The 72089-nt window shown below is 39.6% G+C and overlaps 2 non-coding genes across 2 annotated transcripts; both read right to left on the bottom strand.

Moving 5' to 3' along the window:
* Positions 1–25559: 25559 nt before the first annotated feature.
* On the bottom strand, positions 25560–25663 carry LOC112788439 (small nucleolar RNA R71). Its single transcript, XR_003195802.1, has one exon. It is a non-coding gene; the product is annotated as a small nucleolar RNA R71 (small nucleolar RNA).
* A 23291-nt stretch (positions 25664–48954) lies between these two features.
* Positions 48955–49062, bottom strand: LOC112788046 (small nucleolar RNA R71). Its single transcript, XR_003195426.1, has one exon. It is a non-coding gene; the product is annotated as a small nucleolar RNA R71 (small nucleolar RNA).
* Positions 49063–72089: the final 23027 nt, after the last annotated feature.

Raw genomic sequence — 72089 nt, 5'->3', positions numbered from 1 at the left:
GTCACAAAAACAACTGAAAAAATCAAAAACAGAATGAAAAACAGCACTAAAAATAGCTCACCCTGGAGGAAGAGCTTACTGGCGTTTAAATACCAGTAAGAGTAGCAGAATGGGCGTTAAACGCCCAGCCTGGTACCATTCTGGGCGTTTAACGCCAGAAATAGGCATCAGACTAGCATTTAACGCCTGAAACAGGCACTAAACTGGTGTTTAACGCCAGAAACAAGCACCAGTCTGGCGTTTAACGCCAGAACAGGGCACCAAGTTGGTGTTAAACGCCAAGAAAGGGAGAAAAGCTGGCGTTTAACGCCAGAAACAATCAGCAGTCTGGCATTAAACACTAGGATTGCACTCTAAGGGTGTTTACACGCCTAAATGGAGTAGGGATGATAAGTCCTTGACCCCTCAGGATCTGTGGACCCCACAGGATCCCCACCTACCCCACCTCTCTCTCTCTCTCCCACCTTTTCATAACACTGTTTTCCAAATACCTTTCACTAATCACCTCCATCACCCTTACCCATCACCTCTTCACCAATCACATCCATCCATTCTTTACCAAAAACCCCACCTACCTCCAAATTCAAAATCCTTTCCCTCCCAAACCCAACCCTAATACACAAAACCTAACCCTCCCCCCACCCCTATATAAACCCCTCACCACTCCTTCATTTTCACACATTACAACCACTACTTCTACCCCTTGGATGAACCACATATTTCCCTCCATCTCCTCCATTTTCTTCTTCTTCTACTACTTTCTTTCTTCTTTGCTCGAGGAGGAGCAAACCTTTTAAGTTTGGTGTGGTAAAAGAATTGCTTTTTGTTTTTCCATAACCATTTATGGCACCTAAGGCCAGAGAAACCTCAAGAAAGAGAAAAGGGAAGGCAATTGCTTCCACCTCTGAGTCATGGCAGATGGAGAGATTCATCTCAACGGTCTATCAAGACCACTTCTATGAAGTTGTGGCCAAGAAGAAGGTGATCCCTGAGGTCCCTTTCAAGCTCAAAAGAAGTGAATATCCAGCGATCTGACATGAGATTAGAAGAAGAGGATGGGAAGTTCTCTTCAATCCTATTCAACAAGTCGGGATCTTAATGGTTCAAGAGTTCTATGCAAACGCATTGATCACTAGGAACCATGATCAAAGTATAAACCCGAATCCAAAGAATTGGATTACAATGGTTCGGGGGAAATACTTAGATTTCAGTCCGGAAAATGTAAGGTTGGCGTTCAACTTGCCAATGATTCAAGAAAATGCACGCCCCTACACTAGAAGCGTCAACTTTGATCAAAGGTTGGACCAAGTCCTCATGGACATATGTGAGGAAGGAGCTCAGTGGAAAAGAGACTCAAGAGGCATCCCGGTTCAATTAAGAAGACCGGACCTTAAGCCTGTAGCTAGAGGATGGTTGGAGTTCATCCAACGCTCTATCATTCCTACTAGCAACCGATCCGAAGTAACTGTGGATCTGGCCATCATGATCCATAGTATCATGATTGGGGAGGAAGTGGAAGTTCATGAGATTATACCTTAAGAACTTTACAAGGTGGCTGACAAGTCTTCCACTTTGGCAAGGTTAGCCTTTCCTCACCTCATTTGTCACCTCTGCAATTTAGCAGGAATTGACATAGAGGAAGACACCTTCATTGATGAGGACAAGCCCATCACTAAGAAAAGGATAGAGCAAACAAGAGAGCCCACTCATGGACCTCAACAAGAGCATGAGGAAATTCCTCATCATGAAATCCCTGAGATGTCTCAAGGGATGCATTTTCCTCCACAAAACTATTGGGAGCAAATCAACACCTCCCTAGGAGAATTGAGTTCCAACATGGGACAACTAAGGGTGGAGCACCAAGAGCACTACATCCTCCATCATGAAATTAGAGAAGACCAAAGAGCCATGAGGGAGGAGCAATAAAGGCAAGGAAGAGACATTGAGGAGCTCAAGCACTCCATAAGATCTTCAAGAGGAGGAACTAGCCACCATCACTAAGGTGGACCCGTTCCTTAATTTCCTTGTTCCTTATTTTTCTGTTTTTCGTTTCTTATGCCTTATATTTTATTTATGCTTGTGTCTTATTACATAATCACTAGTGTTAAGTGTCTATGCCTTAAAGCTATGAATGTCCTATGAATCCATCATCTTTTTTAAATGAAAAATGTCTTAATTACAAAAGAACAAGAAGTACATGATTTCGAATTCAACCTTGAAATTAGTTTAATTATTTTGATGTGGTGACAATACTTTTTGTTTTCTGAATGAATGCTTGAACAGTGCATATGTCTTTTGAATTTGTTGTTTATGAATGTTAAAATAGTTGGCTCTTGAAAGAATAATGAAAAAGGAGAAATGTTATTGATAATTTGAAAAATCATAAAATTGATTCTTGAAGCAAGAAAAAGCAGTGAAAAACAAGACTTGCGAAAAAAAATAGCAAAAATAAAAGAGAAAAAAAGAAAGAAAGAAAAAGAAAAAGCAAGCAGAAAAAGCCAATAGCCCTTTAAACCAAAAGGCAAGGGTAAAATAAAAAGGATTCAAGGCTTTGAGCATCAGTGGATAGGAGGGCCCACAGGAATAAAATCCTGGCCTAAGCGGCTAAACCAAGCTGTCCCTAACCATGTGCTTGTGGCGTGAAGGTGTCAAGTGAAAACTTGAGACTGAGCGGTTAAAGTCGTGGTCCAAAGCAAAAAGAGTGTGCTTAAGAACCCTGGACACCTCTAATTGGGGACTCTAGCAAAGTTGAGTCACAATTTGAAAAGGTTCACCCAGTTATGTGTCTGTGGCATTTATGTATCCGGTGGTAATACTGGAAAACAAAGTGCTTAGGGCCACGGCCAAGACTTATAAAGTAGCTATGTTCAAGAATCAACATACTGAACTAGGAGAATCAATAACACTATCTAAATTCTGAGTTCCTATAGATGCCAATCATTCTGAACTTCAAAGGATAAAGTGAGATGCCAAAACTGTTCAGAGGCAAAATGCTACTAGTCCTGCTCATCTAATTGGAGCTAAATCTCATTGATATTTTGGAATTTATAGTATATTCTCTTCTTTTTATCCTATTTGATTTTCAGTTGCTTGGGGACAAGCAACAATTTAAGTTTGGTGTTGTGATGAGCGGATAATTTATACATTTCTTGGCATTATTTTTAGGTAGTTTTTAGTATGATTTAGCTACTTTTTAGTATATTTTTATTTGTTTTTAAATAAAAATCACATTTCTGGATTTTACTATAAGTTTGTGTGTTTTTCTGTGATTTCAGGTATTTTCTGGTTGAAATTGAGGGACCTGAGCAAAAATCTGATTCAGAGGCTAAAAAAGAACTGCAGATGCTGTTGGATTCTGACCTCCCTGCACTCGAAGTGGATTTTCTGGAGCTACAGAAGCCCAATTGGTGCGCGCTCAATTGCGTTGGAAATTAGACATCTTGGGCTTTCCATCAATATATAATAGTCTATACTTTGCTCGAGTTTTGATGACGCAAATTGGCGTTTAAACGCCAATTTCCTGCCCTATTCTAGCGATAAACGCCAGAACTGAGTTACAAGCTGGAGTTAAACGCCCAAACTGGCACCAAAGCTGGTGTTTAACTCCAAGAAGAGTCTCTACACTTGAAAGCTTCAATGCTCAGCCCAAGCACAGACCATGTGGGCCCCGAAAGTGGATTTCTACACTATCTGCACTTAGTTACTTATTTTCTGTAAACCCTAGTTACTAGTTTAGTATAAAAACTACTTTTAGAGATTTATTTTGCATCCGGTTTTCATATTTCGAAACTGAGACCTTTGTACACATTTGGAGGCTGGCCTCACGGCCATGCCTGGACCTTCATCACTTATGTATTTTCAACGGTGGAGTTTCTACACCCCATAGATTAAGGTGTGGAGCTCTACTGTTCTTCATGAATTAATGCAAAGTACTATTGTTTTTCTATTCAACTCAAGATTATTCTTATTCTAAGATATTCACTCGCACTTTAACCTGTTGAATGTGATGATCCGTGACACTCATCATCATTCTCACCTATGAACGCGTGCCTGACAACCACTTCCGTTCTATCTGCAATAGCTTGAGTGTGTATCTCTTAGCCTCCTGGTTAACGATCAGAGTCTTCGTCGTATAGGCTAGAATTATTGGCGGCCATTCCTGAGATCCGGAAAGTCTAAACCTTGTCTGTGGTATTCCGAGTAGGATCTGGGAAGGGATGACTGTGACAAGCTTCAAACTCGCGAGTGTTGGGCGTAGTGACAGACGCAAAAGGATCAATGGATCCTATTCCAACATGATCGAGAACTGACATATGATTAGACTTGCGGTGACAGCGCATTTGGACCATTTTCACTGAGAGGACGAACGGTAGCCATTGACAACGGTGATCCCCCAACATAAAGCTTGCCATGGAAAGGAGTATGAATGATCGAATGAAGACAGCAGGAAAGCAGAGATTCAAAAGGAGCAAAGCATCTCCATACGCTTATCTGAAATTCTCACCAATGAATTACATAAGTATTTCTATCTTATTTTATATTTCATTTATATTTTAATTATCAAAACCTCATAACCATTTGAATCTGCCTGACTGAAATTTACAAGATGACCATAGCTTGCTTCAAGCCGACAATCTCCGTGGGATCGACCCTTACTCGGGTAAGGTTTATTACTTGGACGACCTAGTGCACTTGCTGGTTAGTTGTGCGGAGTTGTGAAAAGAGTTGAGATTAAGATCGTGCGTACCAAGTTTTTGGCTTCGTTTCAGAGATCACAATTTCGTGCACCAGTGTGCTTTGACTGGCGTTCAACTCCAGCTCTGTGAGCTCTTTGGCCGTTGAAAGCCCTTGCTGTCCACCATGACTGGCGTTAAACGCCAGTCCCTCTAGCATTCTGGCCGTTGAATGCCTAGCAGGGATGTCTTTGCTGGCGTTCAACGCCAGCTTCCTTGGAATTGTGGGCGTTGAATGCCCGGTAAGGGGTTCCTCATTGGCATTCAGTGCTAGAATGACTGCATGGTTGGGCGTTGAACGCTCAGTGAGGGTTTATGATAAACCACTATTTTATGGTTTATCTTGTGCTCAATTGAGTGGTTTTTATCTACTCTTTACCCACTTATTCATACTATTTGCATGGTTTTACATTTGCCTTCCTAATTATGTGCTTTGATTGAAAACATGTTTCTTTGGACTTATATTTGCTAATATTAATCCTCTCTTATTACCATTAGATACCTTGATATGTGTATTAAGTGATTTCAGAGATTACAGGGCAGGAATGGCTTGGAGGATGGAAAGGAAGCATACAAAAGTGGAAGGAATACAATAAGTTGGAGAAATTGCTAAGCTGTCTAGCCTGACCTCTTCGCACTCAAACGGCTTTAACTTTAGCTACAAAGGTCCAAACGATGCGGTTCTAGTTGCGTTGGAAAGCTAACGTCCGGAGCTTCGATTTGATATATAATATGATATAGTTTCCTTGACGCTAGGCGACATAACCGTGTGATCTATGCGGCCGCATCGCAGTGACGAAAAACCAGCGTGGCAAAATTCGAACCCAGCGAATTCTGGACTGTTTTTGACCCAGTTTGCGGCCCAGAAAACACAGATTAGAGGCTTTCACATTCACAATTTTAGGAGTAGATGTAGTTTTTAGAGAGAGATGTTCTCTCCTCTCTCTTAGGATTAGGATTTAGGATTTCTCTTAGTTTTAGGAGTGACTCTCAATCCCAGGTTCTTTATTTTTATTTATTTTTCCAATTTAATTTATGAACTTTTCCATGTTATGATTTGAATATTTTATTTAATATAATTTGAGGTATTTCAGACTTATGATTGCTCTCTTTAATTTATTAATGCTCTGTGTTTATACAAATTATTTTCATTCAAGTAGATTTTCTTCCTTTTGGCTTTGGTTAGGTAATTGGTAACACTTGAGTTGTCAAACTCAGGAGTGGTTGAAATTGGCAGATTTTGCTTTAGCTAGGATTGCTCTAACACTAGTCTCTCTACAGGAGTTGACTAGGACTTGAGAATCAAGCTAATTAGTCCACTTGACTTAACTAAGTGGGATTAAAATCCAATTCTCATCACATCTGATAAGGATAACAAGGACATGATTTCCGGTTCTCATACCTTGCCAAGAGTTTATTTTACAGTTATTTATTTATTTTTATTGCTCAAAAATATACCTGTGAGCATTGCCCAAACTTCCAAAACCCCCAATTTACAATCTTCATAACCAATAATAAGAACATACTTCCCTGCAATTCCTTGAGAAGACGACCCGAGGTTTGAATACTCGGTTATCAATTTCAAAGGGGTTTGTTACTTGTGACAACCAAAACGTTTCTACGAAGGGATTTTTGTCGGTTTAGAGACTATATCTACAACGCGACTATTTTTATGACATTTTTTACTAGCAAAAATCCTAACATCAAAATAGCGCCGTTGCCGGGGATCGAACCCGGGTCACCCGCGTGACAGGCGAGAATACTTACCACTATACTATCTTATTTTTAAAATTTTTATCTTATCTTATTTCAAAAATCAAATTTCAAATTTCAAAAATTCAAATTTCAAAAATTTAAAATTCAAATTTCAAAATTCAAATTTCAAAATTTCAAATTTCAAATTTCAAAATTTAATTTTCAAATTCAAAATTTAAATAACCTTTTAATTTAAATTTATTTTTATTTTTATTTTTAATTTTTATTTTGCTACTATGAGCTCTCACCCCTTTGGCTATGAGTCTGGTTACAATTATGTTGCAGGAAGAAGAAATTACAATGAGAATAGGCATCAAGGTTAGAACAATCAAAGATGGGAGGAGCCACAAGGATTTGATCAACCCTCATGGCAACAACCACCTCCAATGGACTATCAACAACCACCACCATATGCCTATGAACCCTTTCCTCAACACAACTTTGAACTACCACACTCACACGCCAACTACCACCATTCACCTCCATATGACCCTAACCCTCAACCACCATACCAACCACCTTATGAGCCATATGAACCATATATAGAACCACCCCAATTCCAATCCAATCATTCCCAACCACCACCACTTTTTTTTGTATCATGTCCAAGTCCGGCAACCCGAGAAGCAGAGGATCGCCTAAGGGAAACAGTAATTAAATTTCAGGCAACCGTTCAACAACTAGAGCAAGTATTAATTCAATGGGCTTCTAGGCGCTCAAATATACAAGGATCAGCCACAGCTCCATGTGGACAGTCTAGTGAAGAGCGTAGCATGAAGGAGATACCAGAAACACCAGTGGACAAGACAGAGCATGAATTCATACTAGAACAAGTAGAAGAAGCTGTCATCGTTCAAGAAGAAGAGTTGGTTGAAGACTTAGGAGATGTAGAACCTCCATGGGAAGGTCAAGACATAGAGCCTCCTTCCAAGACGGTTGAATTTGATGCTGAGGAGGGTGTACCACCTCCAAAGCATATCATAGTTGAAGACTTGGAAGAGGTTGATCAAGAGATGGAGATTCAAGAAGAAGAAGCACAACCTCCCATGCCCTTGGAAAGCAATGAAGAGGAGATTAAATTGGAAGAAAGCTACCAAGAGGAAGAGGTTGAAATTGAAGAAGCTTGCAAAGAAGTGGTAATTATCAGAGAAGAGCACAAGGGAGTGGAGTTTGCAATTTCATTAAAAATACCTCCCCCTAAGTTGCCATCATCCTTCACAACATTCAAGTGGGTAAAATTCATATCCCATAGCTTTCTAATCCCACTTGAATATGGGCTACTGGAGACGGATGGTCAACTTAGAGCTCTTTGTGACATTAAGAGTAAGAGGAAGATGGCCAGTGGTAAGAATTGTCCTGCAAGGTTCATTATGGTTGGAAGCTTTAAGTTTAAACGCAAAGGTTGGTGTAGAGATCAATTGAATGGGTCTAGGAAGCTGTTTGTTAGCTGCAGTGAGAATTCAAATTACTTATCACCCGGCTGGAAAAATACAGATCCCGACAAAAATGGGTGTAAAAGTAAAGTTTGGGATCCTGGAATCTGTTCTGACATCCAACACCCCGGGAGCCTAAGAATCTTTTTGAAGCTGCTCAAGGGTTTTACATGTCTAGTTTGGGACCCCGGAGGTTACTGGAGATACAAACATTGGTGGAGATTCCTGGATGAATACAAGCATAAGCCACCATAACAGGAAGCTCATCAAATGTCCAACTTAAGGACTTTAACTAAAAGTGCTAGGTGGGAGACAACCCACCATGGTATGATCGTTCATTTTTCATTTTTATTTAGTTTTATTTGTTTTTGAATTTTATTTTATTTTTTTATATTGAACCTGGAGTTTTGCATCACATTCATATTAACACTGCATTCTGCATTTTTCAGATTATTAAAAAAAAAAAAGAGCGAGCACGCGACGCGACCGCATCAGCGATGCGTCCGCGTCGCAAGGAGATGGGAGATAATATTAATATGAACAGAGAGTTTCGCAGGAGCAGCGCTGGAAGCGTGCCAATGGCACAAATCACCCAACGCGACCGCGTTGCCGACGCGTCCGCGTCCCATGGGAACTTTGGTCTCCCACGCGACCGCGTCACCCACGCGGCCGCGTGACCTGAAAATCGACGTCAAAAGGGTGCATGGCCGAAAGTTATGCTGGAGTTGGGCTGGACTTCTGCTGGAAGCCCAAGCCCTACCACGCGAACGCGTGCCCCACGCGTCCGCGTCATTTTTAAAAGAAAGGCCACTCACGCGATCGCGTTGACCACGCGATCGCGTCACGCAGAAATTTGGCAAAAAGAGTTTCGAACAGAGAGTTGCGCGACAACAAGGCTGCACTCGCGCCAATCGCACAAAACAGGCCACGCGTCCGCGTCACCTGACCTTATCACGCACCACGCGACCGTGTCACTCATGCGTCTGCGTCACAAGCGGCGCACAGAATATCTAGATCAGCCAATTTTCTTATCTTTTCTTCCCTAATCCTTATTTTTCTTCTCTTTTCTTATTTCTTTCTTCTTCCTTTCTTATTTTCTTTCACTTCCATCCTATTTTATTTCATTTATTTGCATACTTTCATTCATTGTATTATTTTCATTGGTGTTAGAATTTTATTTGAGTCATTATTCTTCATTATATGCTTGTGGATTACTGCAAATTGTTTGACAATTATTATTATCTTCTTTAAAGGATTGCTTGCATGTTCACTGTAATACTTTCTATACCTTCCTCACCATGCATGCTATGTGTTTGTGAAAAAGCCCATATGGCATTATGCACTTCTCTATGTTATTCTACTATTCAATACTTGCTTTTCATAAACTCCCTTTACTATTGTATTAATTGAAATTAATTGTCAATACAAACATGATGGTTTGTTACGAGTAATGCTTGATCTATGCTACTCATGCCCTTTGCCGGCATGCCAATAAACATCTTGCATTTACTTGTCCTTATATGCACTAGCTATTTTCCATTGATGGCTTTTCACATGTACTCGCGAGCATGTGATAATGTCAGTTATATCTTAATGTGCATCCATCACCACCTTTTCCGTTGTCTTCCTTGCTATATATATCTCTTTGAATTTAATTTACTTTCTCTTCCCTTTTTCAGGATGGCCACCAAGAAAGGAAAAGATAAAGCCATTCCCAAATCAACAGCAAGGAAAGGAACAAAAAGAGCCCCAGCTGAGGAACCACAACCCCCATCCACTTGCACATCTTAGCATGCACCGAGGACGGTGCAATCTTTAAGTGTGGGGAGGTCGATACCGATCTCCATGGGTTAGTACTTTCCTGTCTCAAACACCAATATTTTATTTTCTTTGTTAATTGTTGCATTTGCATATTTAATTGCATGTTTATTTGATTTTTGCATTTAGTTACTGCTTGGTTAAAATAATAAGTTTCTTCTTAAGATCCTATTTTTTGAAAATTTTCACTAATTTAAAACCAAAATTTTTGTGTGAAACTTGTTTGAAGTTGTATTTGGAACATGGTTTTTGAGCCAAAAAACACACAACCTGTGAGACAATTAAACATGGTTATTTACATGGTTACATTATTTAACCATAAATATTTTATTCCTGTGTGTTTCCTTCTCTATGATTGTAATCTGTATTTTGTTCCAGTCTATATATCCTTTGTTTAGTATATTTACATGCTTGCGTATGATTGAGGCCATATTTGATTATCAACTCATATACCCCATATTTTACATCACCTTTGTTAGCCCCTTAAGCTTTTAATCCCCTTCTGTTTTATAACCACATCACTAGCCTTAAGCGGAAAACAAATTAATTATCCTAATTGAATCTTTGGTTAGCTTAAGATAGAGATTGTGTAGAAAATAAGTGTGGGAAAATTTTGGGAACATGGGTTGATAAGAGAATGTAACATGTTTCTAATTTATTTGAATATTAGGAATTTGGGAACCTACTCATGAAAAACCAAAATAGAAAAATAATAGAAAAATCCATGTGCATTGATAAGTTATGTTTATTTCTCTACGAAAAAAAAAGAGAGAAAAAGAAAAAAAATATATATAATATAAATAAATAAATAAGGGGACAAAATTACCCCAAATATTAAGTTTAATAAAAGATCAATGCACATGTGATAAAAATTAAAGAAAATTTGGTACATGAGTATTGGAATTATACAAAAGTGGGAATTATGGGTAGCTAGGCATGAATTTAAAAGTATATAGAGTATATGTATATTAGGTGAGAGCTTAGGTTAATTAAAGATTCAATTTATAAAGCTCACTTAGCCATATATATACCTTTACCCTTACCTTAGCCCCATTACAACCTTGAAAAAGACCTCATGACGTTTGCATTGGTATATTAAATATTGTTGATTGGTTAGATGAAGAACAAGGTTTAGAAAGCATGACTAGAGAAGAGTAGAGTGAATAACCCTATACACTTGAGAGATTAGAGTGATACACACTACCAGTGAGGGTTCAATGCTTGATTCTATGTTCCCTGCTTTCATGAGCTGTCTTCTTACAAGTTTACTTGCTTTTTATTGTATGATTTGAATTAGTGAAATCTGGTTTATGTTTGTCTTAAAGAGCTTATTTACTTTTAACCAAGTAGGTAGAAACATTTTTTGCATGTAGTTGCATTCATATAGATAGGTTGCATTTCATGCATTCTATCATTCCTCTTCATTTCTTTATAGTTTCTCTTGAGCTTAGCATGAGGACATGCTAGTGTTTAAGTGTGGGGAGGTTGATAAACTACTATTTTATGGTTTATCTTGTGCTCAATTGAGTGGTTTTTATCTACTCTTTACCCACTTATTCATACTATTTGCATGGTTTTACATTTGCATTCCTAATTATGTGCTTTGATTGAAAACATGTTTCTTTGGACTTATATTTGCTAATATTAATCCTCTCTTATTACCATTAGATGCCTTGATATGTGTGTTAAGTGATTTCAGAGATTACAGGGCAGGAATGGCTTGGAGAATGGAAAGGAAGCATGCAAAAGTGGAAGGAATACAATAAGTTGGAGAAATTGCTAAGCTGTCCAGCCTGACCTCTTTGCACTCAAACGGCTATAACTTTAGCTACAGAGGTCCAAACGACGCGGTTCTAGTTGCGTTGGAAAGCTAACGTCTAGTGCTTCAATTTGATATATAATATTATATTGTTTCCATGACGCTAGGCAACGCGACCGCGTGATCCATGTGGCTGCGTCGCAGTGACGAAAAACCAGCGTGGCAAAATTTGAACCCAGCGAATTCTGGACTGTTTTTGACCCAGTTTGCGGCCCAGAAAACACAGATTAGAGGCTTTCACATTCACAATTTTAGGAGTAGATGTAGTTTTTAGAGAGAGAGGTTCTCTCCTCTCTCTTAGGATTAGGATTTAGGATTTCTCTTAGTTTTAGGAGTGACTCTCAATCCCATGTTCTTTATTTTTATTTATTTTTCCAATTTAATTTATGAACTTTTTCATGTTATGATTTGAATATTTTATTTAATATAATTTGAGGTATTTCAGACTTATGATTGCTCTCTTTAATTTATTAATGCTCTGTGTTTATCCAAATTATTTTCATTCAAGTAGATTTTCTTCCTTTTGGCTTTGGTTAGGTAATTGGTAACACTTGAGTTGTCAAACTCAGGAGTGGTTGAAATTGGCAGATTTTGCTTTAGCTAGGATTGCTTTAACACTAGTCTCTCTACAGGAGTTGACTAGGACTTGAGAATCAAGCTAATTAGTCCACTTGACTTAACTAAGTGGGATTAAAATCCAATTCTCATCACATCTGATAAGGATAATAAGGACAGGATTTCCGGTTCTCATACCTTGCCAAGAGTTTATTTTACAGTTACTTATTTATTTTAATTGCTCGAAAATATACCTGTGCGCATTGCCCAAACATCCAAAACCCCCAATTTACAATCTTCATAACCAATAATAAGAACATACTTCCCTGCAATTTCTTGAGAAGACGACCCGAGGTTTGAATACTCGGTTATCAATTTCAAAGGGGTTTGTTACTTGTGACAACCAAACGTTTGTACGAAGGGATTTTTGTCGGTTTAGAGACTAAATCTACAACGCGACTATTTTTATGACATTTTTTACTGGCAAAAATCCTAACGTCAGTTTCCTCACTGGCGTTCAACACCAGAAAGCCTGGGTGTTTGGGTGTTGAACGCCTAGCCAGTGCTCTCTGTATGGTGTTCAACACCAGCTCTGCTGTTAGGATGGGCGTTGAATGCCCAATGATGGGTTCCTCACTAGCATTCAGCTCCAGGCTTGCTAACAGATTGGGCGTTGAATGCCCAGTGAAGCCTTCTTCACTGGCATTCAACGCCTTCCCATTCTCCTCTAATTCGGCCTCTACCTCCATGGTTATGTCCTTGCACTCTTCTCTAGGATTAACCTCAGTATTACTATTACTGGGAAGAGTTTCAGGAGGAATCTCAGGGATCCTCTTGTTCAGTTGACCAACTTGTACCTCTAAGTTTCTAATGAATGACCTTGTTTCGTTAATGAAACTATGAGTGGTCTTAGAGAGGCTGAAATCAAGAGTAACTAAGTTAGAGAGGCTCTGCTTACAGGTTTCCATATTCCCTTGAGAAGATTGGAATGGTGGTCTGTTATTGAACCCATTCTGGTTCCTACAACCTTGATTGTTATTGAAGCCTTGCTGAGGTTTCTGTTGATCTTTCCATGAAAGATTAGGATGGTTCCTCCATGAAGGGTTGTAGGTGTTTCCATAGGGTTCTCCCATGTAATTCACCTCCTCCATGGTGGGTTGATCAGAATCATAATCTTCTATGTCAGGAGAAGCTTCTTGAGCACTGCAGTTGTAGTTTGCATTCAAAGTATCAACTTCATGAACTCCTTTCTTCTGAGAGGTCCCATGGTTTAAAGGATTCCTTTCAGAAGTGTACATGAACTAGTTATTTGCAACCATTTCAATGAGTTCTCTTGCTTCTGCAGGTGTTTTCTTCAAGTGGAGTGATCTACCTGTAGAGTTGTCCAAAGAGATTTTGGACATCTCAGACAAACCATCATAGAACACGCCTATGATTGACCATTCTGAGAGCATGTCAGGAGGACATCTCCTGATCAATTGCTTGTATCTTTCCCAAGCTTCATAGAGGGATTCTCCTTCTCTTTTTCTGAAGGTTTGAACTTCCACTCTAATCTTGCTCATCCTTTGAGGGGGAAGAATTTAGCCAGAAAAGCATTAACCAGCTTTTCCCAAGAGTCAAGACTCTATCTAGGTTGGGCATTCAACCATATCTTAGCTTTGTCGCTTGCAGCAAAGGGAAAGAGCATAAGCTTATAGACTTCAGGATCTACTCCATTAGTCTCTACAGTATCACAGATATGTAAGAATTTAGCTAAGAACTGATGTCGATCTTCCAATGGAAGCGATGAATGGTTTTTTGTGTGTTTAGAATTTCACAAATGAAATCTCATTTCAAGTATAGTCTCTAAACAACAAAGAGTCCTTTCATAAAAAAATTTTGTTTGTCACAAGTATAACCCCTAATTATTCTAATAACCAAAGTATTTAAACCTCGGGTCGTCTCTCAAAGGAATTGCAGGGTAGTGTTCTTGTTATTGCCTATGGACATGTATATTTTGGGGTTTTGGATAAGAAACAAGAGAAGTAAATGGCAATGGATATCAAATGACAAAAAGGTCTTGGCAAGGTTTGGTGGTCAAGGGTCTCTATCCTTATTACTGACCATAATATGATAATTGCAAGGATCAATCCCACTAAGTCATCCTCTAACAAGTAGAAGAAAGTCAAATGAGCTATATCAATCCAAGTCCATAAGTCCTAGCTATTCACTAATTGAATCAATGAGAGCTAGAGTCAATGGCTACCAACTATCAATCACTTGGACATTAGTAACTCAAGAATTCCTAAGTTACCTTCCCAAGCCAAGAACACAAAATTCTACTCTAACACCCTCTCAAGCATTTTGACAAACACTTGGAAGGTATAAAAGGGAAGCATAGTAAATTGACAATAAGAATGAAATCTAACATCAATTATTGCACAGAATTAACAACAACAATCAAAAAGAACATTATTAACTTGAATTACCTCAAATTGAATTGAAAGGAAATAAAAGAAACAAGAGTAGATCAACAACAAAGTATAAAAACAAAGTAGAGGAAATTACAACAAAAGAATAGAAGAACAAGATGTAACAACAAAGATTGAAAAGTAGAAGTAGATGAAAGCATGAATTAAAACCTAGATCTAAGCTTCTCTCTCTAAAACTAACCAAAAGCATTCGCTAGTTTGTTTAGATTGGGCCCAACAGCTTCAATCCTTGGTCCTTTTAAGTGTTTTGGTGCCAAAGTTGGTTTAGATTGGGTCCAACAGCTTCTCAGAATTCGCTGGGCACGTTTTCACTTTAAAATCACGTGCGGACACCAATGTGTACGCGTACAGCACGCGTGCGCATCCCTTGAAGTTCTGCGATCCACGTGTGCGCGTACATTGCGCGTGCACGTCTATGAGCTCATCCAATTCTTTAGCTTTTCCATGTGTTCTCCACTTTGCATGCTTTCCTCTTCACTCCTTTGATTCATTCCTAGCCTTTTCAACCTAAAATCACTTAACAAACCAATCAAGGCATCTAGTGGAATCAAAGGTGAATCAAAATTAGCTAATTCAAGGTTTAAGAAGCATGTTTTTACACCTAAGCACAAATTAAGGGAGAATCACAAAACCATGCTATTTCATTGAATAAATGTAAGGAAATGTTGATAAAATACTCTAAATTCGCACAAGATAAACCCTAAAAAGCGGGTTTATCAACCTCCCCACACTTAAACCTTAGCATGTTCTCATGCTAAACCAAGAATGAAGTAAGGGATATGACATTTATTCAATGGAACTAAGCTACATGCAACTTATCTAAATACAACTACCTATTATGAATCCAAGCACATGGTCAAAACAAATCAACTTCCAAGAGATATATGCAAGCACAAGGGCTAAAAGAATAGGAATCAAATCCAACTCATAATTGTATTGAATTAGCAAAAAGATTTACAAACTTGCATGAATAAGAATGATTATGGTGAAATTAAAACATGTGATTGAGCAGTCAAACTCTCACCGGATGTGTATCCGCTCTAGTCACTCAAGTGTTTAGAGGTTGATTCACTCAATTTCCCTCCTAATCATGCTTTCCAAGATTTGTTCTTCATCTAACAATCAACAATTATTCAATGCATGCATACAATTACCATGAGGTCTTTATCAAAGGTTGTAATGGGGCTAGGGTCAAGGTAGGATCATATATGGTTAAGTGGGCTAGAATTTGAACCTTTGATTAACCTAGACTTTCCCACCTAACCTATGATAACCTATACAATTAAGTTCTAACCTAACTACCCATTCTTCACTTTTTTTTTTCACATACTCATGCATTTTCTTTTCATTTCACAACACTTATGCATTGGCTCTTATTGAACTTCACTTTGGGGCATTTTGTCCCCTTTTTATTTCTTTCTTTTCTTCTTTTCTTTCTTTCTTTTTCTATATTTCTTTTCTTTTCTTTTCTTTTCCATACATTTTTCTTTTTTTCTTTTGTTTTCTCATTTTTCTTTCTTTCCAAGAGCATCAATGCACAAGGGTTAACATTTGATTAATACATGAACATGTACCCAATCCCCAAATATTCTAATACAAAGCACCTTTTTATCCCCACCAATGTTCCCAATTCTCCCGAAACTTGAATAATAAGCACTCTCACTAGCCTAAGCCAATCAAAGATCCAAATAAGGGACTTTTATTGTTTTTCGCTTTAGGCTTGTAATGTGCTAAAATAAAGAACAATTGGGTTAAGCATAGGCTCAAAATTGGCTAACAATGGAAGGTAAAAGGTAGGCTAATTGGGTAAGTGAGCTAATGAAACAATGGCCTCAATCATATAAATGCATGAATACAAGGAATAATGGACATATAGAATTAAGTAAATCAAGGATCACAATCATAGAGAGAGAATAATTCACACAAGAAGGAAGATAAGTGGTTATAAGATGTAACCACATCATTAGGCTCAAATCTCACAAGCTTGTGCTCTTAGCTCAAAAACATTCTTCACAAAATATATATGATTCAAGCAAGTTCCACAAAAATTTCCAATCAATTGGGGTGGTTCCCTATAGATAAGTTCTTTGAAAATTTTCATTGTTTTGACTAAGCTTATCCTAATTGCAATGTTGTGATTTAGAAATTTTAAAATTTCTTTAGTTTATCCCTTCTTTTTCCAAATCAAACCAAATTTCTTATGTAAAAAGGGTAAACTAAGCTCTAATAATCCACAATTTTCAAATCACAGCCAAAGACAAAAACAACTACATAAAGCAACTCTAACTAAAAGCATGAAATGTCTACCAACTAAGGTGCAAAATACAACAACTAAAATAAAAGTATCAAAATAACAAATATATACAATAATCCAAAAGGTGTAGTAAAAATAAAGTACAAAGTATTAAAAATAATACAAAATAAGCAATAAATGTCTGAACTCAACACCCAAAATGGCATCTCCACCGACGGCGATGACGGTGACCTCCCCACACTTAGAATGGAGCATCGTCCTCGATGCTACTGCTCGGGCTCATGGTGAGTCAACTGTTGTATCTGGCTGTTGGGGCTGAGGCTGAGGCTCCTCTGGGGGCGGCTGTGCCTCAGGGGTAGCCTGTGTCTATGGTGGTGCCTCTTGCTAAGCCTGCTCTGCCTCGTGCTCCTCCTTCTCTGAAGAAGGAGAGTCAGTAATAGGGGACAACTCGACGCCCGGTGCGATAAACATCTGATCCACTCTGTCGAGACGTCGCATGATGCGGCGCTCGCTATGCTCCATGAAGCGGAACTGAAACTGTACTAACAGATAGGTCGGCTGGGGTGCTGTTGGTGGTAGCAGTACTGCTGGTAATGATGGACCTACTGCGGCTGTGGAAGAAGAAGGGCCAGGTGCCGCTGCTGCTCTGGCTCTGGCTCCAGAGCGGCACCGAGATCGGGGTTTCTCATGCACCCATGTCCCCCACGGAATCACTTCCTCCTTTTTGTGGTCGGGGGCTGGTGTCTCATCATCCGCTTCCCACGGGGCGCCGGCCAGCTGAATCATCTCGGTGACCAAAGTGGGAAATAGAAGTATGCCACGGACATGTGCTTGCCACATGTATCTCCTGATCAGTGGAGGAAAGTATACCTCCTTCCCCTCTATAACACATCCGATCAGGACGAGCATGTCCACCGGAATTTCAGTAAAGTGGGTAGTCGGCATGATGTAATGGGCAAAGATCTCCTGCCACGTCCTGGCCTCCCTAGAAAGATGAACAAAATGCATCCCCTTGGGCTTCTTGTTGTCAGCATCCATCACCCAAGGGGCATCCGAGGTGGCAATAACATCCCTCAGAGCATCATAATCAAAAGTCATACAATGGATTGCCATCTCCGCCTGCTCAATGGCATTTGTAGCATCGGTCCTAGACAGACAGTGGAGTCTATCCTCAATAGCCGCCTCCGTAACCAATATCTGACCGCCTCGCAGGTAGACTGAATCAAGGGTGTGTCTGAAGAAGTTAAAGTAAAATTTCTTCACCCATGATGACTTCACCTTGCCTAGCTCCCTATCAATAAAGCCTAGGCCCATCCCCTGAATACGTACCTGAATGGCTCGCCTCACGTCAGTGGAGATTTCCAGTTTCTTCTCTATATTCAGATTCTTCTTTCAGTATGTCGGAAAGCGGAGCTTGTAGTATAGGTTAGCGAACCTATACGCCACTGTAGGCGGCAGCTGCTGGTTAGCTATGTCCTCCTCATTAAGAGGGTTCTTGGCATAGTCATGGTAAGGAGAAAGAGTGGAGGCCTGAGGTTTCTTGCGCTTTCTTGAAGTAACGTTTGATTTTCCTCTATCGGCCTTCATGAAAAACAGAGATACAGGATATAAACAATTAAGCCACGTAGAGGAAAATAAAGCAAGGCATGAAGCATATACAAAAGGCAAGAAGATTGACATGTTCATGAAGTGAGTCAAAAAGAATGAAAACTTGGAATGCAGGCAAACAAAAGCATAATTCAATCAAAAATGCAACCAAGAAATCATACAATGAGAACAGAATGCTTGTGTGTTAAGCACCCATAGTTATCATGCCCAAAAGAATATAAGTGTTAGTGAGAAACTAAAATGAGGGTTAGAATGTTAACAGGGTCAAAAGTTAGAAAACTAAGTCATTTATTAGTGGCATGACAATTATTGGATTTAACCAAGAGAGGTGCAAATAAGTGTATAAAGAACAAGTGTACCCACAATCATGAAGGTGATGCAGTCATTGATGATGAAATATGAGGTTGCACAAAGAGCATATAATAGAAAAGTGGTTCATCAACAATGCCCATGGTCACCAAGCATGATGCATATAAGCGGGAAACAAAGTAAACACGGAAATGCCAATCAAAATAACCAACGAATTGAACTTGATGTGAGTCAAGTAAAAAACAATGTCAAAAAATTTCAATTCCAATTCCAAGTAGCAAGTTTTAAAAAAAATTCTAGAAATTTGGGTAGCATTCCGACAGTAAATCGAGTATTCCTGATGCACGGAAACATGTCTCTCAACAAATTTCCCTCGGCAAGTATACCGAATTGTTGTCAAGTAAAAACTCAAAATAGAGTGAGGTCAAATCCCACAGGGATTGATTGGTCAATCAACTTTAATTAGAGGAATGTTCTAGTTGAGCTAAGCAGAATTTGATGTGAGAGTTGCAGGAAATTAAATGGCGGAAAGTAAATAGCAAAAAATGTAAATGCTGCGAATAAAGAGCTGAATATAAATGACAGAAAGTAAATTGCAGAATCTTAAATGGGGAATGGGGAATTTAGTATGAAAGTAAATTGCAGAAGTTAAAGAAAATGGGTAAGATCAGAAATGGGGGATTCATTGGGCTTAGGAGATGTTGCATTCTCTGGATCAAGTTCATTTTCATCTCTTCCTCAATCAATGCATTCATTGATCTCCTTGGCAATCTTAAGTGATTGAACTCCAATTCCTTGGTAGTTCAATCTCTCAAATCTTGATCAATAGCCAATTCCTTGGTCCAATTGCTCATGAGAAGAGATGAAGTATGGTCACTGATTATACTACATGTATTTCCAAATCAAAGTGTTGGTAGGATTATATGTCACTATATCCATCCAGACTCCAATTAGGTCTAACATGAGAAAGAATTTCTAGCATGATCTCTTCATTCCTCTTCCAAGGTTCTGAAGAGATCGAAGTATGAATAGCTTCTTTTCCAAGACAACTACCCAATTGGATGAAGATTGAAAGCTTTCTAGTAAAATCAAGAGAAAAGAAAGAAGAAGAATAATGAAAACTATTATTGATCCATCAAATTACAACAGAGCTCCCTAACCCAATGAAAGGGGTTTAGTTGTTCATGGCTCTGGGAATGGAAAACAAAGATGGAGAATGCATTCTGAAAAGTAAAACTAGAAGTTGCAGAGAAAGTAAAATTATACAAAGAGTAGTCCTCTCAGTCCAAAAGCTCTTTTCTAGTTCAAAACTACTCCTATTTATACTACTCTTCTGATCTTCTAGTTGGCTCTTCAAGTCTTGGATATGGGCCTTTGCATCTTGAGTTGAAGCAGTTATCATCTTTAGTGGGCTCAGCTTCACTTGCAGAGAAAGTGTGCAGTAGGTATGGACTTTATCTTAGGGTGTTAGTGGTGTTAACGTTAAGTTAAAATGTAGGGTCGAGAACGTTAGTGACAATCACCTTTTTCACTAACGTTCCTAACCCAAAATGGTCCACGTTAACTTCAACGTTAGTGGCACTAACGTGATCACTAACGTTGCCTCTTGGCCCTTCGCAAACGTTACTGGGATTTACCTTTCCCAATAACGTTGAGAGTACCCCTTTCTCCTTACGACAGAGTTCACGTTAGTATAGTTAACGTGACCATTAACGTAGGCTTGCCAAATCTTCGAGAGCGTTAGTGACACCTACCTTTTTCACTAATGCTCCCAAATGCCCCTTTCCCACGTTAGTACCTCACGTTAATTACATTAACGTGACCACTAACGTGGTGTTGATTGCCATCTCCAACGTTAGTGACAAAGGTGAGTGTCACTAATGTTGGCTCATCCTTGCTCCTTCCATGTTAGAGTTCACGTTAACTAAGTTAACGTGGCTCTTAACGTAGCCAATATGGACTTAGTCCAACGTTAGTGACAAAGGTGAGTGTCACTAACGTTGGCATTGTCTTCCTCTTCCACGTTAGAGTTCACGTTAACTGAGTTAACGTGACTTTTAATGTGGCCAATTGCCCTTTTGGAGCGTTAGTGGCACTCAATTTTACCACTAACGCTTGGAGCTTCCTCTTCCTCCAAGTTAACTACCACGTTAATGTAGTTAACGTGGTAATTAACGTGGGCTATGATGGCTTCGAAGACGTTATTGGCGATCACTTTTCTCATTAACGTTGCAAGCTAGCTCCCATTCCACGTTAGTGGTCACGTTAGTTAGACTAACGTGGCTACTAACGTGGCTTCCTTTGTCCTGAAATCAAGCAAATAAAGTGCATCAAAGCTCTAATCCAAGTTATGAGTCATGCGTCATCCAATTTGTCATTAAATTCATGCATAATTCTCATGAAATCATATAAAATTCACAATGTTTGCTTGAATCAAGATGTAAGTGAAATTCTACCCAAAATTTGTTTATTTCCTAAGAAAATGCATGAAACTACCCTAAAATAGTAAAGAAAAGGTCAGTGAAACTGGCCAAAATGCCCTGGCATCACTACACCAAACTTAAAGCTTGCTTGTCCCTAAGCAAGTACTGGAACATGAGAATGATGAATGAAATGACAAGAGGAATGAATCATTATTGTGGAAGTCATGTCCTTGGTTTTATGGGGGTTTCATGCATAGCAACTTAGGTTCCTGGCTTTCAGACCTTTATCATGCCTTGGAATACTTACTTAATTGCACCCTTTGAGACTTTTATTTATTGACCCCTTTGTCTTTTCAAGGTTTATTGCATCCTTAGGCTAAGTGTTCTGTGAGGGGGCGACTTTTTAAAATAAGCTTTCAGCCAACACTCCCGAACCAGTTGGTTCAAGGTGCTAGGTGTTGAAACACCCCTAAGGACTTACTCCCTCAAGTCTCTCTCCCCCATACATGCACACCACAGGCACATGGTTTGTTATTTTCTTTCTTTGAGGCCTTGGTGTCCAGCACCTCTTTGGGTTACTAAATGTTTTGTAGCAAGGTTGCTCTTGATAGTGGATTTTCAGTTGATAATCCCGGGTTAGTTAACCCAAGTTACCAAGTGATGAAGCACTCCTAAGAACTTATTCATCCAAGCAGATCCTTGGTACAAGAGCACCACAGACACATCCCTCAAGATTCAAGCCCTTGGTGTCTAGCCTTATTTCTTATTACTTTTCTTTCTTTTTCAACTCTTATTGTTCTTTTCCTTTTTCTTATTAGGATCTTGTTATTTAGCTGGTCTCATGGGGTGTGTTTCAAGCATATGACTTCAGGACAGATAGTTGCCTTCCTACCTTGTTGGTGAACCAACTTAGCTAATCTACCACACCACAAACTTAGGAACTTACTCCACAATATGAACCTCACTCTGGTCTTTCATAGCATACATTCTCTTTTTATTTGATTCAAAAGGGCAAGCATACAAGTAAGCAAGGTGAAGATGCAGTAGTGACATTGGACTAGCAAGCATAGACCTAAGCAATGACAACCTAAAGGGAGAATTTAAAATCCTAAACTACCATGGAAACATGTTCTATTTCATACATGATTTTCCTTATTTAAAGCTTTGAAAAAGATGGAACAAAGAGTGATGGCAGGGCATCTTGGCCAGTTTCACTGACCTTTTCTTTACTGTTTTTAGGTTAGTTTCATGCATTTCTTTAGGAAATAAGCTATTTTTGGGTAGATATTCACTTATGCCTTGATTCAAGCATACATTGTGCATTTTACATAATTTCATGAGAATTTTGCATAAGTTTAGTGACAAATATTATGTTGCATTACTCATGACTTGGACTAGAGCTCTGATGCACTTTATTGCTTGATTTCAGGACAAAAAGGAAGCAAGAAAAGGGGAGGTAACTTGCAAGATTGATGAGAAAAGTGATTTTCAATAACACTCTCAAAAAGCCATCAATGTCCACGTTAGAGAGTCACGTTAACTAAGTTAACGTGAACTCTAACGTGGAGAAGAGAAGTTGAGCCAACGTTAGTGACACTTAACATTGTCACTAACGTTGGCAATTACTCATAAGTGGCCACGTTAGAAGCCACGTTAACCTAGTTAACGTGGCCTCTAACGTTAAAGGCGGAAGAGAAGCCAATGTTAGTGACACTCTACATTGTCACTAACATTGGCCTATGGTGCAAAGTACCACGTTAACTCCCACGTTAACTTGGTTAACGTGGGAACTAATGTAAGGGATAAAGAGTTGTCGACAACGTTAGTGACACTCAACATTGTCACTAACGTTGAAGCAACCACACAACCTCCAAGAGTCACATTAACTTCCACGTTAACTTGGTTAACGTGGAAGCTAACGATGAGGAATGAAGGATGAGCCAACGTTAGTGACACTCAACATTGTCACTAACGTTGGGATGGCTAAAGATGGCCACGTTGGAAGCCACGTTAACTAGGTTAACATGGACTCTAACGTGAGACCTAGGGGCACATTGGAACATTAGTGACAATGTTGAATGTCACTAACGTTCTCGAAGGATGGCAAGGGCCACGTTAGAAGCCACGTTAACCTAGTTAACGTGGGCTTTAACGTAAAGCAAGAAGGGGCACATTGGAACGTTAGTGACAATGTTGAGTGTCACTAACGTTCTCGAAGGTTAACAAGGCAACGTTAAAAGCCACGTTAACCTAGTTAACGTGGGTTTTAACGTGAGGCAAAGGGGTGCATTGGAACGTTAGTGACAATGTTAAATGTCACTAACGTTCTCGAACTTATATTCTCACTAAATATTAACACCCCTAACGTCCTGAACTAAAGTCTCCGCCCACTTCGCACTTTCTCTCTGAAAGTAAAGCCAAGCCCAAATAAAGAAAGAAACTGCTTCAAACTCAAGATCCAAAGGCCCAAGACTTGAAGAATCACACTAGAAGCTGAGAAGAGTAGTATATATAGGAGTAGCTTTGAATTGAGAAAGAGTTCTGGAGGCTGGGAAAAAGAGAACTACTCTCTGTATTTTACTTTCTTTGCAATTTCTAGTTTTATGATGTATTCTCCATCTTTGTTTTCATTTTCAAGAGCTATGAACAACTAAACCCCTTTCATTGGGTTAGGGAGCTCTGTTGTAATTTGATGGATCAATACTAATTTTCATTATTCTTCTTCTATCTTTCCTCTTGATTTTACTTGAAAGCTTTCGATCTTCATCCAATTGAGTAGTTATCCTGGAAGAGAAGCTACTCAAACTTGGATCTCTTTTGAACCTTGAAAGAGGAATGAAGAGATCAAGCTAGAAATGCTTTCTCATGCTGGACCAAATTGGGTTTGGATGGGTATGTGACTATAACCCTCTCAATACTTGATTTGGGAAATGCATGTGGTATAATTAGTGACCATACTTTATCTCTTCTCATGAGCAATTGACCAAGGAATTGGCTATTGATCAAGATTTGAGAGATTGAATTGCAAGAAATTGTAATTCAATCACTTAAGATTGCCAAGGAGATCGATGAGTGCATTGATTGAGGAAGAGATGAAAATGAACTTGATCCGGAGAATTGCTACATCTCCTAAGCCCAATGAACTCCCCATCTCTAATCTTACCCATTCTCTTTAATTTCTGCCATTTACTTTTATGAGCAAATCCCCCATTCCCATTTATAATTCTGCAATTTATTTTCAGTCATTTACTTCCAGTCCTTTAATTCTAGCATTTACTTTTCTGTTATTTACATTCCCGCCATTTTATTTTCTGCAACTCTCAACCCAAATTCTGGATTCGCTCAACTAGAACATTCTTCTAATTAAAGTTGCTTGATCAATCAATCCCTGTGGGATTCGACCTCACTCTATTGTGAGTTTTTACTTGACGACAAATTCGGTACACTTGCTGAAGGGAGAATTGTTGAGAGACAAGTTTTCCATGTATCAAGTTTATGGCGCCGTTGCCGGGGATTGATTGTGCATCAACAATGATTAAATTGAAAGATCACTAGATTGAGCATTTTTATTTTTTGAATTTCATTTTCTATTTGAGTGATTTACTTTTTGTTTTAGTTAAACTTCTTCCCTTCCCCCTCTACTCTTTTGTTTTTCTTTGTTTTTTTCAATTCTATTTGCTAACTCACTAACTGTTTGATATATTGCATCACCCACAACTAACAGTAATTCTGACACAAATACTGTCTGCACCTATTTTCTTTGCTTGTACTTGTTGGTTGTATGACAGGGAGAAGAAGCGGGGCTTCAACTTCCTTTGATTCTGAACCTGAGAGAACCTTCCTTAGACTAAGGAGGGAGGCAAAAGAAAAACGTGTAGTTGGTGCTGAAGAAGAGGAGGAACACTTTGAGGAATACTTTGAACCAAACATGGAAGAAAACATGGAAAATCATCATGAAGAAGAGACTCACAACCATGGCAGAGGAGGTGGAGCAAATCATACTGGGGAGGATAGAAGAGTTTTGGGCTCTTACATCAATCCAAACCCAGGCAATTGTGGAAGTAGCATCCAAAAGCCAACAATCCATGCCAACAACTTTGAACTTAAACCACAGCTCATCACCCTTGTTCAGAACAACTGATCGTTTGGAGGAACTGTTCAAGAAGACCCCAATCAACATTTGACCACCTTCCTGAGAATATGTGACACAGTGAAATCTAATGGTGTTCATCCTGACGCCTATATACTGCTCTTATTTCCTTTCTCACTCAAGGACAAGGCAGCCAAGTGGCTGAAATCCTTCCCAAGGGAGAGCTTGACAACTTGGAAGGATGTGGTGAACAAATTCTTAGCAAGATTCTACCCTCCTCAACGAATCAATAGGCTGAGAGCTGAGGTTCAAACTTTCAGGCAACAAGATGGTGAGACTCTGTATGAAGCATGGGAGAGGTTCAAGGACTTAACAAGGAGATGTCCACCTGACATGTTCAACGAATGGGTGCAGCTGCACATTTTCTATGAAGGGCTCTCTTATGAATCAAAGAAGGTCGGAGACCATTCATCTGGAGGATCTTTGAACAAAAAAAGAGACCATTGAGGAAGCCATAGATGTTATTGAAACAGTAGCAGAAAATGACTACTTCTATGCTTCCGAAAGAGGGAACACAAGAGGAGTGATGGAGCTAAACAATGTAGATGCTCTGTTGGCCCAAAACAAGCTCATTACCCAGCAGCTAGCTGACCTCACCAAGAAGATGGAGAGGAACCAAGTAGCAGCAATCTCATCTTCATCAACAATCCAAGAAGGAGTGAATGAAGAAGCAGAGGGGAGTCAGGAGCAAGCCAACTACATTGGGAATTCACCAAGGAAAAACTATGATCCATACTCCAAGACTTACAACCCTGGATGGAGAAACCACCCAAACTTTGGGTGGGAAAGTGAGCAAGATCAAAACCAAGACCAGAGACATTACAACTCCAACAACAATGCAGCTCACCAGCAATTCACCCAGAGGACATCTCAACACCCCCACAACAACACTTCTCTACACACTTATCAAAACCAAAACAGCACATCTGCTCCGAACCACTCATCAATTGATGACAAGCTCTCTAAGATTGAAGCCTTACTTGAAGAAATATGCCAAGAGATTCAAGAAAATAAGGTGTTCAAACAGGAGGTGCAAGCCAATATTAAGAACCAGGGAGAGACCATTAGGAAGTTGGAATTCCAGGTGGGATATTTAGCTGAGAAGATTCCCAAACCTACAGATAGCTTCCCAAGTGACACGGAGAAAAACCCCAAAGGAGAAGCAAAGAAAGTAAGATGGGAAGATTGCAAAATGGTCACTACAAGTGATTAAGAGGCTGAAGACAAGCAAGGCAAACTTCTCGAACAACCTGAAGACAACTCAATAGAGGAGAAGGATAGAGATCACAAAGAACCAAAAATGTCACAACAAGAGTTGCTGAAGCTCTATGCACCCTTTCCTTAACTGCTCAGTGGTGCTGTGGGAAAGAGAATATACTCAAGGTTCCTAGACTTGTTTGCATCTCTTCATGTGAACATACCATTCATCAAGGCAATTCAACAAATGCCTGCATTCATCAAGTATATGAAGGAACTTCTTCCCAGGAAAAGCTTACTCAAGGGAGGGCAGACTATAGTGATGAACAAGGAATGTAGTGCCCTTATTCAACCTGAGTTGCCTACAAAAAGAAGAGACCCAGGAAGTTTTCATATCCCTTGTCCCATAGGTGAAAATATGTTTGACAGAGCACTATGTGATTTGGGGGCCAGCATCAACTTACTGCCCTTATCCCTGGTGAAGAGGCTGCAGATCAATGAGATAATGCCCACAGATGTCATTGTCAGACTGGCTGACAAAACTCAAAAGCAAGCAATAGGAGTGGTGGAAAATGTGTTGCTAAAGGTTGGGAAGTACTTTCTCCCAACAGACTTTGTCATTCTGGACATGGAAGAAAGTCACACTCACCCAAACATATTGGGAAGACCATTCCTAGCTACAGCCAGAGCACTTATCGATGTAGAGAAAGGGGAGCTAATATTGAGAATCCATGATGAACGACTTAGCTTCAATGTCTTCAAACTCTCACAAGAAACAGATCAAGAGGACAAGGAACTAAGCACAAACGATAAGGAGACACTGAAAGAGGAGACAAGCACTGAAGCATAGCCAGTTCATTCTGAAACCCCCTCAATTGATGAACAAAGAAAATAGCAATTGCCACAGCTCAAAGAAAAGTTGGAGGAACCTAAACCTCTAGAGGCATGTGAAGACAACATCACAACTCCTTGGAAAAAAGAGGTTACCAAGGGAAAGGCAACCTCAAAAGAAACAAAGAAGAAGGTACCAAGGAAATGGAGGAACAAGAAGATCCCTACGAAAGACTTCTCTCCAGGGGATAGAGTTGCTCAGCTTACTTCCCAGATATTCCCCCTAATCTCCCTACTATACCATCTCAGTTACCTAAGGTCTTCACTATCAACAGAGTTCTTTCCCTGGAACATGTGGAGATCATAGATCCAACCAATGGATACAAGTCCACAGCAAGAGGGGAGGACTTTAAGCACTACCAACCACCATGATGAAGGAAAAATGTCAAGCTAGTGACGCTAAAGAAGCGCTTCATGGGAGGCAACCCATGTTTTATATGCTTTCAGATGATAATGAATAAGTCAATCTTTATGAGCTTCAATCCAAACTTGACAAACAATTGGTGGAAATCTTCTTATGCAGAATATAGTGAGGAACAAGTTTGGTGTTCAAAGCAAACCAAGATGCATGCTAGTCTTGGGAGCTTTGAACACAAAACCTCCATCACAGTGATCCAAACTAAGTTTGGTGTCACCTCATGGTGCCACCAAAATGCATATAAGGACCCACCAATAGTTAGTTAGTTAGTTGGAATTCATAAATAAACAATCAAATCCTTTCTTTCATTTTATTCTAGCCGTAGAGTTTAAATTTTTTTTATGATATTAATTTCCTTATTTCAAATCTTTATAGGAAAGGAAAAGAAGCATGAAAAGGGAATACATTGAAAAAATTGGGACCCTAGAAGACCGAGCAATCCCCATCATAAAGTGATGATCCTTGTCTTCTAGCCATGCATAACCCCAACCGTCCATCAAGTGACCATTTCATCAATCTACACCCTTCATTCCCTCACAACTTCTCTATATAAACGACCCTTGTCCGTACTACCCTTCATTGTCATCACACACCCTTCACCACTCTTCATTTCTGTACAAGACACCCTCTATCGATTATAAACATTTCTCCCCTCACTCTCTTAACTGCTATAAAACCCTAAACAACCAAAAGTCTCCACAACCTTACCACCTTCACATATTAATCATCATTCATGGCATCTTCAAGTTCTAAGAGAAGGGAGGGAAATGAACCCATGGAAGAACACCCATATGATGAGAAGAGATTTAGAAGCTTGCATCATGCATTGCAATACGGGTGGATGGTTGATAAGGAAATCATCTATGAGCTGGGGTTTCAAGTTAAGAAGACTGAATGCCCCGAAATCACAGAGAAGGTAGAAAGGAGAAGATGGGAGCTCCTCACTGACCCGGTCACTAAGGTGAATGCAAATCTCATAAGAGAATTTTATGCAAATGCAATCAGATTTGATAAGAAAGATGAGTCATATACAAGCTTTGTGAGAGGAACAATGGTGGATTTTGGTCCCATGACTGTAATGAGGGCATTGAAGCTACGGTCCATACCGTTTGAAGAAGAAAGTTATCACTCAAGATTGGACAACAACCCCAATTATGACCAACTTTTACGAGACATTTGTGTACCAGGAGCTGACTGGGAAAGGGGTGCAGGAAATAAACCAAAGTTCATTAAGAGAACAGACCTCACTCCTGAAGCTAAGGGGTGGTTTGAGCTAGTGAGGAGGTCTATTCTCCCAGCTGCAAACAACTCGGAGGTGAATCTCGAGAGAGCAACAATGGTGCATTGTATACTCAAGGGAGGAAAAATCAAAGTTCATGAGATCATAGCTCAAGGCATTAGAAAGATGGCAGAGAAAAGCGACTCAAGAGGAACACTAGGTTACCCCAGCACTATTTACCGAATATGCAAGAAAGCTAGGGTGGTTTTTGAAGATGAGGACCCCGTTTGGATAAAGGAAGGCATTCCAATAACAGTCCGAAGGATGAATGCTGCAGCATCCCCCCTGCCTCAACGGAAGCAAAAAAAGAGGACAGCCCCTCAAGTAGTGGAAGGCCAAGTCTCAGAGGGTCACGCATAACAGACCTTGGACATGCACCAATTGCAGGAGGCCATTGATGGCTTGTCTAGACAATATTTGGAAAGCCAAGGAGCACAGAAAGAGCTTCAACTACAGATGATGGGGCAGCAAGAGGAAACACTTTCAAGATGGATGACATAACAAGGTGAGTGGCAAAGGCAAATGATGGAACAGCAACTAAGCCAAGGACAACAATGGGGAGAAGCATTCAACAGGATGGAACAAAGGCTCAACATCCAAGCACATCAAGGGACACACATACATGAGATGCATCGAAGACAAATAGAACAGGCAGAACTATTGGACGAGCAAAGGGCATTCGCAGAAGGAGTTTACATGAGCAAAACAGGACATCATATAAACACTCAAGCCAGGCTCGGCTACTTAGTGGGACAGCTGCCGGTATTGCATCCAGGAATAGCCAAGTATGACGAAATGAAGGATGAATTAGCACGAAAGGAAAGACAAAAGGTGGAAGAGAGTCATGAGTCACAGAGGAAGGCACTTGAGGATTGGAAGCAAGCAAGATTGGCACGGATGCGAGGAAATGCAAGAGGAAACAAGGAGGACAAGCAAGGAAAAGAGCATGGACATCCACAACAGTAAAAGGTGGTGGAGCTCCTTCTTTGTTCCATCTTTCTCTATGTCTTAAATAAGGAAGATCTTGTGTGAAATAGAACTTGCTTCCATGTTATTGTTTAAACCTTTTTCAATCATGTCTTTTAAGTTTGTGGTATTGAATAGGTCTATGTGTGCTAGTCTTTATGTCACGGCATCCTTACTTAACTTACTTGTATGCTTGTTCCTTTTGAATTAAATGAAGAGAGAATGATTATTTTTAAAAGACTAGAGTGGAGTTCATATTGTGGAAGTGCATTCATGAATCTTTGGGGTAGTCATAAGTTAGCTAAGTTGGTTCAACCACAAGGTTAGGAGGACAACTATCTATCCTGAATACTTTGCTTTGGATACACTCATGAGACTAAATTAATAACAAGATCCTAATAAGAGAAAAGGGAAAGAACAATTGAAGTGAAAAACAAAAGAAAAAGCGTAAGCAATAAGGCTAAGCATCAATGGTTTTAATCTTGAGGCAAGTGTCTGTGGTGCTCCTGTGTGAGGGATCTACTTGGATGAATAAGCTCTTAGGGGTGCCTTATCACTTGGTAACTTGGGTTAACTAACTCGGGATTATCAGCTGAAAGTCCACTATCAAGAGTAACCTTCACTACAAAACATTTAGTACCCCAAAGATGTGCTGGACACAAAGGTCTCAAGAAGAGAAAATAAATAAACTAAATGCCTGTAGTGTGTATGTATGGGGGATAGACTTGAGGGAGTAAGTCCTTAGGGGTGTCTCAATACCTAGCACCTTGAACCAACTGGTTCGGGAGTGTTGGCTGAAAGCTTATATTAAAGAGTTGCCCCCTTACAGAGCACTTAGCCTAAATAACACAAACAACCCTTGAAATAACAATAAAAGGATCAATGAATAAAGGTCTCATGGGATATAAACAAAGTAAGTGTTTAGGGACATGATAAAGGTCTGAAAGCCAGTAATGGAATGAACCTAAGTTGCTATGCATGAAACCACCATAAAATCAGTAACATGACTTCCACAAGAATCACTACAAGAAAAACACCCATTCAGGTACACTTGAAAAGTGTAGCCAACAGTGAAAAAAAAATGATGCCTTAGGCTACGGCTACGCTTTTTGGGCTACGGCTACGCTTTTTGGGGTGATTCCTATTCGGCCGTTGCCTATTCTCAAAGGCTACGCTTTTCTGCACCAAGGGCTACGCTTTTGGCATTTGGGAATAGGCTACGCTTTTCAACTGATGCTGTCCAGGACCAAAGGCTACGCTTTTCAGCTTTCATTTTTCCAGAATAGGCTACGCTTTTCAACGCTACTGCATCACTTGTAAAGCGTAGCCACATTGTATATCTGATGAGCGGATAATTTATACGCTTTTTGGCAGTGTTTTTAGTATGTTTTTAGTAGAATCTAGTTACTTTTAGGGATGTTTTCATAAGTTTTTATGTTAAATTCACGTTTCTGGACTTTACTATGAGTTTGTGTGTTTTTCTGTGATTTCAGGTATTTTCTGGCTGAAATTGAGGGACTTGAGCTGAAATCAGATTCAGAGGTTGAAAAAGGACTGCTCATGCTGTTGGATTCTGACCTCCCTGCACTCAAAATGGATTTTCTGGAGCTACAGAACTCGAAATGGCGCGCTTCCAATTGCGTTGGAACGTAGACATCCAGGGCTTTCCAGCAATATATAATAGTCCATACTTTGGCCAAGAATTGACGACGTAAACTGGTGTTCAACGCCAGCTCTCTGCCCAAAACTGGCGTCCAGCGCCAGAAAAGGTTCCAAAACCAGAGTTGAACGCCCAAACTGGCACAGAAACTGGCGTTCAACTCCACAAATGGCCTCTGCACGTGCTACACTTAAGCTCAGCCCAAACACACACCAAGTGGGCCCCGGAAGTGGATTTATGCATCAATTACTTACTCATGTAAACCCTAGTGACTAGTTTATTATAAATAGGACCTCTTACTAGTCTTTTTGACAATCTTGGAATGCATTGTTCTTAGACCATGGGGGCTGGCCACACGGCCATGCCTGGACCTTCACTTATGTATTTTCATACGGTAGAGTTTCTACACTCCATAGATTAAGGTGTGGAGCTCTGCTGTTCCTCAAAGATTAATGCAAAGTACTACTGTTTTCTATTCAATTCTTCTTATTTCTCTTCTAAGATATCCATTCGCACCCAAGAACGTGATGAAGGTGATGATTATGTGTGACGCTCATCATCCTTCCCCCTTATGAATGCGTGCCTGACAAACACTTCTGTTCTACATGAATTAAGCTAGAATGAGTATCTCTTAGATCTCCTAACCAGAATCTTCGTGGCGTAAGCTAGAATGATGGCGGCATTCAAGAGAATCCGGAAGGTCTAAACCTTGTCTGTGGTATTCTGAGTAGGATTCAATGATTGAATGACTGTGACGAGCTTCAAACTCGCGATTGTTGGGCGTTAGTGACAGACGCAAAAGGAGGGTGAATCCTATTCCAGCATGATCGGGAACCGACAGATGAATAGCCGTGCCGTGACAGGGTGCGTGAGCATATTATTCACTGAGAGGAGGGGATGTAGCCACTGACAACGGTGATGCCCTTGCATAAAGCCAGCCATGGAAAGGAGTAAGACTGATTGGATGAAGATAGCAGGAAAGCAGAGGTTCAGAGGAACGAAAAGCATCTCCATTCGCTTATCTGAAATTCCTACCAATGATTTACATAAGTATCTCTATCCCTATTTTATTATATTAAATTCGAAAACACCATTATCACTTTATATCTGCCTGACTGAGATTTACAAGGTGACCATAGCTTGCTTCATACCAACAATCTCTGTGGGATTCGACCCTTACTCACGTAAGGTATTACTTGGACGACCCAGTGCACTTGCTGGTTAGTTGTATCGAAGTTGTGACAATCATGAATTAAGATCAGAGCACCAAGCTTTGGAGCCATTACCAGGATTTGTTCGAGCCTGGAGATCACAATTTCGTGCACCAAGTTTTTGGCGCCGTTGCCGGGGATTGTTTGAGTCTTCGGCAAGCTTTTGGTCTGGTAACATCAGTGCCAGATTCCCTTTTGATTCGGCAACAGCACCAAGTAATGTTTGGACAACTGACGGTTCATCTTGTTGCTCAGATTGGGTAACTTTCTTTTCGTTTTCTTTTCAAAAATCTTTCAAAAATATTTTCAAAAAAATTTTCTCTTGTTTTCGAAAAAAAATAATAAAAATGTTTTCAAAAATTTATTCAAGATTTTTAAGAATGAATTCTAGTTTTTCATGAAGCATGTGAAGCCTGACTGGCTGTAAAGCCATGTCTAAATTTATTTGGACTGAGGCAGTAATTTGTTATCAAGAACAAGCTAGTTGTTGCTAATCCACCTGCTACTGTTCCTGATCTACATGCTAAAGCTTGGCTGGCCATTGGCCATGTCTAGTGTTTTGGACTAGAGCTTTCATTGAAAGCTTGGCTGGCTAGTGAGCCATGTCTAATTCCTGGACTGAAGCTTTAGACTAATGGTGCACAAAATTGTGACTCTCTTACAATTTCGCACATATGACCAGCAAGTGCACTGGGTCGTCCAAGTAATACCTTACGTGAGTAAGGGTCGAATCCCACAGAGATTGTTGGTTTGAAGCAATCTATGGTTATCTTGTAAATCTTAGTCAGGAAATCAATTATGTTTATCAATTGAATTGTGAGTAACCAGTAGAGCATAAATTAAAAGTTACTTGTTGTGCAGTAATGGAGAATATGTTGGAGTTTTGGAGATGCTTTGTCTTCTGAATCTCTGCTTTCCTCTGTCTTCTTGTTCACGCATGCACGTCCCCCTATGGCAAGCTGTGTGTTGGTGGATCACCGTTGTCAATGGCTACCTTCCATCCTTCTAGTGAAAACTACGCTCACGTGCTCTATCACAGCACGGCTAATCACCGGTTGGTTCTCGATCCGGTTGGAATAGGATTTACTATCCTTTTGCGTCTGTCACTAACGCCCAGCCTTCAGGAGTTTGAAGCTCGTCACAGTCATTCAATCCTTGAATTCTACTCGGAATACCACAGACAAGGTTTAGACTTTCCAAATTCTCATGAATGCTGCCATCAGTTCTAGCTTATACCACGAAGATTCTGATTAAGGAATCTAAGAGATACTCATTCAATCGTATATAGAACGGAGGTGGTTGTCAGGCACGCGTTCATGGTTTGAGGAAGGTGATGAATGTCACGGATCATCACCTCCATCACAGTTAAGCGCGAATGAACATCTTAGATAGGAACAAGCGTGTTTGAATGGAAAACAGAAATACTTGCATTAATTCATCGAGACACAGCAGAGCTCCTCACCCCCAACAATGGGGTTTAGAGACTCATGCCGTCAGAGAATACAAAGTTTAGATCTAAAATGTCATGAGATACAAAATAAGTCTCTAAAAGTTGTTTAAATACTAAACTAGTAGCCTAGGGTTACAAAATATGAGTGGACTATGATGGATGATGCAGATATCCACTTCTGGGGCCCACTTGGTGTGTGCTGGGGCTGAGATTTAAGTGAGTCACGTGCAGAGGCCATTTGTGGAGTTGAACGCCAGTTTTTATGCCAGTTTGGGCGTTCAACTCCAGTTTTTGATCCTTTTCTGGCGCTGGACGCCAGAATTGGGCAGAGAACTGGCGTTGAACGCCAGTTTACGTCGTCTATCCTTGTGCAAAGTATGGACTATTATATATTTCTGGAAAGCTCTGGATGTCTACTTTCTAACGCACTTGGAAGCATGCCATTTCGAGTTCTGTAGCTCCAGAAAATCCACTTTGAGTGCAGGGAGGTCAGAATCCAACAGCATCAGCAGTCCTTTTTCAGCCTGAATCAGATTTTTGCTCAGCTCCTTCAATTTCAGCCAGAAAAATACTTGAAATTACAGAAAAACACACAACTCATAGTAAAGTCCAGAAATATGAATTTTTCCTAAAAACTACTAGGAATAGACTAAAAACTAACTAAATCATACTCTAAACTATATGAAATTATCCCCAAAAAGCGTATAAAATATCCGCTCATCACAACACCAAACTTAAACTGTTGCTTGTCCTCAAGCAACTAGACAAATAAAATAGAAGACTAATAGGTTGAGAAGCAATAATATTTCAGAGTTTTTGATTGAAGCTCAGATCCTAACTAGATGAGCGGGACTAGTAGCTTTTTGCTTCTGAACAGTTTTGGCATCTCACTTTATCCATTGAAGCTCAGAGTGATTGGCATCTATAGGAACTCAGAATTCAGATAGTGTTATTGATTCTCTTAGTTCAGTGTGATGATTCTTGAACACAGCTTCCTTATGAGTCTTGGCCGTGGCCCTAAGCACTTTGTTTTCCAGTATTACCACCGGATACATAAATGCCACAGACACATAGTTGGGTGAACCTTTTCAGATTATGACTCAGCCTTGCTAGAGTCCCCAATTAGAGGTGTCCAGAGTTCTTAAGCACACTCTTCTTTTTGCTTTGGACCTGGACTTTAACCGCTCAGTCTCAAGTTTTCACTTGACACCTGCACGCCACAAGCACATGGTTAGGGACAGCTTGGTTTAGCCGCTTAGACCAGGATTTTATTCCTTTAGGCCCTCCTATCCACTGATGCTCAAAGCCTTGGGATCCTTTTTATTTGCCCTTGCCTTTTGGTTTTGAGGGTTATTGGCTTTTTGTTCTTGCCTCTTGGTTTTAAGAGCTTTTGGCTTTTTCTGCTTGCTTTTTCTTTTTCTTTCTATTTTTTTTTTCTGCAAGCTTTGTTCTTTGCTGCTTTTTCTTGCTTCAAGAATCATTTTTATGATTTTTCAGATTATCAATAACATGTCTCATGTTCATCATTCTTTCAAGAGCCAACATATTTAACAGTCTTAAACAACAAATTCAAAAGACATATGCACTGTTCAAGCATTCATTCAGAAGACAAGAAGCATTGCCACCACATGTTACTAATTAGAATTTTTCTTATTAAAAACTCAAAATTTTATTGCCTCTTATTCAAAAGATCTACTATTTTATTCATGTTTGCTGATGATGAGAAAAATAGACTATAACTTAATTGAGGATAAAATAAAACTAGATACTAATTACTACTAATGATCATGTAATGAAGACACAAACATAGATAAGCACTTAACATAGAGAAAACGAAAAACAGAGAAAGTAAGAACAAGGAACGAGTCCACCTTAGTGATGATGGCATTTCCTTCTTGAGGCACCAATGATGTTCTTGAGCTCTTTTATGTCTCTTCCTTGCCTTTGTGGCTTGATTCCTAGTGATTTTTGGCATTTCTATCCTCAGTTGCTTCCAATAATTATGTGGAGGGAAGTGCATCCCCTGAGGTATCTCTTGATTTGCAGCCACATGTTCTACCACTGAGCTATAGATCCTTCACATAATTGTTTTACCACACCAAACTTAGAATGTTGCTCGCCCTCGAGCAAAAGAAGAGAGAAGGTGGGGATCCTGTGGGGTCCACAGATCTTGAAATGATCCTGTGAGGTCCACAGATCTTGAGGTGTCAAGGCGTTTACATCCCTGCACCAATTTGGGCATGCAAAATGCCCTTGCACACAACTCTGGGCGTTCAGCGCCAGGTTGGTGCCCATTTTGGGCGTTCAACGCCCATTTACTAGCCATTTCTGGCGTTGAATGCCAGAACCATGCTTGTTCTGGGCGTTCAGCGCCAGGATGTTGCCCACTTTGGGCGTTCAGCGCCAGAACCATGCTCTGTTCTGGCGTTGAACGCCAGACAGGTGCTTCCTCCAGGGTGTGATTTTTCTTCTGCTGTTTTTGATTCCGTTTTCAATTTTTAATATTTGTTTTGTGACTCCACATGATCATGAACCTAATAAAACATGAAAAACCATGAAAGTAAATAAAAATTGGGTTGCCTCCCAACAAGCGCTTCTTTAATGTCCTTAGCTGGACCTTGCTGAGCTTTTAATCTAGCTTCAGCCTTGAGCATTCTTGCTCAATGTTGCCTTCTAGATAATGCTTGATTCTCTGTCCATTGACAATGAACTTCTTATCAGAATCAATATCTTGAAGCTCCACATAACCATATGGTGATACACTTGTAATCACGTATGGTCCCCTCCACCGGGATTTCAGTTTCCCGGGGAATAGCCTGAGTCTAGAGTTAAACAACAGAACCTTCTGTCCTGGTTTAAAGATTCTAGATGACAGCTTTCTGTCATGCCACTTTTTTTATTTTTCTTTATATAGCTTGGCATTTTCGAAAGCTGTGAATCTGAACTCCTCTAGCTCATTTAGCTGGAGCAATCGTTTTTCTCCTGCTAATTTGGCATCAAAGTTTAGGAATCTGGTTGCCCTGTGATGCCAAGGCATCTTAGGCTAGTTTCACTAGCCTTTTTCTTTTATTTTTAGTTGTTTTATGCATTTTCTAGAGCCTTAAGTAATCATTTTGGGCCAAATAGTCATGCTTGTCTTAAATCATTCAACATGAAGATTTTGATGCAAATTCCATGAGTTTTTAGTTATATTCCTTGAAAGCTATGAATGGAAGAATTCTCATGAATTTTTGCAAGACTTTGATGCAATTGTTTGGATGATTTCAGGGAAGAAGAGGCTAGGCAAGGAAGCAACAAAATCAATAAAGGAAGCTTGAATATCACATGTGGAGTTTAAGATCCAGTTTAAGCCTAAACTGGAGCTTAAACGCCAGAATCATGAAGGCTAAGAAATGCTGGAACTGGCGTTTAACCTCCAGTTTAACCTTAAACTGGAAGTTAAACGCCAGAATGAGAATTTCACCAAGGAAGCATTTCCACGTTTAACCTCCAGTTTAACCTTAAACTGGAGGTTAAACGCCAGAATTGAGAAATGAACCAGGATGGCTTTCCTCCATTTCCACGTTTAAGCTTCAGTTTAACCTTAAACTGAAGCTTAAACGTGTTCGACAATTCCACACTCCAGGGTTGCCTTCTTCCATTTCCACGTTTAAGCTTCAGTTTAACCTTAAACTGAAGCTTAAACGTGCTCGAGCTTGTGCCTCCAGGGAGTGCCAGCGTTTAAGCTCCAGTTTAAGCTTAAACTGGAGCTTAAACGTGTTATATGGAACAGCTTGACCATGCCTTCTTCAAACATAAATAACTTGAGCTACAAAACTCCAAATGAGGTGATTCAAAATGAATTGGAAAGAAGACATCTAGAGCTTTCCAAGCATATATGGCATGCATGGTGGATACTAAAAATTGAGGGAGAAAACAGCCCCGTAATGTGCATAGAAGAGCATAGTACCAACATGCAATCAGGCCAGCTGACCTTTTCACCTTCCATGGAGTATAACTCGAGTTGTAGAGATCCAATTGAGGTGCTTCCAGTTGCGTTAGAAAGCTGACATCCATAGCTTTCCAACGAGGTATAATAGTTTATATTTGGCATCAAATTGGCAAGGTTGACAAGAGAACAAAGTGACGACTCAAGAAAGGGGGGTGCAACGTTTGAGTGTAGTTTAATGGATCATTATCCTTTTTGGATCAATTATGTCACTCTACCCTTCAAGCAAGCAAGGCCCATCAACAACACCAAATCAAGGCCACAAGAATCATCTAGAATAGTTTATTTTCATTTGATTGTAATTTGCTTTTAATTTCATTTTCATTTTGTAATTTAGGGAGCCTATTTAAAGGCCTTAGTTTCTGCAATTAAGAGGGGGGATTGAAGGGGAATCCAGCCCCTGAGAGGGGACTTTTACACGGAGAGAACTTTGGATCATTTTCTTTTAGTTTTGTAATTGAATTCAGAGCTATGACTCACTAAACCCCTTTCATTGGGTTAGGGAGCTCTATTGTAATTCAATGAATCAATAATAGTTTTATCTTCTTCTTCAATCTTTTCTCTTGAATTTTGTTAGAAAGCTTCTCGATCTAATTCCATTGGGTAGTTGTCTTGGGAAAGAAACTACCCATAATTGGAATCCTTCGGAACCTTGGGAAAGGAATGGAGGATTCATGCTAGAGAAGCTTTCTCACAGTGAATTGGATTGGGGTTTGGATGGATATTGTGACATGTAATTCTACCAAATTGTGGTTCATGAAACTGTGTGGTATAATCAGTGATCGAGCATCATCTCTTCTTATGAACATTTAAACCAAGGGATTGGGAATTTGTTTGTTTTTAGAGAGAATTGGTGAGCCAAGGGATTGGGATCCAATCATATAAGATTGCCAAGCAAAATTCAATGAATGCATTGATTGAGGAAGGAATAAAAATGTTTTGATTCGGAGATCTCAATATCTCCTAACACCCAATGAATTCCCCAATTCTGATCTACCACTTTCTCTTTACATTCTGCAATTAAATTCATGCAATCACCCCCATCCCTTTTAATTTCAGCAATTTAGCTTCTCGCTCTTTAATTCATGCAATTTTACATTCCGCAATTCTCATCTAAATCTTGATTCCGCTCAACTAGAACATACTTCTAATCCGAATTGCTCACTCAACCAATCCTTGTGGGATTCGACCTCACTCTATTGTGAGTTTTTACTTGACGATAACCGGTGCACTTGCCGGAAGGAATTTTGCCGATCGTGCAATTTCCTAAATCGTAGCATAACAAGTTTATGCGCATCACCCAGTAGGTATGGAGAGGTCCCTATAGGGGTCTTGAATGCTGTTCTGTAAGCCCACAGAGTATCATCCAAGCTCCTTGCCCAATCCTTTCTACGGGTATTTACTGTCCGTTCCAGGATTCTCTTTAATTCTCTGTTAGAGACTTCAGCCTGCCCATTGGTTTGTGGATGATATGGAATGGCCACCTTGTGGCGAATTCCATACCGAACCATGGCAGAGTAAAGCTGTTTATTGCAGAAGTGAGTGCCCCCATCACTGATTAACACTCTAGGGACACCAAACCTGCTAAAGATATGTTTCTGGAGGAACTTCAGCACTGTTTTAGTATCATTAGTGGGTGTGGCAATGGCCTCAACCCATTTTGATACATAGTCAACTGCCACCAGAATATAAGTGTTTGAGTATGATGGTGGGAAAGGTCCCATGAAGTCAATTCCCCATACGTCAAATAACTCAATTTCCAAGATTCCTTGTTGAGGCATGGCGTAACCATGAGGCAGGTTACCAGCTCTTTGGCAACTGTCACATTTACGTACAAATTCTCGGGAATCTTTATAGAGTGTGGGCCAATAGAAGCCACATTGGAGGACCTTGGTGGCTGTTCGCTCACCTCCGAAATGGCCTCCATATTGAGATCCGTGGCAATGCCACAGGATCCTCTGTGCTTCTTCTCTAGGCACACACCTACGGATAATTCCGTCTGCACATCTCTTAAAGAGATAAGGTTCATCCCACAAGTAGTACTTTGCATCAGTAATTAATTTCTTCTTTTGTATCCTGTTGTACTCCTTGGGAATGAACCTTGCAGCTTTATAGTTTGCAATATCGGCAAACCATGGTGCTTCCTGAATGGCGAATAAATGCTCATCAGGAAACGTCTCAGAGATCTCAAGGGAAGGGAGGGGCGTCCCTTCCACTGGCTCTATCCGAGATAGATGATCATCCACTTGGTTCTCTGTCCCTTTTCTGTCTCTTATTTCTATATCAAACTCTTGCAGAAGCAATACCCATCTGATGAGCCTGGGTTTTGAATCCTGCTTTGTGAGTAGATATTTAAGAGCAGCATGGTCAGTATACACAATCACTTTTGATCCTACTAAGTATGATCTGAACTTGTCAATGGCGTAAACCACTGCAAGTAGTTCTTTTTCTGTGGTTGTGTAATTTTTCTGGGCATCATTTAGAATGCGACTGGCATAATAAATGACATGCAGAAGCTTGTCATGCCTCTGTCCCAATACTGCACCAATGGCATGATCACTGGCATCACACATTAGCTCAAATGGTAATGTCCAGTCTGGTGCAGAAATGACTGGTGCTGTGACCAGCTTAGCTTTCAGCGTTTCAAACGCCTGCAGGCACTTTGTGTCAAACACAAATGGCGTGTCAGCGGCTAGCAGATTGCTTAGAGGTTTTGCGATTTTTGAAAAATCCTTTATAAACCTCCTATAGAATCCTGCATGCCCCAGAAAGCTTCTGATTGCCTTAACATTGGTAGGTGGTGGTAATTTTTCAATTACCTCTATTTTTGCTTGATCCACCTCTATTCCATTGTTTGAGATTTTATGCCCAAGAACAATTCCTTCAGTCACCATAAAGTGACACTTTTCCCAGTTTAAAACTAGGTTGGTCTCTTGGCATCTTTTCAGAACAAGTTTCAGGTGATCAAGACAGGAGCTGAATGAGTCTCCATATACTGAGAAGTCATCCATGAAGACTTCCAGAAATTTTTCCACCATGTCAGAGAAAATAGAGAGCATGCATCTCTGGAAGGTTGCAGGCGCATTACATAGCCCAAATGGCATCCTTCTATAAGCAAACACTCCAGATGGACATGTGAATGCTGTTTTCTCTTGATCCTGGGGATCCACTGCAATCTGGTTATAGCCTGAATAGCCATCCAAAAAGCAGTAATAATCATGACCTGCTAGTCTCTCTAGCATCTGGTCTATGAATGGTAAAGGAAAATGATCCTTTCTGGTGGCTGTATTGAGCCTTCTGTAGTCAATACACATGCGCCACCCTGTAACTGTTCTTGTAGGAACCAGTTCATTTTTTTCATTATGAATCACTGTCATGCCTCCCTTTTTTGGGACGACTTGAACAGGGCTAACCCAGGGGCTATCAGAAATGGGATAAATAATCCCAGCCTCTAGTAATTTGGTGACCTCTTTCTGCACCACTTCCTTCATGGCCGGATTTAGCCGCCTCTGTGGTTGAACCACTGGTTTGGCATTATCCTCCAATAGGATTTTGTGCATGCATCTAGCTGGGCTTATGCCCTTAAGGTCACCTATAGACCACCCAAGAGCTGTCTTGTGTGCTCTTAGCACTTGAATAAGTGCTTCCTCTTCCTGTGAATTTAAAGCAGAGCTTATGATCACTGGAAAAGTGTCACCTTCTCCTAGAAATGCATATTTCAAGGATGGTGGCAGTGGCTTGAGCTCTGGTTTAGGAGGTTTTTCCTCTTTCAGAAGAAAGTTCAGAGGCTCTTTCATGTCCCCTGAATCCTCCAAATCAGGCTGAACATCTTTAAAGATGTTTTCCAACTCTGATTCGAGACTCTCAGCCATGTTGATCTCTTCTACCAAAGAATCAATAAGGTCAACTTTCATGCAGTCTGTTGATGTGTCTGGATGCTGCATGGCTTTGACAGCGTTCAACTTGAACTCGTCATTGTTGACTCTCAGGGTTATTTCCCCCTGCTGGACGTCGATGAGGGATCGTCCAGTTGCTAGGAAGGGTCTTCCTAGAATGAGAGTAGCACTCTTGTGCTCCTCCATTTCCAGCACAACAAAGTCAGTGGGAAAGGCGAATGGCCCAACTCTGACAATCATGTCCTCAATCACGCCTGATGGGTATTTAGTGGAACCATCAGCAAGTTGGAGACATATCCGGGTTGGTTTAACTTCCTCAGTTAAGCCAAGCTTCCTGATAGTGGATGCAGGTATTAGGTTGATGCTTGCCCCAAGATCGCATAAAGCTGTCTTGGTGCAATCACCTTCTAATATGCATGGAATCAGAAAACTCCCAGGGTCTTTAAGCTTTTCAGGAAAGCTTTTCAGAATGACTGCACTGCATTCTTCAGTGAGGAGAACTCTTTCTATTTCTCTCCACTCCTTTTTATGACTCAAGATCTCTTTAATGAACTTGGCATAAGAAGGTATTTGCTCAAGTGCCTCTGCAAATGGAATCTTTATTTCAAGAGTCCTTAGATAATCTGCAAAGCGAGCAAATTGCTTATCCTGCTCCTCTTTTCGGAGTTTTTGAGGATAAGGTATCTTGGCTTTATATTCCTCAACCTTAGTGGTTAAAGAAGCCTTTTTAGAGGGGTTGTTATCAGCACTTGTGTGTGTCTGATCCCTCACTGGCAATTGAGTACCAGAGTCAGAAGCTGGAGTGACGTTAGACGCCAACTCACTGTCTGTTCCTGGCGCCTGAACGCCAGAAATGTGCCCATTTTGGGCGTTCAACGCTGGATTCTGCAGCATTTGGGCGTTCAACGCCAGATTCTTGCCCATTTCTGGCGTTGAACGCCAATCCTGCCTTGTTTCTGGCGCTGAACGCCAGTTTTGGGCATGGTCTGGGCGTTCAGCGCCAGCCTTCCACCCATTTTCTGGCGTTTTAGTGCCAGAATTATTTTTCCCTGGGCTCTTACTGTCCTCAGGGGAATCTTTGGTGGGTCGCTCATTTCTTGAATTTTTGATGCCTTGAGGTGGGGTATTTAATGTTTTCCCACTTCTTAATTGAACTGCTTGGCATTCTTCTGCTATTTGCTTTGATAGCTGCTGCTTTGTTTGCTTAAACTGTTCGTCCATATGTATATTAGCTATCCTTGTCTCCTGTAACCTGTCTTTGAATTCAGCTAGCTGTTTTGTTAGAAAATCTAATTGCTGATTGAATTCAGCAGCTTGTTTTACAGTACTGAATTCAGCAGTTACTGTTTTAACCTCTTCATTCATGGAAGGGTTGCTGCTTAGGTACAGATGCTGATTCCTGGCAACTGTATCAATGAGCTCTTGAGCCTCTTCAATTGTCTTTCTCATGTGGATAGATCCACCAGCTGAGTAATCTAAAGACATCTGAGCTCCTTCTGCAAGCCCATAGTAGAAGATGTCTAACTGAACCCACTCTGAAAACATTTCAGAGGGGCATTTTCGTAGCATCTCTCTGTATCTCTCCCAGGCATCATAAAGAGATTCATTATCTCCTTGTTTAAAGCCTTGGATGTCCAGCCTTAGCTGTGTCATCCTTTTTGGAGGGAAATATTGATTCAGGAATTTTTCTGTCAGCTGTTTCCATGTCCTTATGCTGGCCTTAGGTTGGTTATTCAACCACCTTTTAGCTTGATCTTTTACAGCAAATGGAAACAGTAATAGTCTGTAGACATCCTGATCTATTTCCTTATCATGTACTGTGTCAGCAATTTATAAAAATTGTGCCAGAAACTCTGTAGGTTCTTCCTGTGGAAGACCGGAATACTGGCAACTTTGCTGCACCATGATAATGAGTTGAGGATTCAACTCAAAGCTACTAACTCCAATGGAGGGTATGCATATGCTACTCCCATATGAAGCAGTAGAGGGGTTAAAATATGACCCCAGAGTCCTCCTGGACTGTTCATTTCCACTTATGTCCATGATGGATCTATGGATATAACTTGGACTGATTTATCTTTTTATTTATTTTATTTTATAAGAAGTAAACACTTAAATAAAATAAAATAACTAAAAAGAATTTGAATTTTGAAATAAAAAATATATATATATATATATTTTTTTCGTAAAAAAAAAATTAAAAATTAATTAGTTAAAAAAAAACAGAAATTTTTGAAAAAGAGGGAGGATATTTTCGAAAATTAGAGAGAGAGAGTTAGTTAGATAGTTTTGAAAAAAGTTAAGAAACAAACAAAAAGTTAGTTAGGTAGTTGAAACAAATTTTGAAAAGATAAGAAGTTAGGAAGTTAGAAGAGATATTTTGAAAAGATATTTTTGAATTTAGTGAGGAGAGAGAAAAACAATAAGATAGTACAAGATTTAAAATTTTTAGATCTAATGCTCCTTGTTTTCGAAAAATTTGGAGGGAAAACACCAAGGAACACCAAACTTAAAAATTTTAAGATCAAGACACAAGGAAAACTCAAGAACACTTTGAAGACTCACAAGAACACAAGAACATGAAGAAAGAACACCAAACTTAAAATTTTTAGAAAACCAAGCCAAAATTTTCGAAAACCAAAGGGAAATCAACAAGAAAACACCAAACTTGAAGTTTGGCACACAATTTAATAGAGAAAATATTATTTATGAAAAAGAAGGTTTTGAAAAGAGTATAAAAGATTCTAACCCAATTACCAAGAACACAGATTAACGCTCTAGCCAAATGAGTTATGGGACTTTCGAAAATTTTAAGAAAGATTATTTTTGAAAACACCAAACTTAAAGTTTGGCACAGGATTTAATAGAAAAAATTAATAATTTTTTTTTAAAAGATTTTTAAAAAAATATGATAGCCAATTACCATGAACATAAACACCACGTTCTAACTAATTGAGCTATAAATTTAAAGTGTTTTAACAAGGGATAAATAATAAAAGACTCTAAACCAAAAAGAAAGATTTTTTTCCTAATCTAAGCAACAAAATAATCCTTCAGTTGTTCAAACACGAACAATCCCCGGCAACGGCGCCAAAAACTTGGTGCACAAAATTGTGACTCTCTTACAATTTCGCACATATGACCAGCAAGTGCACTGGGTCGTCCAAGTAATACCTTACGTGAGTAAGGGTCGAATCCCACAGAGATTGTTGGTTTGAAGCAATCTATGGTTATCTTGTAAATCTTAGTCAGGAAATCAATTATGTTTATCAATTGAATTGTGAGTAACCAGTAGAGCATAAATTAAAAGTTACTTGTTGTGCAGTAATGGAGAATATGTTGGAGTTTTGGAGATGCTTTGTCTTCTGAATCTCTGCTTTCCTCTGTCTTCTTGTTCACGCACGCACGTCCCCTATGGCAAGCTGTGTGTTGGTGGATCACCGTTGTCAATGGCTACCTTCCATCCTTCCAGTGAAAACTACGCTCACGTGCTCTGTCACAGCACGGCTAATCACCGGTTGGTTCTCGATCCGGTTGGAATAGGATTTACTATCCTTTTGCGTCTGTCACTAACGCCCAGCCTTCAGGAGTTTGAAGCTCGTCACAGTCATTCCATCCTTGAATTCTACTCGGAATACCACAGACAAGGTTTAGACTTTCCGAATTCTCATGAATGCTGCCATCAGTTCTAGCTTATACCACGAAGATTCTGATTAAGGAATCTAAGAGATACTCATTCAATCGTATATAGAACGGAGGTGGTTGTCAGGCACGCGTTCATGGTTTGAGGAAGGTGATGAATGTCACGGATCATCACCTCCATCACAGTTAAGCGCGAATGAACATCTTAGATAGGAACAAGCGTGTTTGAATGGAAAACAGAAATACTTGCATTAATTCATCGAGACACAGCAGAGCTCCTCACCCCCAACAATGGGGTTTAGAGACTCATGCCGTCAGAGAATACAAAGTTTAGATCTAAAATGTCATGAGATACAAAATAAGTCTCTAAAAGTTGTTTAAATACTAAACTAGTAGCCTAGGGTTACAAAATATGAGTGGACTATGATGGATGATTCAGATATCCACTTCTGGGGCCCACTTGGTGTGTGCTGGGGCTGAGATTTAAGTGAGTCACGTGCAGAGGCCATTTGTGGAGTTGAACGCCAGTTTTTATGCCAGTTTGGGCGTTCAACTCCAGTTTTTGATCCTTTTCTGGCGCTGGACGCCAGAATTGGGCAGAGAACTGGCGTTGAACGCCAGTTTACGTCATCTATCCTTGTGCAAAGTATGGACTATTATATATTGCTGGAAAGCCCTGGATGTCTACTTTCCAACGCACTTAGAAGCATGCCATTTCGAGTTCTGTAGCTCCAGAAAATTCACTTTGAGTGCAGGGAGGTCAGAATCCAACAACATCAGCAGTCCTTTTTCAGCCTGAATCAAATTTTTGCTCAGCTCCTTCAATTTCAGCCAGAAAAATACCTGAAATTACAGAAAAATACACAACTCATAGTAAAGTCCAGAAATATAAATTTTTCCTAAAAACTACTAGGAATAGACTAAAAACTAACTAAATCATACTCTAAACTATATGAAATTATCCCCAAAAAGCGTATAAAATATCCGCTCATCAACTAACATGGCAAGATTCCTGGAATTCATATTAAAAATTTTGGAATCCTTATTTTTCTTTCTTTCTAAATAATTTTCGAAAATAAAAATCCAAAAAAAAAAATTTAGAAAATCATAAAAATCAAAAATATTTTCTGTTTCTTGTTTGAGTCTTGAGTCATATCATAAGTTTGGTGTCACTTGCATATGCATCTTGCATTTTTTCGAAAATATCATGCATTCATAGTGTTCTTCATGATCTTCAAGTCGTTCTTGGTAAGTCTTCTTGTTTGATCTTGATGATTTTTTTGTTTTGTGTCTTTTCATGTTTATCATATGCATTCTTGAATTCTTAGTGCCTAAGCATTAAAGAATTCTAAGTTTGGTGTCTTGCATGTTTTCTTTGCATTAAAAAAATTTTTCAAAAATATGTTCTTGATGTTCATCATGACATTCAAAGTGTTCTTGGTGTTCATCTTGACATTCATAGCATTCTTGCATGCATTCATTGTTTTGATCTAAAAATTTCATGCATTGCATAATTTTCATGTTTTCATAAAAAATTCAAAAAATCAAAAAAATATCTTTCCCTTTTTCTCTCATCAAATTCGAAAATTTGAGTTGACTTTTTCAAAATTTTTTTAAAATCAAGTTGTTTCTTATGAGTCAAATCAAATTTTCAATTTGAAAATCTTATCTTTCTCAAAATCTTTTTTTTTTTTAAATCAAATCTTTTTCAAATTTCTTAGTTATTTTCGAAAATTTCAAAAATATTTTTCAAAAATCTTTTTCTTATTTTTATACCAAATTTTCGAAAATAACATAATCAATTAATGTTTTGATTCAAAAATTTGAAGTTGTTACTTGCTTGTTAAGAAAGATTCAAACTTTAAGTTCTAGAATCATATCTTGTGATTTCTTATGAATCAAGTCATTAATTGTGATTTTAAAAATCAAATCTTTTTCAAAAACTAATTTCTATCATATCTTTTCAAAAATATCTTCTTATCTTATCTTTTTCAAAAATATCTTTTCAAAATATCTTCTCTAACCTCCTAACTTCTTATCTTTTCAAAATTTGTTTCAACTAACTAACTAACTTTTTGTTTGTTTCTTAACTTTTTCAAAACCACCTAACTAATTCTCCCTTTCTAATTTTCGAAAATACCTCCCCCTTTTTCAAAAATTTCTTTTTAATTAACTAATTATTTTTATTTTCTATTTTTGATTTCAAAAATTTTCGAAAAAAAAAATACTAACAATTTTCAAAAACCATTTTCAAAAATCACTAACCCTTTTTCAAAATAATTTTCGAAAATTATTCCTCCCCCATCTCATTCTAATTATTCATTCATATCCTAACATCTCATCTCACATCTCTTCTATTCGTACAGTTGCATTTCTTCCTTTACATCACATTCTTTGTCTCCCCCTTCTCTTCCACTCACAAAGGGATCCCTATACTGTGGTATAAAGGATCTCTATTATTATTATCATTTTTCTGTCCATTCTTCCTTGTCATATGAGCAGGAGCAAGGATAAGAACATTCTTGTGGAAGCAGATCCAGAACCTGAAAGGACTCTGAAGAGAAAATTAAGAGAAGCTAAAATACAACAATCCAGAGATAACCTTTCAGAAATTTTTGAACAGGCAGAGGAGATGGCAGCCGAAAATAATAATAATATAAGGAAGATGCTTGGTGACTTTACTGCACCTAATTCCAATTTACATGGAAGAAGCATCTCCATTCCTGCCATTGGAGCAAACAACTTTGAGCTGAAACCTCAATTAGTTTCTCTGATGCAGCAGAACTGCAAGTTTCATGGACTTCCATCTGAAGATCCTTTTCAGTTCTTAACTGAATTCTTGCAGATATGTGATACTGTTAAGACTAATGGAGTAGATCCTGAAGTCTACAGGCTCATGCTTTTCCCTTTTGCTGTAAGAGACAGAGCTCGATTATGGTTGGATTCTCAACCTAAAGACAGCCTGAACTCTTGGGATAAGCTGGTCACGGCTTTCTTAGCCAAGTACTTTCCTCCTCAAAAGCTGAGCAAGCTTAGAGCTGATGTTCAAACCTTCAGACAGAAAGAAAGTGAATCCCTCTATGAAGCTTGGGAAAGATATAAACAGTTGACCAAAAATTGTCCTTCTGACATGCTTTCAGAATGGACCATCCTGGATATATTCTATGATGGTTTATCTGAGCTATCAAAGATGTCACTGGACACCTCTGCAGGTGGATCCATTCACCTAAAGAAAACGCCTGCAGAAGCTCAAGAACTCATTGATATGGTTGCTAATAACCAGTTCATGTACACTTCTGAAAGGAATCCTGTGAGTAATGGGACGCCTATGAAGAAGGGAGTTCTTGAGGTTGATACTCTAAATGCCATATTGGCTCAGAACAAAATATTGACTCAGCAAGTCAATATGATCTCTCAAAGTCTGCATGGAATGCAAGCTGCATCCAACAGTACTCAAGAGGCATCTTCTGAAGAAGAAGCCTATGATCCTGAGAACCCTGCAATAGCAGAGGTAAATTACTTAGGTGAACCTTATGGAAACACCTATAACTCAACATGGAGAAATCATCCAAATTTCTCATGGAAGGATCAAAAGCCCCAACAAGGCTTTAATAATGGTGGAAGAAACAGGTTTAGCAATAGCAAACCTTTTCCATCATCAACTCAGCAACAGACAGAGAACTCTGAACAAAATGCTTCTAATTTAGCAAATCTAGTCTCTGATCTATCTAAGGCCACTATAAGTTTCATGAATGAAACAAGGTCTTCCATTAGAAATTTGGAAGCACAAGTGGGCCAGCTGAGTAAAAGGATCACTGAAATCCCTCCTAGTACTCTCCCAAGCAATACAGAAGAGAATCCAAAAGGAGAGTGCAAGGCCATTGACATAAGCGCCATGGCCGAACCTGTGAGGAGAGGAGAGGACGTAAATCCCAAGGAGGAAGACCTCCTGGGACGTCCAGTGATCAATAAGGAGCTTCCCTCTGAGGAACCAAAGGACTATGAGGCTCATCTAGAGACCATAGAGATTCCATTGAACCTCCTTATGCCCTTCATGAGCTCTGATGAGTATTCCTCTTCTGAAGAGAATGAGGATGTCACTGAAGAGCAAACTGCCAAGTTTCTTGGTGCAATCATGAAGCTGAACGCCAAATTATTTTGCATTGATGCTTGGGAAGTTGAACCTCCCTTGTTCATCAATGAACTAAGTGATCTGGATCAACTGACATTGCCTCAGAAGAGACAGGATCTTGGAAAGTTCATAATACCCTGTACCATAGGCACCATGATCTTTAAGGCTCTGTGTGACCTTGGTTCAGGAATAAACCTCATGCCCCTCTCTGTAATAGAGAAACTGGGAATCTATGGGGTGCAAGCTGCTAAAATCTCACTAGAGATGGCAGACAGCTCAAGAAGACAGGCTTATGGACAAGTAGAAGATGTATTAGTAAAGGTTGAGGGCCTTTACATACCTACTGATTTCATAGTCCTGGATACTGGAAAGGAAGAGGATGAATCCATCATCCTAGGAAGACCTTTCCTGGCCACAGCAAGAGCTGTGATTGATGTTGACAGAGGTGAAATAGTCCTTCAATGGAATGAGAACTCCCTTGTATTCAAAACTCAAGGATCTCCCTCTACAACCATGGAGAGGAAGCTTGAAAAGCTTCTCTCAAAGCATAGTCAACCAGAGCCCCCACAGTCAAACTCTAAGTTTGGTGTTGGGAGGCCACAACCAAACTCTAAGTTTGGTGTTGGAGAGTCTCAACAAAGCTCTGCACATCTGTGAGGCTCCATGAGAGCCCACTGTTAAGCTATTGATATTAAAGAAGCGCTTGTTGGGAGGCAACCCAATGTTTATCTAATTCTTATTTTTATTGTTTTTCATGTTTTCTTAGGTTCATGATCATGTGGAGTCACAAAATAAACAAAATAATTGAAAACGGAATCAAAAACAGCAGAAGAAAAATCACACCCTGGAGGAGCATCTGTCTGGCGTTCAAACGCCAGAACAGAGCATAGTTCTGGCGCTGAACGCCCAGAATGGGAGCATCCTGGCGCTGAACGCCCAGAACAAGCATGGTTCTGGCGTTCAACGCCAGAAATGGCAGCAAAGGGGCGTTGAACGGCCAGAGTTGTGTGCAATGGCATTTTACATGCCTAAATTGGTGCAGGGATGTAAATGCCTTGACACCTCAGGATCTGTGGACCCCACAGGATCATCTCAGGATCTGTGGACCCCACAGGATCCCCACCTACCTCATCATCTCTCTTTCCATTCATGATCATCCCTTCTGTTTTCCATTTACCACTCACATCCATACACCCACTACCTTCAAAATTCATCAACATCTCTCTCCCACCCAATCCCACCCATATGGCCGAATACACACTCCCATCCATCTCCTCAATATCTTCTTCTTATTCTTCTATTCTTTCTTCTTTTGCTCGAGGGCGAGCAACATTCTAAGTTTGGTGTGGTAAAAGCATAGCTTTTTTGTTTTTTCCATAACCATTGATGGCACCTAAGGCCAGAGAAACCTCTAGAAGGAGGAAAGGGAAGACAAAAGCTTCCACCAAAGGTCTATAGCTCAGTGGTAGAACATTTGACTGCAAATCAAGAGATCCCTGTGATACCTCAAGGGATACAATTTCTTCCACACAATTATTGGAAGCAACTAAGGGTGGAACATCAAGAGCACTCCATCATGCTTCATGAAATAAGAGAAGATCAAAAAGCAATGAGGGAGGAGAAACAAAGACAAGGAAGAGACATAGAAGAGCTCAAGGACATCATTGGTTCCTCAAGAAGGAAACGCCACCATCACTAAGGTGGATTCATTCCTTGTTCTTCTTTCTTCTGTTTTTCGTTTTCTATGTTATGTGCTTATCTATGTTTGTGTCTTCACTACATGATCATTAGTAGTTAGTAACTTTGTTTTAAAGATATGAATGCCCTATGAATCCATCACCTCTCTTAAATAAAAACTGTTTTAATTCAAAAGAACAAGAAGTACATGAGTTTCGAATTTATCCTTGAACTTAGCTTAATTATATTGATGTGGTGACAATGCTTCTTGTTTTCTGAATGTATGCTTGAACAGTGCATATGTCTTTTAAAGTTGTTGTTTAAGAATGTTAAATATGTTGGCTCTTGAAAGAATGATGACTAGGAGGCATGTTATTTGATAATCTGAAAAATCATAAAAATGATTCTTGAAGCAAGAAAAAAGCAGCAAAAAAAAAAACAAAGCTTGCAGAAAAAAAAAAAGAAAAAAAAATAGGCGAAAAAAAAAATAGAAAGAAAAAGAAAAAGCAAGTAGAAAAAGCCAATAACCCTTAAAACCCAAAAGGCAAGGGCAAATAAAAAGGATCCCAAGGCTTTGAGCATCAGTGGATAGGAGGGCCTAAAGGAATAAAATCCTGGTCTAAGCGGCTAAACCAAGCTGTCCCTAACCATGTGCTTGTGGCGTGTAGGTGTCAAGTGAAAACTTGAGACTGAGCGGTTAAAGTCAAGGTCCAAAGCAAAAAAAGAGTGTGCTTAAGAACCCTGGACACCTCTAATTGGGGACTTTAGCAAAGCTGAGTCACAATCTGAAAAGGTTCACCCAATTATGTGTCTGTGGCATTTATGTATCCGGTGGTAATACTGGAAAACAAAGTGCTTAGGGCCACGGCCAAGACTCATAAAGAAGCTGTGTTCAAGAATCATCATACTGAACTAGGAGAGTCAATAACACTATTCGAAATCTGAAGTTCCTATAGATGCCAATCATTCTGAACCTCAATGGATAAAGTGAGATGCCAAAACTATTCAAGAGGCAAAAAGCTATAAGTCCCGCTCATATGATTGGAGCTCTGTTTCATTGATAGTTTGGAATTTATAGTATATTCTCTTCTTTTTATCCTATTTGATTTTCAGTTGCTTGGGGACAAGCAACAATTTAAGTTTGGTGTTGTGATGAGCGGATAATTTATACGCTTTTTGGCAGTGTTTTTAGTATGTTTTTAGTAGAATCTAGTTACTTTTAGGGATGTTTTCATAAGTTTTTATGTTAAATTCACATTTCTGGACTTTACTATGAGTTTGTGTGTTTTTCTGTGATTTTAGGTATTTTCTGGCTGAAATTGAGGGACTTGAGCTGAAATCAGATTCAGAGGTTGAAAAAGGACTGCTGATGCTGTTGGATTCTGACCTCCCTGCACTCAAAGTGGATTTTCTGGAGCTACAGAACTCGACATTGCGCGCTTCCAATTGCGTTGGAAAGTAGACATCCAGGGCTTTCCAGCAATATATAATAGTCCATACTTTGGCCAAGAATTGACGACGTAAACTGGCGTTCAACGCCAGCTCTCTGCCCAAAACTGGCGTCCAGCGCCAGAAAAGGATCCAAAACCAGAGTTGAACGCCCAAACTGGCACAGAAACTGGCGTTCAACTCCACAAATGGCCTCTGCACGTGCTACACTTAAGCTCAGCCCAAACACACACCAAGTGGGCCCCGGAAGTGGATTTATGCATCAATTACTTACTCATGTAAACCCTAGTGACTAGTTTATTATAAATAGGACCTCTTACTAGTCTTTTTGACAATCTTGGAACGCATTGTTCTTAGACCATGGGGGCTGGCCACACGGCCATGCCTGGACCTTCACTTATGTATTTTCATACGGTAGAGTTTCTACACTCCATAGATTAAGGTGTGGAGCTCTGCTGTTCCTCAAAGATTAATGCAAAGTACTACTGTTTTCTATTCAATTCTTCTTATTTCTCTTCTAAGATATCCATTCGCACCCAAGAACGTGATGAAGGTGATGATTATGTGTGACGCTCATCATCCTTCCCCCTTATGAATGCGTGCCTGACAAACACTTCTGTTCTACATGAATTAAGCTAGAATGAGTATCTCTTAGATCTCCTAACCAGAATCTTCGTGGCATAAGCTAGAATGATGGCGGCATTCAAGAGAATCCGGAAGGTCTAAACCTTGTCTGTGGTATTCTGAGTAGGATTCAATGATTGAATGACTGTGACGAGCTTCAAACTCACAATTGTTGGGCGTTAGTGACAGACGCAAAAGGAGGGTGAATCCTATTCCAGCATGATCGGGAACCGACAGATGAATAGCCGTGCCGTGACAGGGTGCGTGAGCATATTATTCACTGAGAGGAGAGGATGTAGCCACTGACAACGGTGATGCCCTTGCATAAAGCCAGCCATGGAAAGGAGTAAGACTGATTGGATGAAGATAGCAGGAAAGCAGAGGTTCAGAGGAACGAAAAGCATCTCCATTCGCTTATCTGAAATTCCTACCAATGATTTACATAAGTATCTCTATCCCTATTTTATTATATTAAATTCGAAAACACCATTATCACTTTATATCTGCCTGACTGAGATTTACAAGGTGACCATAGCTTGCTTCATACCAACAATCTCCGTGGGATTCGACCCTTACTCACGTAAGGTATTACTTGGATGACCCAGTGCACTTGCTGGTTAGTTGTATCGAAGTTGTGACAATCATGAATTAAGATCAGAGCACCAAGCTTTGGAGCCATTACCAGGATTTGTTCGAGCCTGGAGATCACAATTTCGTGCACCAATATCATAGCTACTTTTTATAAGCATAGCCTTAGGTCCCTCTTTTTTTTTTTGTATACTATAGCTACTGTATATAAGTGTAGCCTTAGGTCCCTCATTATTTTTTTTCTATATATATATATTCTAATAATTTTTTTCTAAAACCTAATATTTAGTAATATAATTATATATATAATCCTATTTTTTTTATTAAATTAGTCAAAAATTATAAAATAAAAATAAATACATAATAATACCATACAATATTCTTTAAATAATAAAAATTATCCTTTAACAAAATATATTTATAATGAACTAAAAATATTAGGATGATCATAAATGAGTATTCATACATCTCACACTAAATTAAACATATCCATATTAAAATATACATTAGACCACTTAGAATTTATTACTAATAAACTATAAAAAACCAAAATATTGTATCTTACATAGGTATCTTCTAATAAAAGTTATTAATCTTCTATCAGAAGAGAAAAAAACAAATTGATGTCAAATAGAGCACCTAACATCTGCGACTGAATTGAACATATATTGAAGTAAATTCTTGGCTTATCCCATTGAGCGCAACTGATTCCGACTGAAATGAAGGGCACAGACCTCATTTTGGATCCTGTTGCATAAAGATTCAACCAATTGATTTCTGTCAAATCCCATATTAACCACTTCCTGAAGAAGCTCTTCGTCAATCTGCAAAACCATGATATTGGTAGATTTTGTATATATGAACTGATTATAATATATCCAGAAATTCAAATGAAAATGCAACAACAAAAGCCAAAGTTTAGGTTCAAAATCAGCAACAATATCAACTCAGCCAGAGCATTCCAAATTTCAAATATTCACAAACAAACTAACAAATCATGAAACAGAAACTATAGATATTCAATTGGAGCACCTAAATCTTTTCAAATGCATGTAAGAACTAGAAAAGGAAAAATTAAGGGGAAAAAAATTAAGCTTTGCCACCAACCTTAATCCTCTCTTGTTCTTCTCACGGGAGACAGTGACAGAATCACCAAGAGCACCAGCTTTGCCACCAACCTTAATCCTCTCTTGAAGGAACTTCTCCTGAACTTTTTTTGGATGCAACCTGATAAAACCAATTAATTAAGGTTAGGATAAAACCATAAAGAATAATTAGGCAAAAATATGATTTATAAATCAAATTAGACATAATAAATAAATTATATGATGATTAAATGTATGCCAAAGACCAACTTTGAAGCATTTCAAAAATGGTAGAATAGAAAGAATCAATGTCAAAGAATCCTATACATATTCTGCCAACAAATAAATATTTATTCATCACTTTTTAAGTTAAGTACTTATGTAAATTTATGTGCCTACAAATATTTATTCACATTCACCCTTATCAGTCACATGAAACTTGTGTCAAATTACAAAATACCATGATCCATATTCTCCCCCATTGCTACTGTACCAAAAAGTGATAGCGACGAATAAAAAGATTGTTATGCAAATCTGTTTTACAATTACACATGATGTGTAGATAGAGCAGTTGGCACTAAGAAAATTAGAGGAGTATAGCAAAATAGGGTGACATTAAAACATGCAAGGTTTTGATAAATTGGACCAAATAAATAAAAAACAGAAGAATCTATTGCCAATATCTGACCTGCGATAATGTCGCGCAGTTTCGATCAGCAGTGGCATTGATTAGCACCTGACATGTTAAGTAAGTGAATAAGTGTGAGTATCAAAATTGTTTAAGGTGGAGTTAATGTCAAAAATAAAAACCAGGCAAATTGATAAACATAAGGACACTATTCTATTCTTTATCAAAGGTAAGATAAAGAACAAATATGTTCCTTTTGCTTCACTCAAATTTTAACTCCAGTTGGCACAGTCTTAGAGAAAGAATAAACTTTGAAATGCTGAATTCAATGATAGGAATATTTAGGAACATGAAGCTCAACTCAAAACACATGGAATTAGTTAACAAATAGAGTGAAAAGGAGATGCCTATCACGGATTTGAACTTGTTCCATCATGGACGCCGTTCTTTGCTGATAAGCTTCTGGAAGTGATTCCAAACTAGCTAACATGCTCTTATCCATCATTCAATTCAATTCAACTCAACCTAGTGTTCTTCATTCACATTAATCATATATGATCTGTTAAACACGACTTTACAATGAAATAATATGTTGAACTGATTATGGCGAGATATATGATCTGGTATTAATCAATGAATCCAAAGTGCATGATCTGTCTACCTTTTTTATTTATTTAAAAGGAAGATAAATGTAGACTTTCAATAGTGAAGGGATCTGAATTAGGTATGAATTTAAACCAACTACAGCATAATAAAAAGACACTACTCATTCATGAGATTTCAAGCTATTAAAATGACACAGATCAATTAATATCCTGGATGGGTAAATAGAATCATGAGAACTTCACCTGATTTCTTAGTATAAGCCATCTGAGGCCAAAATATAGAGCACCAAATGGGACTATCAGAGGAGCAATCACAGAATAGCAGAAAACGATTGTGACGATGAGCATGTCACCAGGAACTCTAGTCCTATAACCAAGATCTCTAGGAGCCCAAGCCTCTTTCACCTCCGCATCAGTCTTGCAAAGATACTTTTTCTTCAAATGGAATAAAATAAGAGGAACTAACCGGGACAGCTCAAGACCATAGCCAACAAAAAAATCTAACAAACAGAATAGAAGTCATTTAATTTGGTTGTACATTAAATCATATGCACAACCCAACTTCATAAGAAGATGATAACTAACAAGATCATGGAAACACCATTTGTAAATCAAGTTTGCATTAATGCACCCTTTAGCATACATAACAAATAGACTTAATCAGCATTGCCAGAAGAATAATAGTAAATAAATAAATGAAACATGAAATATTATCTTACTTGAGAGCCACATAGGTCAAGAAGAAAGTAGCATTGCCTGGAAGGCTTGCAGCTAGCAAAGACACAAGTTACTGTCTGCATTCTCACATCAAAACACATAAAAAATGGCTTTACCACTACCAAACCTCTAATCTTCCAATCCAAGCTCCTCTGTTTTTCTCTGGTATACCTCTTCACAACTCTTTTCCTCGCTCTCTACACCATTCTCTCTCAATCCAAATACTTATTCAGATCTTCCCTTTGGATCCAATTCAGGATCCTCTCTTCTCTTACCCTTCCTCCTATGGAGAGCACAAGTATGCTGTCTCAACCATATGTTCTACATGCACTTCTCCTATTTTCTTTCAGGTGCTCTGCCTCGATTCCTCTATTCTGTGTGATTCTCTCCCAATATAGAAAATGCTGAATTTGTGTTGTTGTGATAAAGCTGACGAATTTTCACTAATGGATTGTGGTTATCGGATTCAGATTACTTGGATGTTGTGAAGGAGATCAAGAATTTGATCAAGGACTCTTAATCAGCTAAGGAGTCGAGTGCTCTGCGCTACATGCTTCTCGGCTACCAGGAAGCTAAAACCATTCATGCAGTAAAACCCCCAATTCTTATCAGTGTCATATCCAGAAGCTACAACCCCTAATTAAAAACCCTAAAATTGGAACCCAAAACCTCCCAAATTTCACAGAACAAACTGAAAATCAATACATACCTTCTCAGGTGAGCGACGATGAGGATGCTGAGCGACGACGAAGATGCTGAGCAGCGAGAGTGAGCACATGCGACGATGATGCTGAGCGGCGACGGTGAGTGCACGAGATGGCAATGCGAGGCGACGGTCAGCGCACGCAACGACGATGGTCCGCGCGGCAGAGCCCTAGCCAGTGTCGTCCTCTCCTTCCTTCCCCTCTCCTCTCTTCTTTTCTTCTTCTTCCTGTTCTCCCCTTTTCTGATTTTTCCCTCTTTTGTGTGTGTGTGAGTGAGGATGAGAGTGTGAGCTTGTGAGTGGTGAGCTGGTGACTGGTGAGTGGCGCAGCCATGTGGTGAGTGGTGACTGGGTGGCGACGGTCAACAGCGACGGTGAGAAGGCGAAGGTGATGAGTGTCGTAGGTGATGTGTGTTGAAGGTGAGAATGGCGAAGGTGAGGATTGTGTGCCTGGTGGATTGGCGAAGGTGAGGGTTCCTCCAATTGAAGGTGCTGTGTGTGTGTGTGCTTTTGGAGAGAATTGAAAGAGGAATAAAAATTTCACTAAGTGTTAGGAATTTAGGATTTGGTCTCATACATTAGGCATCGCTTTTAAAACGCACCCAAAACTTAATGAATAGGCTACTCTCTAAAAGCGTCCCCTTTGATACAAAAAGTGAACCTATAGATATTAACCTACGGCTACGCTTTATTAGTGATTTCTAAAATACCTAAGGCTACACTTTTTAAATGATGCCACAATTGTGTATCCTTTTCTCATATAAAAAGGCAACACAGAGAATAGGCTACGCTTTTCAAATGTAGTTTAAAAAAAGTGTGGTTGAATGGGTATTTTTCTTGTAGTGAATGACTCACTTCTCTGGATATTCCATTCATCATTCTCTTGTTCCAGTACTTGCTTAGGGACAAGCAAGCTTTAAGTTTGGTGTTGTGATGCCAGGGCATCTTGGCCAGTTTCACTGACCTTTTCTTTACTGTTTTTAGGTTAGTTTCATGCATTTCTTTAGGAAATAAGCTAGTTTTGGGTAGATATTCACTTATGCCTTGATTCAAGCATACATTGTGTATTTTACATAATTTCATGAGGATTTTGCATAAGTTTAGTGACAAATATTATGTTGCATTACTCATGACTTGGACTAGAGCTTTGATGCACTTTATTGCTTGATTTAAGGACCAAAAGGAAGCAAGAAAAGGGGAGGTAACTTGCAAGATTGATGAGAAAAGTGATTGCCAATAACACTCTCAAAAAGCCATCAATGCCCACGTTAGAGAGTCACATTAACTAAGTTAACGTGAACTCTAACGTGGAGAAGAGAAGTTGAGCCAACGTTAGTGACACTTAACATTGTCACTAACGTTGGCAATTACTCATAAGTGGCCACGTTAGAAGCCACGTTAACCTAGTTAACATGGCCTCTAACCTAGTTAACGTGGCCTCTAACGTTAAAGGGGGAAGAGAAGCCAACGTTAGTGACACTCAACATTGTCACTAACGTTGGCCTATGGTGCAAAGTACCACGTTAACTCCCACGTTAACTTGGTTAACGTGGGAACTAACGTAAGGGATAAAGAGTTGTCAACAACGTTACTGACACTCAACATTGTCACTAACGTTGAAGCAACCACACAACCCCCAAGAGTCACGTTAACTTCCACGTTAACTTGGTTAACGTGGAAGCTAACGATGAGGAACGAAGGATGAGCCAACGTTAGTGACACTCAACATTGTCACTAACGTTGGGATGGCTAAAGATGGCCACGTTAGAAGCCACGTTAACTAGGTTAACGTGGACTCTAACGTGAGACCTAGGGGCACATTGGAACATTAGTGACAATGTTGAATGTCACTAACGTTCTCGAAGGATGGCAAGGGCCACGTTAGAAGCCACGTTAACCTAGTTAACGTGGGCTTTAACGTGAAGCAAGAAGGGGCACATTGGAACGTTAGTGACAATGTTGAGTGTCACTAACGTTCTCGAAGGTTAACAAGGCAACGTTAAAAGCCACGTTAACCTAGTTAACGTGGGTTTTAACGTGAGGCAAAGGGGTCCATTGGAACGTTAGTGACAATGTTAAATGTCACTAACGTTCTCGAACTTATATTCTCACTAAATATTAACACCCCTAACGTCCTGAACTAAAGTTTCCGCCCACTTCGCACTTTATCTCTGCAAGTAAAGCCAAGCCCAAATAAAGAAAGGAACTGCTTCAAACTCAAGATCCAAAGGCCCAAGACTTGAAGAATCATACTAGAAGCTGAGAAGAGTAGTATATATAGGAGTAGGTTTGAATTGAGAAAGAGTTTTGGAGGCTGGGAAAAAGATAACTACTCTCTGTATTTTACTTTCTTTGCAATTTCTAGTTTTATGATGTATTCTCCATCTTTGTTTTCATTTTCAAGAGCTATGAACAACTAAACCCCTTTCATTGGGTTAGGGAGCTCTGTTGTAATTTGATGGATCAATACTAATTTTCATTATTCTTCTTCTATCTTTCCTCTTGATTTTACTTGAAAGCTTTCGATCTTCATCCAATTGAGTAGTTATCCTGGAAGAGAAGCTACTCAAACTTGGATCTCTTTTGAACCTTGAAAGAGGAATGAAGAGATCAAGCTAGAAATGCTTTCTCATGCTGGACCAAATTGGGTTTGGATGGGTATGTGACTATAACCCTCTCAATACTTGATTTGGGAAATGCATGTGGTATAATCAGTGACCATACTTCATCTCTTCTCATGAGCAATTGACCAAGGAATTGGATATTGATCAAGATTTGAGAGATTGAATTGCAAGAAATTGTAATTCAATCACTTAAGATTGCCAAGGAGATCAATGAGTGCATTGATTGAGGAAGAGATGAAAACGAACTTGATCCGGAGAATTGCTACATCTCCTAAGCCCAATGAACTCCCCATCTCTAATCTTACCCATTCTCTTTAATTTCTGCCATTTACTTTTATGAGCAAATCCCCCATTCCTATTTACAATTCTGTAATTTATTTTCAGTCATTTACTTCCAGTCCTTTAATTCTAGCATTTACTTTTCTGTTATTTACATTCCCGCCATTTTATTTTCTGCAACTCTCAACCCAAATTCTGGATTCGCTCAACTAGAACATTCTTCTAATTAAAGTTTCTTGATCAATCAATCCCTGTGGGATTCGACCTTACTCTATTGTGAGTTTTTACTTGACGACAAATTTGGTACACTTGCCGAAGGGAGAATTGTTGAGAGACAAGTTTTCCATGCATGTGATGCCAGGGCATCTTGGCCAGTTTCACTGACCTTTTCTTTACTGTTTTTAGGTTAGTTTCATGCATTTCTTTAGGAAATAAGCTAGTTTTGGGTAGATATTCACTTATGCCTTGATTCAAGCATACATTTTGCATTTTACATAATTTCTTGAGGATTTTGCATAAGTTTAGTGACAAATATTATGTTGCATTACTCATGACTTGGACTAGAGTTTTGATGCACTTTATTGCTTGATTTCAGGACCAAAAGGAAGCAAGAAAAGGGGAGGTAACTTGCAAGATTGATGAGAAAAGTGATTTCCAATAACACTCTCAAAAAGCCATCAATGCCCACGTTAGAGAGTCACGTTAACTAAGTTAACGTGAACTCTAACATGGAGAAGAGAAGTTGAGCCAACGTTAGTGACACTTAACATTATCACTAACGTTGGCAATTACTCATAAGTGGCCACGTTAGAAGCCATGTTAACCTAGTTAACGTGGCCTCTAACGTTAAAGGGGGAAGAGAAGCCAACATTAGTGACACTCAACATTGTCACTAACGTTGGCCTTTGGTGCAAAGTACCACGTTAACTCCCACGTTAACTTGGTTAACGTGGGAACTAACGTAAGGGATAAAGAGTTGTCGACAACGTTAGTGACACTCAACATTGTCACTAACGTTGAAGCAACCACACAACCCCCAAGAGTCACGTTAACTTCCACGTTAACTTGGTTAACGTGGAAGCTAACGATGAGGAATGAAGGATGAGCCAACGTTAGTGACACTCAACATTGTCACTAACGTTGGGATGGCTAAAGATGGCCACGTTAACTAGGTTAACGTGGACTCTAACGTGAGACCTAGGGGCACATTGGAACGTTAGTGACAATGTTGAATGTCACTAACATTCTCGAAGGATGGCAAGGGCCACGTTAGAAGCCACGTTAACATAGTTAACGTGGGCTTTAACGTGAAGCAAGAAGGGGCACATTGGAACGTTAGTGACAATGTTGAGTGTCACTAACGTTGTCGAATGTTAACAAGGCAACGTTAAAAGCCACGTTAACCTAGTTAACGTGGGTTTTAACGTGAGGCAAAGGGGTGCATTGGAACGTTAGTGACAATGTTAAATGTCACTAACGTTCTCGAACTTATATTCTCACTAAATATTAACACCCCTAACGTCCTGAACTAAAGTTTCCGCCCACTTCGCACTTTATCTCTGCAAGTAAAGCCAAGCCCAAATAAAGAAAGGAACTGCTTCAAACTCAAGATCCAAAGGCCCAAGACTTGAAGAATCATACTAGAAGCTGAGAAGAGTAGTATATATAGGAGTAGGTTTGAATTGAGAAAGAGTTCTGGAGGCTGGGAAAAAGAGAACTACTCTCTGTATTTTACTTTCTTTGCAATTTCTAGTTTTATGATGTATTCTCCATCTTTGTTTTCATTTTCAAGAACTATGAACAACTAAACCCCTTTCATTAGGTTAGGGAGCTCTGTTGTAATTTGATGGATCAATACTAATTTTCATTATTCTTCTTCTATCTTTCCACTTGATTTTACTTGAAAGCTTTCGATCTTCATCCAATTGAGTAGTTATCTTGGAAGAGAAGCTACTCAAACTTGGATCTCTTTTGAACCTTGAAAGAGGAATGAAGTGATCAAGCTAGAAATGCTTTCTCATGCTGGACCAAATTGGGTTTGGATGGGTATCTGACTATAACCCTCTCAATACTTGATTTGGGAAATGCATGTGGTATAATCAGTGACCATACTTCATCTCTTCTCATGAGCAATTGACCAAAGAATTGGCTATTGATCAAGATTTAAGAGACTGAATTGCAAGAAATTGTAATTCAATCACTTAAGATTGCCAAGGAGATCAATGAGTGCATTGATTGAGGAAGAGATGAAAATGAACTTGATCCGGAGAATTGCTACATCTCCTAAGCCCAATGAACTCCCTATCTCTAATCTTACCCATTCTCTTTAATTTCTACCATTTACTTTTATGAGCAAATCCCCCATTTCCATTTACAATTCTGCAATTTATTTTCAGTCATTTACTTCCAGTCCTTTAATTCTAGCATTTACTTTTCTGTTATTTACATTCCCGCCATTTTATTTTCTGCAACTCTCAACCCAAATTCTGGATTCGCTCAACTAGAACATTCTTCTAATTAAAGTTGCTTGATCAATCAATCCCTGTGGGATTCGACCTCACTCTATTGTGAGTTTTTACTTGACGACAAATTCGGTACACTTGCCGAAGGGAGAATTGTTGAGAGACAAGTTTTCCGTGCATCAAAGAGGGAACTCCACCACCTTTTACTCATGGGAGTGCTCATGTTCTCCCTCTTCTTTGTCCCCTTTGTGTTTTTCTTGAGTGCTTGAACTCCCACTTCCCTTGACTTTTCCAATCAACTTTTTCCAGAAGCCAGCATCTTCCATCTTCTTTTTCAATGTGTCCTTCTGCTGTTTCACCTTTCTTTCCTCTTGTTCTGTTAGCTCTTTTTGGACTTCATCATACCTAGGGATTGCAGAGTGCAGATTATGCATATGACCAGACATATAGTTCAACTTGGGTTGAGTGTTTATGTTGAACTCCTTCCTATGTAGTTGCCGTCCTTCATTCAGAATGCTGAATTCATTGAATGCCTTTATCTGAGCTAGCTGTCGTTGGTTGAGATCTTGAAGGCGTTTGTCTTGACGCTCTTGCCTTTCAGTCACTTGATTGATGGCTTGAGTGAGCTGGGAGTAATGTTCCATTTGCTGTTTCTGCCACTCCCCTTGTTGATTCATCCAATTAGAAAGCAGTTCTTCTTGACGATCCATCCTTTGGGCTTGAATGTGTAGTTGTTGTTCTTGTCCCTCCATATAACTTCTTGCTAGCTCCTCAATGGCTCCGTAAATGTGATTCAAGTTGATGTTGGTTAGATCATAGTACTCTTCTTGCTGGTATTCTTCTTGATGAGATTCTTCTCGGTGAGGTCCCTCTTGTGCTGTTCTTTTCCCTATTTGAGGCCTTCTTTGTTGTTGGGCAGATGCCACATAAGTTATTCGCTGTAGCGTGACTGACCTTCCAGGGTTCACCCAACTTGGATTGCTGTCCTCGAAGACTACCTTGGCTTTTATACACAGTCTAAGGATGGTGCTGGGGTACCAAAGTCTAGCACCTGGATCATTCTTCTCGGCTGACTCTTGAATCCCCTCAGCTATAATCTCATGCACATTGATGCCTCCACCCTTTATTAAGCAATGTACCATAGTAGCTCGAGTAGTGTTAACCTCCGAATTATTCACGGCTGGGAGGATAGATCTCCTCACGAGCTCAAACCATCCCTTGGCTTCCGGGATGAGGTCTCCTCTCCTGATGAACCGGGGTCTCCTATCCGAATACCTTTCCCAGTCAGATCCTATAACACACATATCGTTCACAATTTCTTCAAGTTCATCATTGTCCGGGCCATTACTTATTCTTACATGATAACTGGGCTCATCAAAATGTGGCGATTTCAGCTGAAGAGTCCTTGTTATGGCATTGGGGCTAAAGTCCACCTCTGTTCCTCTCACATAACTTTTGAAGGTGGGGGCCTTGGTTTTGTCTTCTCTAACCACATTTGCATAGAACTCTTTGATGAGGTTTGCATTTATCCTTGCTTCTGGGTTCGTGAGCCTTTGCCAGCCTCTTTGTTCAATCTTCTCTCAAATCTGTGGGCACTCATCCTCGTTAAACTGAAATGTTAACTCAGGCAATATCTTTTTGAGTTTTATCTGTTCGAATTCGAGTTCATGGAATGCAGTTTTGAATTTCCCTTCATCGAAAGGGATGCTCTCCACCGGTTCCTTCCTCTTTTGCCTCTTGGAGCTCGATGACGCCATGAGTAGGAGTTGATATGTGAAGGTGGGGAGTGTGTCTTTGATGGGTAAAAAAAGGGAGTTGGGTGCCGAGAGTGGGAAGTGTAACGGATGGAAATTAGAATGTGAAAGGGAGTATAGAATAAGAATCTCTTATATATAGAAATGGTGAGTAGATGAAAGGTGTGGATGGGGTTTAGTATGGGATGGGCACAAGGATCATCAACTTTATGGAGGGGGGTTTGATAAACCCATATTTTATGATATATTTTGTGCTTAATCTGAGTGATTTATTCAATCCTTCACCCACTTATTCATATTAATTGCATGGTTTTACTTTCCCTTCCTTATTATGTGATGTATGTGAAAAACATGTTTCCTATGCTTAAAAATAATTATTTTGATTACCCTTTATTTCCATTCGAAGCCGTGATTCGTGTGTTGGGTAGTTTCAGATCTTCTAAGGCAAGAATGACTTAAAGGATGGAAAGGAAACATACAAAAATGGAAGGAAAGCACAAAACGGAGTTTTTGAAGAAACTGGCATCCACGCGATCGCATGGGCGACACAATCGCATGCCAGCGCGAATCAACAGCGACGCGACCGCATGACTGACGCGATCGCGCGCCACAAGCAGAACACATATGACGCGGCCGCATGACTGAAGCAATCGCGTGACAAGGAAAACTCCGAATGACGCGACCGCGTGACCCACACGGACGCGTGACAGAGGCCACGCGCCAGAAATTGCAGAAAACGCTCCCAGCAGGCATAGACCAGAGTTTATGAAGTGGGGGAATGCATCCAAAAAGAGAGTCTCCAATTAGTTAGTATTCATGATTTAGATTTAGTTTTGAGAGGGAGATTCTCTCCTCTCTCTTTAGGTTTAGGATTTAGATTTAGGATTTTATTCGCTTTCCGGATTATCTCTTTACCAGGTTCAATATTCCTTTTTATTTTGTTCTCAATTTAATTATGAATTCTTCTCTGTTACAGATTACTCATTGAATCAATGTTATTTGAGGTATTTTAGTTTAATATTGCTTTCTTTTATTTATGTTACTTTTATCCCCAATCTGAAGACATTTTTATTCCAGTAGATTTACTTTTCCCCTTTTGGTCTTGGTTAAGAAATCAGTAACTCAGGAGTTATCAAACTCAACATGATTGATAATCGTTATCTTTACTAATTGAATTGAACTTCAATAATCCCAATCTTTCCTTAGGGATTAACTAGGATTTGAGGATCTAACTAATTAGTCACTTGACTTTCCTTTGCTCTAGAAAAGGTTAACTAAGTGGAATTAAGATTCAATTTTCATTATCATTGATAAGGATAACTAGGATAGGACTTCTAATTTCTCATACCTTGCCAAAAGTGTGTTTTACAGTTGTTTATTTAATTTACAGTCTTTTACTTACTTTAATTGCAATTTAAATCACTTGTTCCTCATCTTCAAAATCCCAATTTACAATCTTCATAACCAATAATAAGAATATACTTCCCTGCAGTTCCTTGAGAAGACGACCCGAGGTTTAAATACTCGGTTATCAATTTTAAAGGGGTTTGTTACTTGTGACAACCAAAACGTTTGTATGAAAGGACTTTTTTTGGTTTAGAAACTATACTTGCAACGAGGATTTATCTGCAAATTTCTAGACCACGCAAAAGTTCTCTCATCAAAATGGCGCCGTTGGTGGGGAATTGCAATCGTGTGCCTTATTATTGGTTATTGTAAATATTTTTCTTTTACGTGTTTATTTGTTTTTATTTTCTTATTTTATCTTCATTAGCTACTATGAATTCTCACCCCTCTCGCTTTGAGTTTGGTTCTAATATTGTTGAAAGGAATGAAAGTTATAACAGGAACATGCATCAAGGTCAGAGCAATCAAAGATGGATGGAGCCAAGAGGATCTGATCAACCCTTTAGGCAGCAACACCCTCCAAGATATCATGGACAAAGACCATTCTACAATGCATACCAAGGCAATAGACATGGTGGACAACCTTGTAGTTACCAACAAGCCCCACCCTATGCTTATAGGCCATCCTCTCAACGCAACCTTGAACCACCACACTCACAAGCTCCCTTTCATCAATCGCCACCATATGATCCTTATTTACCCCGATTCCAATCCAATTACTCCCAAACACCACCACTTCCCAATGTACCACGTCCAAATCCATCACACCGAGAATCAGAAGTTCGCCTCAAGGGAACAGTAGATCAACTTCAAACAACCCTTCATCAACTGGAGCAAGCAATAAGTCAATTATCTTCTAGACGTTCGAACATTCAAGGGCCTCCCAGAGCCCCATGTGGACAATCTAATGAAGGGCGTAGCATGAAGGAGATATTAGAAACTCCAGTGGACAAGACAGAGCATGACTTCGTATTAGAACAAGTAGAGGAAGCTGTCATTATACAAGAAGAAGAGTTGGTTGAAGACTTAGGAGACGCTGAACTTCCATGGGAACCCAGAGTTGTGGAGAATTCTGTCGAGGACGTTACAACTGATGCTAAGGAGGATAGTGCACAATCCCTAAGCAATGAACTTGCATCCGCGAGTGAATTCTCTGAGATCGAAGAATCTTCCCTAAGCGAGTACGAAGATGATACGGAGGTAGATTTTTCTCAACCTCCAGTTTATGACTTAAGTGATGAGGAAGACATAGAAGGCTTTGATCAGTACATGGATACATTTGAAGAATCTTTCAAAGAAGTGAAGAATTTCACAGAAGAGCACAAGGGAGTAGAACTCATAGAACCACTGGAACCACCTATCCCAAGGCCATTACCACCCAATACAAGCTTCAAGTGGATACAATCCTTAACCTTTAGCTTTATTTTTCCACTTGAATATTTTTTGCTTGAAACAGATGGCCAGCTTAGAGCTCTCTGCGGCTTTAAGAGTAAGAGGGAAATGGCTCGTGCTCAGAGCTGGTGCACAAAGTTCAATAAGGTTCCATGCTTCAACTCGAAGTGTGCGGATTGGCATCATAATCTATCAAATGGATCTCGAAAAATGTTTGGTTATTCTGGTGAGAATCTAATTTCTAAACCACCCGGATGGAAAAATATAGATCAAGACGAAGGTGGATTTAAAAGCCAAGTTTGGGATCCTGGAATCTATTCTGACATTCGTCACCCCGGGAGCCTGAGAATCTATTTGAAGCTGCTCAGAAGCTTTACATGCCTAGTTTGGGATCCCGGAGGCTATTGGCATTCTAAGCATTGGTGGAGATTTATGGACGAGTTTAAGCATAAACCGCTATAGCAGGAAGCTCATCCAATGTCCAACTTAAGGACTTTAACTAAAAGTGCTAGGTGGGAGACAACCCACCATGGTATGGTCGTTTCTTTTTCAGTTTTATTTCATGTTATTTATTTTTATTTCCTTTTCAATTGAACCTGAATATTCTTCATTCGCATTGCATACTGCATAATTGCATACCAGTTAAAAAAAAAAAGGGGTGCGCGACGCGACCGCATCATTCATGCGATCGTGTCAAGTTGCAAAAAATACTTCCCACGCGCCCGCGTCATTCACGCGGCCGCGTGATCTGGAGATCGGCGTAAACATCCAACGTCCAGAAAGTTATGCTGGAATCGTGCGGCCATTGTGTATTTTGCACAAAATGCCCACGCGATCGCGTCCCTGACGAGATCGCGTCACTTGCACAACATCAATCCCACACGACAGCGTGAGCGACGCGATCGCGTCGCATGGATTACACAACATCCCAAAAGGAGACAGAGAGTTGCGCTGAAACGACGCTGGAATCGTGCGTTTAGCATAATTTCCAGCAACGCAATTGCATGCCCCAGGCGATCGCGTCATTCACTCTTTTAGCTATTCCATGCGATCGCACCACTCACGCGATCGCGTCAACAACCATTTCAGCCCAACCACGCGACTGCGTGCCCCACGCAATCGCGTGGATTCAAATTTATAACCCCCCCAGTCACGCGAACCCTACCATTCGCGCCCCCCAACCCCTTCTCCTTCCTCTCTTCTTCTCCAACCACCCAACCACCACCCAGCCACCATCACCTACTGCCGCCATCCCGCCATCCCGCCGACCACCCAGACCCCGCCACCACGCCACCCCCTTCCTCTTTCCCCTTCTTTCTTCTTCTTCCTTCTTCCTCCTCCCTCCACCGCCACTGCCCCCCTCTGCGACCACCACCCACCGCCGCCGCCCCGTCCCAGCTGCGCCCCCCTATCCGCCACCCACGCCCCCCTTCCCTTCCTCCCCTTTCTCTCCCCTCTACCCCCATTATCTTTCCCAAAGCCCCTGCCTCCGAACAGCACCCGCCGTGCCACCGCCAACCGCCGCGCCAGCTGCAACCGCCACCATCCCCCAGCCACCTCTCTGCCCCCACTCTCCTTAATTCGCCTACCAGGTTCCGACGAACACTACCCTTCTATCCATTTGTAGTTAATTCATATTTTTCTGTTTATGTTCATATTTAGGCTAGTTAGATATGCATGTTGTAGTGGATTTTAGGTTGTTAGGTAGCCTAGGATGTGGTTAGTGGATTTAAGCCTGTTTAATTGCGCTGTTCGTGTTTCTTGTTTTATAATTTTCGCAATTTTGCAGTTGCTGTGTGTTAGTAATGTTCATATGCTGTTCTTCAAGTTCATGCTACTATTGCAAATGTTCTTTCTTGTTCATACTCTTTAATTGGAATCTGTTTTAATTCATATGAACTATTCTAATTGCTATTTATTTTCTGGGAACATCCAATTTTAGCCGGAATGCTGCCCAAATTTCTGTACATTGTTTTGATTTTCATTCCTGTTTTGGTTTTGACAAACTTGAACTCCGCTTTAATCAGCTTTTACCAAATCAATTGCTGAATGACAGGGCAAGCTTTCTTATTCTTTTTAATTTCCTGGTTTATAAATTGCATCTTGGATGATTCAATTCCACTTTTTGCTATTTTCATTTGAGTCATCCCTAACTTCCTTGTTTGAATTTGAGTTATCTGTTGCTTTAATTTGTGAATTCTCGTTATTTAGAAATCGATCCTCATGTCACTTACTCTAATCCATTTTTATTCCCTAATTTTAACTTCCTAAACTCTTTTTTTTTAATTCTAACCAAACCTAACCCTTAAAAACATCTCTTCTGGTTTTTCACTTTCTTTTTAACATTCTAACCAAGGCATAATGATACTTTTTCTAATCAACTTGAATGGAAGTACATTTTGGATTGTTACATTTTTTTTCTCAGTATTCTAACTCTTATACAATCCTTAAATGCAAAATTTACTTAACTCAATTTCCTCTTCTATTGCTCATTTGCCACCTTGTGTTTCTTTTGATTATTTGCCTATTTGTTTTCCTGTTTTTATTATATCCTGGTTTTCTATTTTTCAGGATGTCTGCCAGCCAAAGAAAAGGAAAAGCAAAGGCAACTACTGGCAAACGTAAAAGAGGAGAATCCTCCATGTCCATCTTGGATATCATGCATGATGACTCCTGGCGGGAGAAACACTTTATCCCGCAGGAGAAGGCTGACCAGCTACTCCCTGCCACTGATCCCCTTAGATTTGCAAACCGATACTGTGAGCTGAAATATCCGGTGTTTGCAACCTCCAGGAACCTGTACCTGGAGAGGACTTTGAAAATCCCAGAAGAACTCCAACAATACACCTCTGAGCAAATCAAACAAAGAGGCTGGTTCTTCTTGGAGAGAAACCTGACTGAGGTCAATGCATCTTGGGTAAGGGAATTCTACTGCAATTACTTCAAAACTTCCCTAGATGCAGTGAACCTTAGGGGGAAGCAGATTCTGGTCACTGAAGAGGCCATAGAGGATGTTCTGAAGCTTCTGCCTAAATATGATCAGCTGGATGGCTATCAAAGAGCTGAGGAGGATATGCGCTTCATGAAATCTGATTGGGATGCAGTCAAGGCCAGGATAGCTGATGAGCGGATAATTTATACGCTTTTTGGCATTGTTTTTAGTATGTTTTTAGTATAATCTAGTTACTTTTAGGGATATTTTCATTAGCTTTTATGCTAAATTCATATTTCTGGACTTTACTATGAGTTTGTGTGTTTTTCTGTGATTTCAGGTATTTTCTGGCTGAAATTGAGGGACTTGAGCAAAAATCAGATTCAGAGGTTGAAGAAGGACTGCTGATGCTGTTAGATTCTGACCTCCCTGCACTCAAAGTGGATTTTCTGGAGCTACAAAACTCAAAATGGCGCGCTTCCAATTGCGTTGGACAGCAGACATCCAGGGCTTTCAAGCAATGTATAATAGTCTATACTTTGAACGCGTTTAGACGATGTAAAAGGGCGTTGAACGCCAGTTCTACGCTGCTGTCTAGAGTTAAACGCCAGAAACAAGTCACAAACCATAGTTGAACGCCAGAAATACATTACAACCTAGCGTTTAACTCCAGAAAGAGCCTCTGCACGTGTAACATTCAAGCTCAGCCCATGCACACACCAAGTGGGCCCCGAAAGTGGATTTATGCATCAATTACTTACTTCTGTAAACCCTAGTAGCTAGTTTATTATAAATAGAACTTTTTACTATTGTATTGTTCATCTTTGATTATCTTTGGACACCTAGTTCTTAGATCATGGGGGCTGGCCATTCGGCCATGCCTGGACCTTTCACTTATGTATTTTTAACGGTAGAGTTTCTGCACTCCATAGATTAAGGTGTGGAGCTCTGCTGTTCCTCAAAGATTAATGCAAAGTACTACTATTTTTCTATTCAAATCAACTTATTCCGCTTCTAAGATATTCATTCGCACTTCAACCTGAATGTGATGAACGTGACAATCATCATCATTCCCTATGAACACGTGCCTGACAACCACTTTCGT

The sequence above is a fragment of the Arachis hypogaea genome, chromosome 20, assembly GCF_003086295.3.
Source record: "Arachis hypogaea cultivar Tifrunner chromosome 20, arahy.Tifrunner.gnm2.J5K5, whole genome shotgun sequence".
Lineage (NCBI taxonomy): Eukaryota > Viridiplantae > Streptophyta > Magnoliopsida > Fabales > Fabaceae > Arachis > Arachis hypogaea.
Note: the sequence above shows the minus strand (reverse complement) of the source record. Positions and strands in the feature narration are given on the sequence as shown.